The following is a 72,089-nucleotide window of genomic DNA, read 5'->3' on the forward strand; positions in this document are numbered from 1 at the left end:
TCGATTCAACCGATCAAGCACCGAACGTACGGAACCTCCGAGTTCTTCACACATTCAGCTCGATGACATTCCTCGAACTCTTGATCCAGCAAAGTGTCGAGGGAGAGTTTTGTCAGCACGACAGCGTGGTGAAGGTGATGGTGAAGTGATCCACGCAGGGCTTCGCCTAAGCACTACAACAATATGACCGGAGGAGTAAATGGTGGAGGGGGGCACCACACACGGCTAAGAACAGTTGATGTGCCTTAGAGGTGCCCCCGCCCTGTATATAAAGTAGGGGGAGGGGAGGAGGCCGGCCTAGGGGCGCGCCAAGTGGGTGGAGTCCCACTTAGACTCCTAGTCCAATTTGCCCCCCCCCCTTCCTTTTATGTGAGGGGGAAAGGGGAAAGAGAGGGAGAAGGAGAAGGAAAGGGGGGCCGCGCCCCTCCCCTAGTCCAATTAGGAATCCTCCCTTGGGGGGCGTGCGCCACCCTTGTGGGCTGCCTTGCCTCCGTCATAGGGCCCATATCTTCCCCCGGGGGGTTCCGGTAACCCCCCGGTACTCCGGTACTTACTCGATACATTCTAAAACACTTCCGGTGCCCGAATACTATCAATCAATATATCAATCTTTACCTCTCGACCATTTCGAGACTCCTCATCATGTCCGTGATCTCATCCGGGACTCTAAACAATCTTCGGTCACCAAAACACATAACTCAAAATACAAATCTTCATCGAACATTAAGCGTGCGGACCTTACGGGTTCGAGAACTATGTAGACATGACTGAGACACATCTCCGGTCAATAACCAACAGCGGAACCTGGATGCTCATATTGGTTCCTCCATATTCTACGAAGATCTTTATCGGTCAAACCGCAATGACAACATACGTCATTCCCTTTGTCATCGGTATGTTACTTGTCCGAGATTCGATCGTTGGTATCTTCATACCTAGTTCAATCTCATTATCGGCAAGTCTCTTTACTCGTTCCTTAATGCATCATCCCATAACTAACTCATTAGTCTCATTGCTTGCAAGGCTTATCATGATGTGCATTACTGAGAGGGCCCAGAGATACCTCTCCGATACTCGGAGTGAAAAATCCTAATCTCGATCTATGCCAACCCAAAAAACACCTTCGGAGATACCTGTAGAGCATCTTTATGATCACCCAGTTACGTTGTGACGTTTGATAGCACACAAGGTATTCCTCTGGTATTCGGGAGTTGCATAATCTGATAGTCAAAGGAATACGTATAAGTCATGAAGAAAGCAATAGCAATAGAACTTAATGATCATTATGCTAAGCTAACGGATGTCTCTTCTCCATCACATCATTCTCCTAATGATGTGATCTCGTTCATCAAATGACAACACATGTCTATTGATACGTATCCAACGTATCTATATTTTTTGATTGTTCCATGCTATTATATTATCTGTTTTGGATGTTAATGGGCTTATTTTTACACTTTTATATTATTTTTGGGACTAACCTATTAACCGGAGGCCCAGCCCAAATTGTTGTTTTTTTTTGCCTATTTCAGTGTTTCGCCAAAAAGGAATGTCAAACGGAGTCCAAACGGAATGAAACCTTCGGGAGCGTTATTTTTGGAACAAACGTGATCGAGGGGACTTGGAGTGGACGTCAAGAAACAATCGAGGAGGCCACGAGGCAGGGGCGCGCCCTCCTCCCTCGTGGGCCCCTCGTTGCTCCACCGACCAACTTCTTCCTCCTATATATATCCATATACCCCAAGAACATCTAGGAGCACCAGGAAACCCTATTTCCACCACCGCAACCTTTTGTACCCAAGAGATCCCATCTTAGGGCCTTTTCCGAAGCTCCGCCGGAGGGGGCATTGATCACAGAGGGCCTTTACATCAACTCCATGTCCCCTCCGATGATGTGTGAGTAGTTTACTTCAGACCTTCGAGTCCATAGCTAGTATCTAGATGGCTTCTTATCTCTCTTTGGATCTCAATACAAAGTTCTCCTTGATTCTCTTGGAGATCTATTCGATGTAATCTTCTTTTGCTGTGTGTTTGTCGAGATCCGATGAATTGTGGGTTTATGATCAAGATTATCTATGAACAATATTTGAATCTTCTATGAATTCTTTTATGTATGATTGGTTTATCTTTGCAAATCTCTTCGAATTATCAGTTTGGTTTGGCCTACTAGATTGATCTTTCTTGCAATGGGAGAAGTGCTTAGCTTTGGGTTCAATCTTGCGGTGCTCTATCCCAGTGACAGAAAGGGAAATGACACGTATTGTATTGTTGCCATCGAGGATAAAAAGATGGGGTTTATATCATATTGCATGAATTTATCCCTCTACATCATGTCATCTTGCTTAAGGCGTTACTCTGTTCTTCTGAACTTAATACTCTAGATGCATGCTGGATAGCGGTCGATGTGTGGAGTAATAGTAGTAGATGCAAAATCATTTCGGTCTACTTGTCTCGGATGTGATGCCTATATTGTTGGGGAACGTAGTAATTTCAAAAAAATTCCTACGTACACGCAAGATCATGGTGATGCATAGCAACGAGAGGGGAGAGTGTTGTCCACGTACCCTCGTCGACCAAATATGGAAGCGTTAGCACAACGTGGTTGATGTAGTCGTACGTCTTCATGATCCGACCGATCAAGTAACGAACGTATGGCACCTCCGAGTTCAGCACACGTTCAGCCCGATGACGTCCCTCGAACTCTGATCCAGCCGACTGTTGAGGGAGAGTTTCGTCAGCACGACAGTGTGGTGACGATGTTGATGTTCTACCGACGCAGGGCTTCACCTAAGCACTGCTACAGTAATATCGAGGTGGACTATGGTGGAGGGGGCACCGCACACGGCTAAAAGATCAAACGATCTATTGTTGTGTCTATGGGGTGCCCCCCTGCCCCCGTATATAAAGGAGCAAGGGGGGGTGCGGCCGGCCAGGGAGGAGGCGCGCTAGGAGGAGTCCTACTCCCCTGTTTCAAGTAAGTACGAAGGGGAAAGAGAGACTCATAATATTACTATGGGAGACGGATCCTGTTAAGTCAGTACGAATGTGATACGAAAAATCCTCTTCCATTCTTTCCGGCTGGGCAACATGACTGATGGGAATGTTCTCTACTGCTTCGGCGTCCATCTCATACATATGTTCTCTGACCACCTCCATATTCCACCGCCTGGTTGCAGCATGGATAAGATCCGACACAAACATAGGTGGATCATTGGACCACGGGCACAGCGGCGTCATAACATCTTGTTTCTCAAGAGTATGTAGCAATCGGTCCTTCTTGGAGTTCAACAAAATGAACAATAGCTAAATTGGAACTAAGGTGACCGATCATCCACCGTGGGTAGAAATATGAATGTTGACTAGGGTCCCCTGTGCTCATTTGATTCTGAGTCGGCAGCATATCAAGCTCCTAGCCCCGCCTTAACAACCCTCATAGTGTTATGTCCCCCGATCGATAGCTTAATACATTTCAGTATTTGGCCTGCTTTCTTCATTTTCCTTGCGTAGGTAGAAACCTTTCTGGGTGTGGCAGCACACGCCGATACCATACCTCTATTGAACCCTACTTGATCCAATTGTTTAAGTGTTTAGTCGAGAGGAACCACATTGACACCATGCTTGTGCTAAGCCACAGCTCCATCAAACTAATTTGGATTTCTTCTTGTTTACGAATAATGGGGCATCTGCCTAACCCTATCAAACCTCTCTGCAACTACTTCTCTCTGTTCTCAGCAGGCCGAAGGATTTTTCGAGTCTCAAAGTCCTATTAGAACTCCCGCGCTTGCTCCTTTGGAGCCAAATGGATCTGAATTTCGGTAAGATAATACAAGAATCGTATTTGGTTGGGTTCTCACTCTGCTGTTCAGTCTGGCGCGGGTGTGATACCGGTGAAGAAGCGAGTAGTTGACAGTCAGGGAAGTAGATTCCTTTAAGGAGAGAAATTCATTGGTTTAGTTGTTAGGCGGAGCTTCTTTACACGCCGGTAGCGGAACAGCCCAGGTAGCTTAACGTGCTCTTGGCACAAAGGTAATAGAATGGGAGTCTGACGACACCCGGTACTCGGGATCTCCCGCTTGAAGAAGCAAGGAATTTCAATTACTCAGCCGTTGAATAAAATAAACTAGATACCCATGTTTCCAATATTTACTTCTCTTTACTTGCAGGACCTGGCCTAAGCATAAAGTAGATTTGCTGCACAAGCTCAAGTGGAGGAGGAAGCAGGGGTGGCGAACAAAATGTTGGTATGGAAGATCTCTTGCTCCCCCCCTGAAGGGTTCTTAGATTACCAAGTAAGGGAGGGAGGTAGGTACCATGGTTTCATTCTCCCATCGAGAGGTTACGATACTAGCAAGAATCATATTCTTCTCCTATCGATCCTACCTTGGGTTATGTTTGACAGGGATGGTCAGTGAAATTCTATTGGTTTCAAAGGAGGATAGAGATCCATTGGGGAAGGCTCGAAAGGTTATTCGATATCAAAGGTTGACCCTCGACGCGCCGCAGCCACTATTTTGACTCCTTTTATGCAATTATGAACGAAACTTTCTCGATTCCAATGCAACTTATCCTTTTGGAGTTGACGTAACAAACTACACGAGCCTCCCGATGAAGCCAAAAGAATCCTATCTGAATACTAAAAATAAAAGGCAATTTTATTATGGTGGTATACCAGCCGCCAGTTCTGGAACTTCCAGTTCCAATCGGATGTAGGACTCCCCCCCTTTCCTAGTTGGATTAGGACTTGGTAGCAGGAAAGAGTGGAGGAGAAGGAAGGGGGGCGCCGCCCCCCTCTCCTTGTCCTATTCGAAATGGGGGGGGGAGGGGCGTGCGGCCCAGCTCTAGCCGACTCTCCTCTCTTCCACCTAGGCCCACTAAGGCCCATTAAGTCCCCCGGGGGTTCCGGTAACCTCCCGGTACTCCGGTAAAATCCCGATTTCACCCGGAACACTTCCGATATCCAAACATAGGCTTCCAATATATCAATCTTCATGTCTCGACCATTTTGAGACTCCTCGTCATGTCCGTGATCACATCCGGGACTCTGAACAACCTTCGGTACATCAAAACATATAAACTCATAATATAACTATCATCGAAACGTTAAGCGTGCGGACCCTACGGGTTCGAGAACTATGTAGACATGACCGAGACACGTCTCCGGTCAATAACCAACAGCAGAACCTGGATGCTCATATTGGCTCCCACATATTCTATGAAGATCTTTATCGGTCAAATCGCATAACAGCATACATTGTTCCCTTTGTCATCGGTATGTTACTTGCCCGAGATTCGATCATCGGTATCTCAATACCTAGTTCAATCTCATTACCGGCAAGTCTCTTTACTCGTTCTGTAATACATCATCCTGCAACTAACTCATTAGTAGCAATTCTTGCAAGGCTTAAGTGATGTGCATTACCGAGAGGGCCCAGAGATACCTCTCCGACATTCGGAGTGACAAATCCTAATCTCGAAATACGCCAACCCAACAAGTACCTTTGGAGACACCTGTAGAGCACCTTTATAATCACCCAGTTACGTTGTGACGTTTGGTAGCACACAAAGTGTTCCTCCGGTAAACGGGAGTTGCATAATCTCGTAGTCATAGGAACATGTATAAGTCATGAAGAAAGCAATAGCAGAATACTAAACGACCGGGTGCTAAGCTAACGGAATGGGTCATTTCAATCACATCATTCTCCTAATGATGTGACCCCGTTAATCAAATGACAACTCATGTCTATGGTTAGGAAACATAACCATCTTTGATCAACGAGCTAGTCAAGTAGAGGCATACTAGTGACAATCTGTTTGTCAATGTATTCACACATGTATTTTGTTTCCGGTTAATACAATTCTAGCATGAATAATAAACATTTATCATGATATAAGGAAATAAATAATAACTTTATTATTGCCTCTAGGGCATATTTCCTTCAGTCTCCAACTTGCACTAGAGTCAATAATCTAGATTACACAGTAATGATTCTAACACCCATGGAGCCTTGGTGTTGATCATGTTTTGCTCGTGGAAGAGGCTTAGTCAATGGGTCTGCAACATTCAGATCCGTATGTATCTTGCAAATTTCTATGTCTCCCACCTGGACTAAATCCCTGATGGAATTGAAGCATCTCTTCATGTGCTTGGTTCTCTTGTGAAATCTGGATTCCTTCGCCAGGGCAATTGCACCAGTATTTTCACAAAAAAATTCATTGGACCCGATGCACTAGGTATGACACCTAGATCGGATATGAGCTCCTTCATCTAGACTCCTTCATTTCCTGCTTCTGAAGCAGCTATGTACTCCGCTTCACATGTAGATACCGCCACAACGCTTTGTTTAGAACTGCACCAACTGACAGCTCCACCATTCAATGTAAACACGTATTCGGTTTGCGATTTAGAATCGTCCGGATCAGTGTCAAAGCTTGCATCAGTGTAACCGTTTACGATGAGCTCGTTGTCACCTCCATAAACGAGAAACATATCCTTAGTCCTTTTTAGGTATTTCAGTATGTTCTTGACCGTTGTCCAGTGATCCACTCCTGGATTACTTTGTACCTCCCTGCTAGACGTATAGCAAGGCACACATTAGGTCTGGTACACAACATTGCATACATGATAGAGCCTATGGCTGAAGCATAGGGAACATCTTTCATTTTCTCTCTATGTTCTGCAGTGGTCGGGCATTGAGTCTTACTCAACATCACACCTTGTAACACAGGCAAGAACCCTTTCTTTGCTTTATCCATTTTGAACTTCTTCAAAACTTTGTCAAGGTATGTGCTTTGTGAAAGTCCAATTAAGCGTCTTGATCTATCTCTATAGATCTTGATGCCCAATATGTAAGCAGCTTCACCGAGGTCTTTCATTGAAGAACTCTTATTCAAGTATCCATTTTTGTTATCCAAAAATTCTATATCATTTCCAGTCAGTAATATGTCATCCAGATATAATATCAGAAATGCTACAGAGCTCCCACTCACCTTTTTGTAAATACAGGCTTCTCCAAAAGTCTGTACAAAACCAAATGCTTTGATCACACTATCAAAGCATTTATTCCAACTCCGAGAGGCTTGCACTAGTCCAAAAATGGATCGCTGGAGCTTACACACTTTGTTAGCTCCCTTTGGATTGACAAAACCTTCCGGTTGCATCATATACAACTCTTCTTCTAGAAATCCATTCAAGAATGCAGTTTTGACATCCATTTGCCAAATTTCATAATCATAATATGCGACAATTGCTAACATGATTCGGACAGACTTAAGCATCGCTACGAGTGAGAAAGTCTCATCGTAGTCAATCCCTTGAACTTGTCGAAAACCTTTCGCAACAACTCGAGCTTTGTAGACAGTAACATTACCGTCAGCGTCAGTCTTCTTCTTGAAGATCCATTTATTCTCAATTGCATGTTGATCATCGGGCAAGTCAACCAAAGTCCACACTTTGTTCTCATACATGGATCGCATCTCAGATTTCATGGCCTCAAGCCATTTTGCGGAATCTGGGCTCACCATTGCTTCTTCATAGTTCATAGGTTCATCATGATCTAGTAGCATGACTTCCAGAACAGGATTACCGTACCACTCTGGTGCGGATCTTACTCTGGTTGATCTACGAGGTTTAGTAGAAACTTGATCTGAAGTTCCATGATCATCATCATTAACTTCCTCACTAATTGGTGTAGGCGTCACAGAAACCGGTTTATGTGATGAACTACTTTCCAATAGAGGAGCAGGTATAGTTACCTCATCAAGTTCTACTTTCCTTCCACTCACTTCTTTCGAGAGAAACTCCTTCTCCAGAAAGGATCCATTCTTAGCAATGAATGTCATGCCTTCGGATCTGTGATAGAAGGTGTACCCAACAGTCTCCTTTGGATATCCTATGAAGACACATTTTTCTCCGATTTGGGTTCGAGCTTATCAGGTTGAAGCTTTTTCACATAAGCATCGCAGCCCCAAACTTTCAGAAACGACAACTTTGGTTTCTTGCCAAACCACAGTTCATAAGGTGTCGTCTCAACGAATTTCGATAGTGACCTATTTAATGTTAATGCGGCCGTCTCTAAAGCATAACCCCAAAATGATAGCGGTAAATCTGTAAGAGACATCATAGATCGCACCATATCTAGTAAAGTACGATTACAACGTTCGGACACACCATTACGCTGTGGTGTTCTGGGTGGCGTGAGTTGAGAAACTATTCCGCATTGTTTCAAATGTAGACCAAACTCGTAACTCAAATATTCTCCTCCGCGATCCGATCGTAGAACCTTTATTTTCTTGTTACAATGATTTTCAACTTCACTCTGAAATTCTTTGAACTTTTCAAATGTTTCAAACTTATGCTTCATTAAGTAGATATACCCATATCTGCTTAAATCATCTGTGAAGGTGAGAAAATAACGATATCCGCCACGAGCCTCAACATTCATCGGACCACATACATCTGTATGTATGATTTCCAACAAATCTGTTGCTCTATCCATAGTTCTGGAGAACGGCCTTTTAGTCATCTTGCCCATGAGGCACGGTTCGCAAGTACCAAGTGATTCATAATCAAGTGGTTCCAAAAGTCCATCAGTATGGAGTTTCTTCATGCGCTTTACACCAATATGACCTAAACGGCAGTGCCACAAATAAGTTGCACTATCATTATCAACTCTGCATCTTTTGGCTTCAACATTATGAATATGTGTATCACTACTATCGAGATTCATCAAAAATAGGCCACTCTTCAAGGGTGCATGACCATAAAAGATATTACTCATATAAATAGAACAACCATTATTCTTTGATTAAAATGAATAACCGTCTCGCATCAAACAAGATCCAGATATAATGTTCATGCTCAACGCTGGCACCGAATAAGAATTATTTAGGTCTAATACTAATCCCAAAGGTAGATGTAGAGGTAGTGTGCCGACCGCGATCACATCGACTATGGAACCATTTCCCACGCGCATTGTCACCTCGTCCTTTGCCAGTGTTCGCTTAATCCGTAGTCCCTGTTTCGAGGTGCAAATATTAGCAACAGAACCAGTATCAAATACCCAGGTGCTACTGCGAGCTCTAGTAAGGTACACATCAATAACATGTATATCACATATACCTTTGTTCACCTTGCCATCCTTCTTATCCGCCAAATACTTGGGGCAGTTTCGCTTCCAGTGACCAGTCTGCTTGCAGTAGAAGCACTCAGTTTCAGGCTTAGGTCCAGACTTGGGTTTCTTCTCCTGAGCAGCAACTTGCTTGTTGTTATTCTTGAAGTTCCCCTTCTTCTTCCCTTTGCCCTTCTTGAAACTAGTGGTCTTACTGACCATCAACACTTGATGGTCCTTCTTGATTTCTACCTCCGCTGCCTTTAGCATTGCGAAGAGCTCGGGAATTGTCTTATCCATCCCTTGCATATTTTAGTTCATCACGAAGCTCTTGTATCTTGGTGGCAGTGATTGTAGAACTCCGTCAATGACACTATCAACCAGAATATTAACTCCCAGCTGAGTCAAGTGATTATGGTACCCAGACATTCTGAGTATATGTTCACTGACAGAACTATTCTCCTCCATCTTGCAGCTGTAGGACTTATTGGAGACTTCATATATCTCAATATGGGCATTTGCTTGAAATGTTAACTTCAACTCCTGGAACATCTCATATGCTCCATGACGTTCAAAACTTCGTTGAAGTCCCGGTTCTAAGCCGTAAAGCATGGCACACTGAACTATCGAGTAGTCATCAGCTTTGCTCTGCCAGACATTCTTAACATTGTCAGTTGCGTCAGTAGCAGGCCTGGCACTCAGCGGTGCTTCCAGGACGTAATTCTTCTGAGCAGCAATGAGGATAATCCTGAAGTTACGGACCCAGTCCGTGTAATTGCTACCATCATCTTTCAACTTTGCTTTCTCAACGAACGCATTAAAATTCGACGGAAGAACAACACGGGTGTCACATCCCTAGCTTCTGGTAATGCTCTAGGTTAGCTTCATGTGTGCATCATGTTTAAATTCTGAAACTTGAACTGAGGAATTTTGGAAGCCTCAAAAACTTAAATAAAAGAGGGGCAAAAACCCTAGAAATCTCATCCATTGCTCCAAAATGCTCTTCTTAAATGTTTGATAATTTTTGGTAAGGGTTCTGGTCCCAACCAAAATATTGAACATTTTTAAGGAATTATTTTTGGGACTTTGGATTTAATTCATTAGCTATTTGAATTTGAATTATATTCATATAATTAGAATATAATTTAAATACCCCTGAAATATTTTATAAGCTTTTGGAAAAGTCCATCTAGCAATATAAAATATTCAGAGGAGTTTTTAAAATTCAAAACAGTGGCAAAATAAATTAATAAAACAAACAGAACAGAAATAAAAGAGAGAAGGACTTACCTGTGAAGCCCACCTGGTGGCCCAACAGGACCGGCCCAGCGCAGCCCAGCCCACCACCGCAGCCGTCCCTGTCGTCTTCCTCCTCGGACAGTAGGACGCAGGCGCGTGGCCGGAGCGCGCGGGCACACGCCCAGGCCACCTCCTGCCTCTCTGCCTGTCTCCCCGTCGCCCTGAGGATGCCACGCACCGCCCTGGACCGCTCTCACTTCTCTGGTTCCTTCTTCTCCCTTCTCTGGCTCTTTCACTCACGCCACCGAGCACGCTCACCGCCGCCGCTCGCTGCTGCCATGGCCACAGCCACTGACCCGCCTTGCCGTTGCGCTCCCGAGCTCCGCCAGTCCTCCCTCGTCCTCCTCGTCGTCTCACGCGACCAGAAGAGCCCCTGGATGCCGCTAGCCTCGCCGTTCCCCTCCTCGGCCACCGAGGATCGCCGTCGTCAAATTCGTCGCCGTTCGGCCTTCCCCGAGCCCGCCGTCCACCTCTACGGGATCCACGTGAGCTCCTCCGTCGTTTCCCCCTCTCCCCTGACTCGTTTTCTTCCTCTAAGACCGACAACCGTCGGAGCCGAGAGCTCTTCGCCGCCGGCCATGTCGCCGCCGTAGCCACGGTTGCCTAGAGCTGCAACCGAGCACGCAGCCGTGCTCAGTGCACCCCCAGGAGGCCATAGCGCCCATCCGCACCCTCTGCTGTGCTTCCTAACACCGACTCCGAGCTCACCGAACTCCGGCCGCCGCCTTGGAGCTCGCCGTCGTCAGCTCCGGCCTCCCCACGACCCAGCAACCGCACCATTCGACGCGCGGGAGCAAGGGCTCTCCAACGAGCCCAAGCACGGCCTCGCCCGTGCCCTGTAGCGTGTTTCCGACGGCCGCCACCGTCCCGGGCCTCGCCGGCGTCGAGACGCCGGTGGGGTTGACCCACTTGACCACGGCGGAACCCTCCCCCCTGGGTCGATGACAGGTGGGGCCAGCCCCTGTTAATTAGTTTAGGTGTTAGATTAGTTAACACTAATTAAGTTAGTTAATTATTTAAGCCGCTGACATATGGGTCCCACAGGTCAGTTTGACCTGGACGGCGCCCGTTGACTGTGCTGACGTGTCCGTTGACTGGGCCCACCTGCCAGCGACCTAAACGAGCCCTAAGTCACTGACTAATGGGACCCCCTGGTCAGGTTTGACCCGGGGCAGCCCTGTTGACTTGCTGATGCAAGCATGACGCAGTGCTGATGCCATAACTCATTTTCTGGATTTAATTTAATTCTGAAATTCCAGAAAATGCCTATAACTTCTAAAAATCATAGAAAATTAACCGTAACTCCAAATGAAATAAATTATATATGAAAAATTATCAGAAAAATTCAAGGAATCCATCTGTACCATTTTCATGCATGTTAGAACAACTTATAGGTGCTGTTTAGCACAAATCAATTAAATGGCATTTGAATAATCACATATGGAGTTTGAATTTGAATCTTGTATTCAAACCAACTTCATTTAATCTGTTGCTAGTTGCATTAGCCCAAAACACATTCATTTTGCCATGTCATGATCATGCATCATATTGTGCATTGCATTGATTGTGTTCCCTTCTGTGTTGCCGGTATTTGTCCCCTCTCGATAGACGTGATACCGATGATGCGATCGTTGACACTGATGAAGACTCAATGCTATCTTCAGAAGTGCCAGGCAAGCAAAACCCCCTTGTTCATTCCGATAAAATCCCACTCTCTCGCTCCTGCTCTCTTTTACTGCATTAGGACAACATCGATTCATCTGTTACTTGCTGCGGTAGCTGAACCCCTTTATCCTTTGCATGACCTATCATTCCACAGTAAATAGATGAAACCCACTAGCATGAGTAGGAGTTGTTTGAGCCCTGATGTGCCTACTCATTCATGCTTGTTTGTCATGCCTGCTACTGCTTAGAGTTGAGTCAGGTCTGATTCATCGGGGATGAATCAAAGGCGTGTGAACATGTCCTACCGTGTGTGAGCTAAGTGTGTGAACACGATTTGGTAAAGGTAGCGGTGAGAGGCCATGTAGGAGTACATGGTGGGTTGTCTCATTGAAGCCGTCCTCAGGAACTGAGTTCTGTGTTTGTGATCCATGATTCAGCTACTACCATACATTGGGCCCTGAAATATGACCCCGCTCGACTTCTTATTCACCCTAGCTCTCTGTCCAGGAGTTGCAAGTAGTTTCTGGTGTTTGTAGCCTACTGGAGGCCGTGGACAGCGCTGACCGTAGGGGTGGGCTGTGATGCGGTAGGTACGTGGCCGGGTGTACCGAATACCCGTTAGGTATCTCGGGAACCCTGTTCACATCGTTCGGGGCCGTATGGGAAACCTCGGCCGGACTCCCTGCGGATGGAACCTGAATAGGCGATAAACCTGGACTAGAGGCTTAAGTGTTTAGGTAGGTCGTGGTCTACACCCACGTCGGCTTTCGCTTGAAGTCTGCCGAGCACATGTCGTGTGCAGACGCTAAGTGGTGGAAACATGTATGAAGAAGTACACCCCTGCAGGGTTAATATCATCTATTCGAATAGCCGTGTCCGCGGTAAAGGACTTCTGGGTTGCTTATATCAGTTCATAGACAAGTGAAAGTGGATACTCTAAAATACGCAAGATAAGCGTGAGTGCTATGGATGGCGTTCTCGTAGGGGAACGAGAGCGGATCCATAGTGGTGTATTGATATGGTGAATATGTGGACTCGTGTGCGCCACTTCCAAAGAGTTACTTGCAGTCGTAGTTCAGGATAGCCACCGAGTCAAAGCTGGCTTGCTGCAGTTAAACCCCACCACCCCTTTGTTGATAATGATGCATATGTAGATAGTTCTGATGTAAGTCATGCTGGGTACATTTGTACTCACGTTTGCCTATTTTATGTTTTTGCAGAGAGACTTCAGTCTCACTAGTAATTCCGCGTGGTCTTCGACGTTTAGCTTGTTACCTCAGCTACGATCTTGTGCCCTCGGCAGGATCTGGTAGATAGTCAGGCTTCTCAGCCTTTTTCATTTATAGATGTCTGTACCCAGACATGATAGCTTCCGCTTGTGCTTTGACTTGTATGCTCTGAGTGTTGGGTCATGAGACCCATGTTTGTAATATCTCTCTCCTCGGAGCCTATTGATTAAAATACTTGAGTTGTAGAGTCATGTTGTGATGCCATGTTGTATTTGCGCATATCGAGCATATTGTGTGTATGTTATTGAAATGCTTGGTATGGGTGGGATCTGACAACCTAGTTGTTTATCCTTGGTAGCCTCTCTTACCGGGAAATGTCTCCTAGTGTTTCCACCGAGCCATGGTAGCTTGCTACTGCTCCGGGACACTCAGGCTGGCCGGCATGTGTCCTTCTTCGTTCCTGTGTCTGTCCCTTCGGGGAAATGTCACGCGATGAATACCGGAGTCCTGTTAGCCCGCTACAGCCCGGTTCACCGGAGTCCTGCTAGCCCAGTGCTACAGCCTGGATTCACTCGCTGATGACCGACACGTTCGATGCTGGGTCATGGATGCCTGTCCCTGTAAGTCTGTGCCACTTTGGATTTACGACTAGCCATGTCAGCCCGGGCTCCTTATCATATGGGTGCTAGCGACACTGTCATATACGTGTGCCAAAAGGCGCAAATGGTCCCGGGCAAAGGTAAGGCGACACCCGTGGGAATACCGTGCGTGAGGCCGCAAAGTGATATGAGGTGTTACATGCTAGACCTATGTGGCATTGAGTCGGGGTCCTGACAACGGGCCATCTATCTACAATCAAACATAGACAAGCAAGATATTATCAGGTACTAAGTTCTTGATAAATTTAGGTTCAATTAATCATATTACTTAAGAACTCCCACTTAGAAAGACATTCCTCTAATCTTCTAAGTGATCACGTGATCCAAATCAACTAAACCATAACCGGTCATCACGTGAAATGGAGTAGTTTTCAATGGTGAACATCACTATGTTGATCATATCTACTATATGATTCACGCTCGACCTTTCGGTCTCAGTGTTCCAAGGCCATATCTGCATATGCTAGGCTCCTCAAGTTTAACCTGAGTATTCTGCGTGTGCAAAACTGTCTTGCACCCGTTGTAGATGGACGTAGAGCTTATCACACCCGATCATCACGTGGTGTCTAGGCACGGCGAACTTTGGCAACGGTCCATACTCAGGGAGAACACTTTTTATCTTGAAATTTAGTGAGAGATCATCTTATAATGCTACCATCAATCAAAGCAAGATAAGATGCATAAAATATAAACATCACATGCAATCAATATAACTGATATGATATGGCCATCATCATCTTGTGCTTGTGATCTCCATCTCCGAAGCACCGTCATGATCACCATCGTTACCGGCGCGACACCTTGATCTCCATCGTAGCATCGTTGTCGTCTCGCCAATCTTATGCTTCTACGACTATCGCTACTGCTTAGTGATAAAGTAAAGCATTACAGGGCGATTGCATTGCATACAATAAAGCGACAACCATATGGCTCCTGCCAGTTGCCGATAACTCCGTTACAAAACATGATCATCTCATACAATAAAATTTAGCATCATGTCTTGACCATATCACATCACAACATGCCCTGCAAAAACAAGTTAGACGTCCTCTACTTGGTTGTTGCAAGTTTTACGTGGCTGCTACGGGCTTAGCAAGAACCGTTCTTACCTACGTATCAGAACCACAATGATAGTTTGTCACATTGGTACTGTTTTAACCTTCACAAGGACCGGGCGTAGCCACACTTAGTTCAACTAAAGTTGCAGAAACTGACACCCGCCAGCCACCTATGTGCAAAGCACATCGGTAGAACCAGTCTCGCGTAAGCGTACGCGTAATGTCGGTCCAGGCCGCTTCATCCAACAATACTGCCGAACCAAAGTATGACATGGTGGTAAGCAGTATGACTTATATTGCCCACAACTCACTTGTGTTCTACTCGTGCATATGACATCTACGCAAAAAACCTGGCTCGGATGCCACTGTTGGGGAACGTAGTAATTTCAAAAAAATTCCTACGCACACGCAAGATCATGGTGATGCATAGCAACGAGAGGGGAGAGTGTTGTCCACGTACCCTCGTAGACCGAAAGCGGAAGCGTTAGCACAACACGGTTGATGTAGTCGTACGTCTTCATGATCCGACCGATCAAGTACCGAACATACGACACCTCCGAATTCAGCACACGTTCAACCCGATGACGTCCCTCAAACTCCGATCCAGCCGAGTGTTGAGGGAGAGTTTCGTCAGCACGACGGCGTGGTGACGATGTTGATGTTCTACCGACGCAGGGCTTCGCCTAAGCACCGCTATAGTAATATCGAGGTGGACTATGGTGGAGGGGGGCACCGCACACAGCTAAAAGTTCAAACGATCGATTGTTGTGTCTATGGGGTGCCCCCTGCCCCCATATATAAAGGAGCAGGGGGGTGAGGCTGGCCAGGGAGGAGGCGTGCCAGGAGGAGTCCTCCTCCCACCGGGAGTAGGACTTCCCCCCTTCCCTAGTTGGATTAGGACTTCGGAGGGGGAAAGAGTGGAGGAGAAGAAGGAAGGGGGGCGCCACCCCCCTCTCCTTGTCCTATTTGGACTGGGGGAAGGGGCGCGCGGCCCAGCTCTAGCCGCCTCTCCTCTCTTCCACCTAGGCCCACTAAGGCCCATTAAGTCCCCCGGGGGGGGGTCCGGTAACCTCTCGGTACTCCGGTAAAATCCCGATTTCACCCGAAACACTTCCGATATCCAAACATAGGCTTCCAATATATCAATCTTCATGTATCGACCATTTCGAGACTCCTCGTCATGTCCGTGATCATATCCGGGACTCCGAACAACCTTCGGTACATCAAAACATATAAACTCATAATATAACTGTCATTGAAACGTTAAGCGTGCGGACCCTACGGGTTCGAGAACTATGTAGACATGACCGAGACACGTCTCCGGTCAATAACCAACAACGGAACCTGGATGCTCATATTGGCTCCCACATATTCTACGGAGATCTTTATTGGTCAAACCGCATAGCAACATACATTGTTCTTTTTGTCATCGGTATGTTACTTGCCCGAGATTCAATCGTCGGTATCTCAATACCTAGTTCAATCTCATTACCGGCAAGTCTTTTTACTTGTTCTGTAATACATCATCTCGCAACTAACTCATTAGTAGTAATGCTTGCAAGGCTTAAGTGATGTGCATTACCGAGAGGGCCCAGAGATACCTCTTCGACATTCGGAGTGACAAATCCTAATCTCGAAATACGCCAACCCAACAAGTACCTTTGGAGACACCTGTAGAGCACCTTTATAATCACCCAGTTACGTTGTGATGTTTGGTAGCACACAAAGTGTTCCTTTGGTAAACGGGAGTTGCATAATCTCATAGTCATAGGAACATGTATAAGCCATGAAGAAAGCAATAGCAGAATACTAAACGATCAGGTGCTAAGCTAACGGAATGGGTCATGTCAATCACATCATTCTTCTAATGATGTGACCCCGTTAATCAAATGACAACTTATGTCTATGGTTAGGAAACATAACCATCTTTGATCAACGAGCTAGTGAAGTAGAGGCATACTAGTGACAATTTGTTTGTCTATGTATTCACACATGTATTATGTTTCCGGTTAATACAATTCTAGCATGAATAATAAAAATTTATCATGATATAAGGAAATAAATAATAACTTTATTATTGCCTCTAGGGCATATTTCCTTCATATATACATGATCATACGTATATATTCTCATAATTATTCTCTTTTCTATCAATTGATCGACAGTAATTTGTTCACCCACCGTAATACTTATGCTATCTTGAGAGAAGCCACAGGTGAAACCTATGGCCCCCGGGTCTATTCTCCATCATTTAAGTTTCCAATCTATTTTATTTTGCAATCTTTACTTTCAATCTATATCATAAAAATACCAAAAATATTTAACTTATTATTATTATCTCTATCAGATCGCACTCTTGCAAGTGGCCGTGAAGGGATTGACAACCCCTTTATCGCATTGGTTGCGAGGTTCTTATTTGTTTGTGTAGGTATGAGGTGACTCGCGCGTGGTCTCCTACTAGATTGATACCTTGGTTCTCAAAAACTGAGGGAAATACTTACGCCGCTTTACTGCATCACCCTTTCATCTTCAAGGGAAAACCAACGTAGTGCTCAAGAGGTAGCAAGAATGATTTCTGGCGCCGTTGTCGGGGAGATCTATGGCAAGTTAAGAGATACCAAGTACCCATCACAACTCTTTTCCTTCGCATTACATTATTTGCCATTTGCCTCTCGTTTTCCTCTCCCCTACTTCACCTTTGTTGTTTTATTCGCCCTTTTTCCGTTCTCCTTCTTCCCGTATGTATCTTTCTTTGTGTTTCCATGTGCCTTCTATTTGCTTGCATCTTTGCTTGCTAACAATCTATTGATATGGATCCACTTAAAGTGTTCTACTTGGATCATCTTCGATCCTTATGCGCTCGTGCTGAAACCCCAACTAGCCTAGTTGATGGGAAATCTTTAGATGAGCATGCTCATTTTGTGCGTCACCGTGTGTCTAAAAAAGGGAGACTCTTATGGGATCAAATAAACAGATTGCTATGTTATGCTTGGAATATTTGTGAAATTTGTGATCTTACTTGTTGCTCTAAGAACGCTAAAAAACGCCTCCCCTACCTATGTGAGTTTAATGATAATGAAATCTTATCTTCTTATGCAAAGGGAGTTTATAGTTACTATGATATTAAACAAATTGAAGAATTTGTTGCTTTTAAGGGTGCTTATGAAGTTGCTTCTTTTATTGAAAAGTATGATATTACTCTCTATGAATCTGAAAATTTTGACATACTTAAATATTGCTATGAAAACTATGCTCATAATGTCTATGTCAAAGAATTTATTGAAAGAATGACCATTGCTTCGGAAGAAAATAATGATACGCATGAATCTATAGATAAATATGATTCTGATGATTTGATTGAAATATCCCTTGATGAACATGATGCTTGCTATTCTTGTGGTCATGATGCCAATATTTATGAAGATGAATTTGCTATAGTTCCTTATGTTAAACATGAGATCGTTGCTATTGCACCCATACTTGATAGTTCCTTCGATGAAAAGCATGATTGCAATGATGTTATTATAAATTCTCTTAATGTTAATTGTGTTAATGATATGCAAAACCTCAAGCTTGGGTATTATAGTTTTGCTATCACTACTATTTGTTGCAATGATCATGATTGGGGTGATTCTTCTTTTGATCTTGAAAACTTATTTAAGCCCCATGTTGAATATGAGATTGATAATAGTGTTTGCAATATTATTGAAAGTGGGTTCGGAAGAGTGTCAACTTTAGATCCCACATATTTGGAGCATGTTCAATCTTATGAAATTTTTGATAAAATGGGTTTGGAGAGGTCATGACTTTAGTTAATTTTAATCTCACTATTTTGGAAGAGTGTCAACTTTGCATACATGTGGATCATGTTAAGAATATGTTTTGTGATAGCTATATTGTTGAATTTTCTTATGATACTACATGTAATTATTATGAGAGAGGAAAATATGGTTGTAGAAATTTCCATGTTACTAAATTACCTTTCGTTATGTTGAGATTGCTATTGTTTCTTTCTGCTTCCCTGCATATGCTAGTTTTTGCTTGCCTTGATAATGTGTTTGCCTATAAGATGACTATGCATAGGAAGTATGTTAGACTTATATGTGTTTGTCACATGTTTTATGATGCTCCCTTTGTCATTCAATTCTTGTCTTTCATGTGAGCATCATTGAAATCTTTATGCCTAGCTGGGGGCGTTAAACGATAGCGCTTGTTGGGAGGCAACCCAATTTTATTTTTACTCCTTGCTTTTTGTTCCTGTTTAGTAATAATTTTTTATCTAGCCTCTGTTTTGGTTGTGTTTTTTGTGTTTAATTAGTGTTTGTGCCAACTAGAACCTTTGGGAAGACTTGGGGAAAGTCTTTTTGACCTTTCTGTAAAAACAGAAACTTTAGCGCTCACGAGAATTGCTGCCATTTTTTATTGAAGAGTTCTATTTAGTTAATTATTTTTGCAGACGATTAATAGATAAATTCCTCACGTCCAGAAATTTATTTTAGAATTTTTGGGGTTCCAGAAGTTTGCGTTAGTCACAGATTACTACAGACTGTTCTGTTTTTGACAGATTCTGTTTTTCATGTGTTGTTTGCCTATTTTGATGAATCTATGGCTAGTAAAAGAGTTTATAAACCATAGAGAATTTGGAATATAGTAGGTTTAACACCAATATAAATACATAATGATTTCATTACAGTACCTTGAAGTGTTGTTTTGTTTTGTTTCGTAACGGAGCTCACGAGATTTTCTGTTAAGTTTTGTGTTGTGAAGTTTTCAAGTTTTGGGTAAAGATTTGATGGATTATGGAACAAGGAGTGGGAAGAGCCTAAGATTGGGGATTCCCAAGGCACCCCAAGTTAAAATCCAAGGACACCAAAAAGCCTAAGCTTGGGGATGCCACGGAAGGCATCCCCTCTTTTGTTTTCGTTCATCGGTATCTTTACTTGGAGCTATATTTTTATTCACCACATGATATGTGTTTTGCTTGGAGCGTCTAGTATGATTTGAGTCTTTGCTTTTTATTTTACCACAATCATCCTTGCTGTACACACCTTTTTAGAGAGACACACATGAATTGGAATTTATTAGAATACTCTATGTGCTTCACTTATATCTTTTGAGCTATATAGTTTTTGCTCTAGTGCTTCACTTATATCTTTTAGAGCACGGTGGTGGTTTTATTTTATAGAAATAATTGATCTCTCATGCTTCACTTATATTATTTTGAGAGTCCTTTAGAACAACATGGAAATTTTATTTTAGGCATAATATAACCTTTCATATAAGTGCATTGAATACTGTGAGAAGTTTGATACTTGATAATTGTTTTGAGATATGGAGATGGTGATATTAGAGTCATGCCGATTGAGTAGTTGTGAATTTGAGAAATACTTGTGTTGAAGTTTGTGATTCCCGTAGCATGCATGTATGGTGAACCCTTATGTGATGAAGTCGGAGCATGATTTATTTATTGATTGCCTTCCTTATGAGTGGCGGTCGGGGGCGAGCGATGGTCTTTTCCTACCAATCTATCCCCCTAGGAGCATGCACGTAGTACTTTGTTTCCATAACTAATAGATTTTTGCAATAAGTATGTGAGTTCTTTATGACTAATGTTGAGTCCATGGATTATACGCAACCTCACCCTTCCACATTTGCTAGCCTCTCTAGTACCGCGCAACTTTCGCCGGTACCATAAACCCACCATATACCTTCCTCAAAACAGCCACCATACCTACATATTATGGCATTTCCATAGCCATTCCGAGATATATTGCCATGCAAATTTTCACCGTTCCATTTGTTATGACACGCTTCATCATTGTCATATTGCCAGGCATGATCATGTAGTTGACATCGTATTTGTGGCAAAGCCACCGTTCATAATTTTTCATACATGTCACTCTTGATTCATTGCATATCCCGGTACACCGCCGAACGCATTCAGATAGAGTCATATTTTGTTCTAAGTATAGAGTTGTAATTCTTGAGTTGTAAGTAAAAAGAAGTGTGATGATCATCATTATTAGAGCATTGTCCGAGTGAGGAAAGGATGATGGAGACTATGATTCCCCCACAAGTCGGGGTGAGACTCCGGACGAAAAATAAAAAAATGAAAAAAATGAAAAAAGGCCAAAAAGAAAAAAAGAAAGAAGGCCCAAATAAAAAAATGAGAAAAAAGAGAGAAGGGACAATGTTACTATCCTTTTTCCACACTTGTGCTTCAAAGTAGCACCATGATCTTCATGATAGAGAGTCTCCTATGTTGTCACTTTCATAAACTAGTGGGAATTTTACATTATAGAACTTGGCTTGTATATTCCAATGATGGGCTTCCTCAAATTTCCCTACACTACAAAAAAAGACACATCTGTGACATTTTGGGCCGAATGAAATTTTTTCTGTCATACATATGACACTTCTATGACGATAATTGTGACAAAACCCGGTATCATCATAGATGGGGTGGGCTCCTGCTTCTATGAAAAAAATCATGACAGAAAATGGGCTTTTCGTCCTGGACGGGCCGGAGACGCAGCTGCATGACATTCTTTGGGCCGTCCATGACGGAAAAAACCGTGGTAGAAGCGAGGGGGAGGAAAATTTCGGGGAGTTCCCGGTTATGGTGGGAGGTCGGGGGCCGAGCGATGCGCGTTCCTCTCGTACACGTACGCGCGTGTGCGAGGCATTGGCTCTAACTGAACCCGAGCGAGGCGTTGGGCTCTAACTGAACCCAAGCGATTACACTGCAGGCTACGCGTTACTGAACCTGAGCGATCGATCGATGGCTGTTAACTGAACCCGATCGAGCGATTCCTTCGCTATTGCTGCTAACTGAAGCCGATCGATTGGATGAATAGTGAGCGTTGCGGGGGGTTTGATGAACAGTGAGTGGTGGCGTTGCCTCTGGATGAACAGGACCCTGTGGTGCGGAGGGCTGGATGAACAGTAGACGGTGGAGGGGTGGTTGAATAGGACCCCGTGGTGTGGAGGGCTGGATGAACAGTAGACGGTGGAGGGGTGCCCGTGGAGGGGTGGTTGAATAGTAGCCGGTGGAGTAGTGCGCGGTGGAGGTCATCGGTAGCCCATGGAGGCTGGAGGAGGTCGACAGTGGAGATGAACAGTATCCCGTGGAGTCTCGTTTTGCGGTACGCACACTCCTCCCGATCAACAGGACCCCCATTTCGACCGTAGCGCTCCAACACAAGTCCGTTTCCTCCGTTTTGCGATACGCCACACCCGTCCCGATCAACAGGACCCCCATTTCGACTGTAGCAGGTCTGTTTCCTCCGTTTTGCGGTACGCCAGACCCCTCCCAATGAACAGGATCCCGTTTTGAACGTGGCCGGTCGAACACAAGGTCGTTTCCTCCGTTTTGCGGTATGCCAGGCCTCGTTTCTATCGCCTGTTCCGTCCAAGCCCTCCCGATGAACACGACCACGCATTCCGTTCCGACCCAGCCGGTTGGCTCCCACGTGTTCCGTTGCCTCCCGATGAACACGACGCATCTGTTGCCTCCCCATGAACACGACGCATCATTCCGTTGCCTCCCCATGAACACGACGACGACGCTGTTTCTCCGTTCCAACCCAGACATGTACACGAGCCCTGGCCGTACGTATGCGCGAGTAGGCGTTCGAGACCCTGTCCGTATGTACGTACGTGGCTGTATTTTCTTTCTTGCACCCTGGCCGCTGTATGTACGTGTACATGCTACATGCGTGCCTCTACTACAACACGTACGCGCCTCTAGTACGACACATGCGCGCCTCTACATCGACCAGTATATATGTACGTACACATTCGCGACCAGAATGACAACGCTACGTACGCTTCGACCAGGTGGGTCTCGACTGTCAGGCACTTCCTTGGCTGCGAAGATGTAGCTGGTGGGTCCCAGCAGTCAGGGGGGTGAATCGTTTTGTTTTCTTTTGCCCGGACGCACTTCCTTGCGTGCGAAGGTGTAGCTGCTGGGTCCCAGCAGTCAGGTGGGGAATCGTTTTTTTGCCCGGACGCACTTCCTTGCGTGCGAAGATGTAGCTAGTGGGTCCCAGTAGTCAGGGGGGCGAATCGTTTTTTCGGACACACTTCCTTGCATGCGAAGATGTAGTTGGTGGGTCCCAGCAGTCAGGTGGGCGAATCGTTTTTTTCGGACGCACTTCCTTGCATGCGAAGATGTAGGTGGTGGGTCCTAGCAGTCAGGGGGAACGTTTTTTCGCAAAATACGGTGGCCCGTCCGGTGGGTCCCCGCTATCAGGTGGAGGAATAATTATTTTGCGTGTAATAAGGAGGCACTTCCTTGTTGCGGCCATGGACCCAGCTGTCAGCCTCTCCACGTACAGTCCACGTCCAATGAAAGCCATTCCTTGACCACGTTGACCACGCCGCGCCGAGAGCACCAGTGCGGTGGACGACGGTGAGGCCTAGGAAGGGGACGACGCAGAGCCGAGGAAGACGCGGCAGTGGATGCCCATGCGTAGAGGAGTATGAGGGTTCACTCGTTCGGCTGCGGTGTGAGGCTGTCGTCGTCGCAGAATAACAGGGGTGTGGGTGCATAGATGGATGGCCTGGCCAGCGGTGAGAGTAGTAGGGGGCGGTGAGGCCTCCGCGGCATCACAGCCGGCCACGGGCGGCAGGAGCAGGCGTCACGACCGGTGCTGCTTTGGGCGGCTGGACCAAGAAGACCAGAGGTTGAAGAAGCACTACAGCCATTGGATGGACATCGTACGGTCACTGGAGCTAGAATCGTTCATATATTGACTAAAGTTGACAAAGGCCTCCGTCCCAGTCAACTTAGTAGGCCCACAAGTCAGCCTCCCACCAAGGTGGGTCCTAGCTAGCAGGGGGTATTCATTTTTTTGTGCATAATAACGAGGCACTTCCGGTGGGTCCAAGCTGACAGCGGGGGGAACGTTTTTTTCACGAAATACGGTGGCCCGTCCTATGGGTCCCAGCAATCAGGGGGAAACGTTTTTTCGCGAAATACTGGTGGCCCGTCCGGTGGGTCCCTGCTGTCAGGTGGAGGAATAATTATTTTCCATGTAATAAGGAGGCACTTCCTTGCGACTGCCATGGACCCAGCTGTCAGCCTCTCCACGTGTAGTACTCTTTCGATGGAAGTCAGTCGTTGACCACATTGACCACGCCGCGCCGATAGCACCACGGCGGTGGACGACAGCGAGGCCTAGGAAGGGGACGACGCGGAGCCGGGGAAGACGCGGCAGTGGAAGCCCGCGTGGAGAGGAGTATGAGGGTTCACCGGTTCGGCTGCGATGTGAGGCTGCCGTCGCCGCAAAATAACAGGGGGTGTGGGTGAGTAGAGGGATGCCCTGGCCAGCAGTGGGAGCAGTAGGGGGCACTGAGGCCTGCGCGGCAGCACAGCTGGCCACGGGAGGCGGGAGTAGGCGGTCCCGCCGGCGCTGCTTTGGCGGCTGGAGCAAGAAGATCAGAGATTGAAGAAACACGACGGCCGTTGGATTGACATCCAATGGTTATGTCTGCTAGAATCGTTTGTTGACGTATATAATAACTAAAAAAATCTTGCATACGCGTCAACTAAACAGGCCCACAAGTCAGACCACTCCCTTTTTTAATAATTTATATATAGCTCATGGCAACTTCTTATGCAATTTATTGCAGTCATTTTTTTGGTTGGCCAGGGCGAATTTCGCATATTTCTGTGAGTTCCAAACTATTTTTAATACCGAAATGTCGAGCCAGATTTAAAGTACTTTGAAGATATATTTAAATTAGGTTAATGCCCAGTGAAATAGGAATCTGAAAATGTGAAAAAATTCAGAAATTATAAAGTAATTGCCAATTTGTCATCTGTTTTTATATTTACAACCCATTTCATATTAATTTCAAGATTTGCACGCGTCTTGAAAGAGTTGCAGCCCATCAGGGCGTAGAAAAATAAGTAGGCCTGTATTGGGTATTCTTTAGAAAAAATTAACTGGGCTCATTTTCACAAAGAAAAAATAGCTGGGCTGGTCACATGGTGAACATAAAATATAAGCCTGGGCTAGATGGGCCACAAACCAGTTCAAACCCTGCTCCGTCTCAACAATACCAAACAAAAAATTCTGCTCGAGTAGCTACGTCCCAGGTGTCAGCCGATCTTGTGATGGTCTCTTGTCTATTGACTATATATGCTCACAATGTCATGGGTCCCAGATGTCAGGAAAACACTAGGAGGAAGCATTTTATTTTTCCATACGCTGACGTGGTGGGCCCCTATTGTCATCCTCTCCACGTACTTCTGCCGATTCCTGTTGTTTGTTGACCATGTTGACAACGCGAGAGGGCGGCGCCGCGGCGAGCGCACCAAAGCGCGCGGAGGACGTCGGCGTTAACGATTTAGGAGACGGTGGGGCGGCGATGCGTGCGCTGAGGTGCAGCCAGCCATGGGAGGCGGAAGCAGGCGGCCCCGCCAACGCTGGTTTGGTTTTGGCGGCTGGAGGAAGACAGGACTGAAGAAACACGACAGACTGTAAAAGCAGCATGAGTACTTAACAACCTTAACTGAAACCAGCAGGGGCACTTAACAACCAAAGCTGAAAGCGGTATGAGTATTTATACAGGTTCAACCGTACAAAGCACGCCTCGAACAGTGATATTTGCCTACAGTTAACCAAGGGTGAGGCCGCCAAGCCCCAGGACAAGGCCCGGGCGCCACCCCGTGCATCCACAACCTTCTGAAAGCGGCTTCATCTCGCAATGTGGTCAATAAACAGGATATTCGCTTTAGAGCCATGGAAAAGCATGAACATAATCTTCTGTCCTATTCTCCAAGATGGATGGGCCTTCATTATTTGAGACCACCCATGAATAAGTATCTTTTCACCTCCAAGGGGAATTGAGTAGGTCGACATAAACATCATGTTGTGACCAAGCGCAAGTCTGACCCGACCATGGTCAGGCATCTGTATAGGAACAATAGAACTCGGCAGTTCCTGCTTCAAGAAGATCACGGCTGTAAAACTATGTATACCATGTGATTAATAATATACCATGTGATAAATAATACTGTCGTACTACTTATACACACAGGACACTTGTTTCATCATGCCAGATTATTACATCAAAATCTCTCGGAGGATAGATCAGTTCGGCAGTAGCGTGCTGCTACTGAAGAATTTCAAAGTTGATTTGGACCAGCTCTCCTTGCTGAGAAAGGTCGATTTTGACATCATCCCCCTACCGCAAGATATGATTTAGATTTGAACCTTGACCATCCTTTAGCTTCAATCATCATGTGACCATCTTTTGTACTTACGGTATATTGAGCTGGTTCATTCACACCAAGGCTACGCATGGTAAGAGAAACTTGGCCGCGGTCGCCCGGATTGTTGAACGACTCCCTCGTTGCTCTAGGAATTCTCTGTTTGCAAACAAGAAGACATACCCAAATAGTTAGATCGACACAATGAATCATGTGAAACAACATGGAAAGAAAAAAGAACGAAGCACTTGGGCGGCCAATGCTTACCAAGAAGGTGGACATGTCGGTTTTTGTAAGGACTTTGGTATATGAAGTGCGAACTGCAGCCCAGTCTGTTGCCGGTGCAACTGCACGGGCTGGAGCAAATGCAAGTGCAAGTGTTGGTGCAGGTGTCAAAGCCGCTGCTGCTGCCGAAGATGGTGCTCCTTGTAGAGCTGGTGCCGGTGTCGAAGCAAGTGCCGGTGTCGATGCCCGATCCTACGGTAGATCAGACTGATCCGCTGACGCGGTCGGTGCCCAATCCTCAGCTGGATTAGACTGAGCTGCTGCCACTGTCAGTGCTAGAGCAACTGCTGGTGCTCGATCTGTGCGAGACAACGGCGATCGTGTCTGGAATGCTATGATTAGCTTTCTAACTTGACCAGGATCCGTGACCGTGATCCAGTTGTTTTTCTTAATTTCTTTTAAACGCGAGAAGGACTAATTGTGGCATTTTTGTTAAACCAAACTGCAGTTCATCATAGGGATTCAGCTTGTACTCAGACAACAGACTGATCCAATTTTGTCCAGTAATATAAGTGATGGACAGTGCCTTCGTTACTGACACGACATAAGAAGTGAAACCTGCAAAAATAGCCATCGTAGAGCAAACCAAACGGTTTATTCTGTGATGAATGTCACATGGCAAAACCTACATCGTAAAATTGCAGGGAAAGAAAGAAAACATGACAATAAATCAATAAGATTTAGACAGTAAATCAATAAGATTTACTTGATGTGACACGAGTGAATCCTTACCAGGAAATCACTATGTTGAAGTACTAAACAGAAGATTGATCGTCCAACTACGCGTGGCATGCAGGGGCCCCGCCTACTCCCACAAGCAGGACAGTCCAAAGGTCGTGACAAATCGAATGGACCGAACATCCATGGGACTGGAAGTCCTGGTGTGTGCGATAAACCCTACAATGAATACAGATATTGGAGTGTAACCATAATTGATAAACTGTCCTCACAAAAAATATGATCTGGATACTTCAAAATATACAGACTGAATTGAGTGGACAGACATTAACATAGACCGTTCTCAGGACTGACCACACACCAAAAGCGGTAGTACTAATAAACAATACAGGGTTCACAAACACAAATCAAGTAATGAACAATAGTACTTACTACAGACAAGCAAAGTTGCACTAACTAAACTCTGCAGACTATTTCTTGCCACCGACCTACGGGGTGCTCCCCGCATAACTGACTAGGACATGGACTTTGTGTGAGATGTCTACATGCACCATCACCATATTGTCAACCTTGGAAACCTAACAGAGTGGTCTTTCCACTCATAAACATGATGATGAAGACAGACCGCATCAGATTTGTTGGGAAGCTTTACAAGAACCACACTCTTCATAATCGAAGGCACAACCAGGAAATTGTTGTGGTCAAGTACAGCCTCGAGAACACGCCTGACAACAATGCTACAGGAAAACACTAGTTCAGGACACGTGGCGACAAGGACACAGCAGCTGAATAGTTCAGCAGTAGAACTCAGCATCAGGTCTTCCAGTTCACACGGCGTGACTTTGAGAACTTCATCTCCACCGCGGACCTGGTTTTAATTCAAACAGAAACCATATTTGATTACTACCTCCGTTCATAAATATAAGATGATTTTCGATATTATACTCCATATATGACTACATATACGCACAGAAATGAGTGAACAAAGACACTAGAACATGTCTTCAAAGGCATGAGAGCAGAGGGATTACATGTAATATCCATAACACAAGTTACTGAGGCAAATATACCCTCTTAAAAGGTAGCATTGATGTTCATAAAGTAATCCCTTCGTCCCAAAATTCTTGTCTTAGATTTTTCTAGATACGGATGTATCAAGTCACATTTTAGTATTAGATACATCCGTATCTAGACAAATCTAAGATAAGAAATTTGGGACAAAGGGAGTAGTTGAAAGTAATCTATAAGAAATTAGTGTCAACCTCTCGCATGTTTTGGTCAAAAGAGGAATTTAGAACCGTCATTTGGCACACTAAAATCACATACAAGATCACCCAGAAAGTTGTACTACCAGTACTAGTACTACGTGTCATTTGGCACACTAAAATCACATACAAGATCACCCAGAAAGTTGTACTACCAGTACTAGTACTACGTGTTAGATGAAAAAACATGATCAAGATCAAGAAAAAGATCGTCAACAAGAGACATTACCTGGACTTGCTTAATGAGGGATCCCGGAGAGGGGGGCTTGGACATGGCAATGGCTTTGAGCTTGTCTGCCGTAGTCTCGGCGGGGTCCTTGCGCTTCTTCGTACCATGAGCCTCGACGGTTTTGGACAGAGCCATAGACATCACGTCAGCCGGTGCTCCAGCGTCCATCCAAGAGAGGAAGCTGAGAGAGAAGAGTGAATGGAGGAACGAGATGAGGGAGAAGCGAAGCGAGTGGGGGTTTTATTCAAGAGAGGAAGCTGAGAGAGAAGAGTGAAATGATGGTTGCTTCGTACGTCCAACTTACTGCTAGAAAGCAGGGGGTTTTGTGATTTGATGGCTCAGTGGGCATTACTGCGCGATTCGATCGGGGTAGTCCACCTTCACTCTACTACGGAGTAATTTAGTGCATGGCTAGTGGACCCAGGTGCTGGCTGTCCCACACATCGACGAAAGTGAGTAATTTAGTGCATGGCTGGAGGAGGATCCGCACGGTAGAGCGTGTCCACTATTTTTCTGAAGAAGAAAAAATGATTACAACAAGTGTTTCCATTCTTACAACGAAGGAGTGCGAAACACGGCAGCCACTTGAACATACACAGTGCTCCTACTACTAGGTATGTGCAGTGGTTCATATGTCAGTACTACACAATCTAGTTGCTAGTGTAGTAAGATATGACGATAACAAATGATGTTGTGCGCATGTCAACTACTCCTATATGTAACATAGTACCGCTTTTTCGACTGTCCCATCGAGAATGAAAGGTGAGATCAATGTTAACAGAACTAGGTCCACAGCGCAGGGAGAGTACGGTGCTACAGTACTCCACGAAACAGGAACCAGATGAAGCACAAATAGTGTTTGGCAGGGTGTATGAAGGGTGCACGGGATGGGAGCAAAAGTTCCCTTCTCGACCCACTTTTGGTTGTTTGGCAGAGTGCATGAAGGGTGCATGAGTCCACACTAGTAGGTTGATAAAAATACACGAAGAGGAAACAACTATATTGAGATAAGAATGCAACCGAACACACCCACACGCTTTGTGCTACAGTGACTGATCTACACCGTCTGAGTTTGATCCAACGGTCATGTTGCGCCGAGACATGGACATGCCCAGGCAGAGGGCGCCTAAACACCACCGAAGTCCCTCTGCTTCTCGAGGCACACGACATTGCTGATGTAGGGTGAAACCGCCCGTAGAGCCTGCTCCCGGTTGACGGGAGTCAGCTCGTCAAAGACGGCGTCCAATGGCACAAATGGATTCTGGTGACGGAGCCCTGAGATTTGCCCGGCAACAGCGACGGCAGCCCGCAACCGCTCCTTGTCCAACACAGCCCCCACCATCGCGCGGAGACGGCTCAGCTCCTCGGAGATATAGGTGAAGAAGGAGACCAGGTCAGGAAGCCGCAGCTCATTGAAGTCGACCGGGTGGTCGAACGGGTTTAGCCCGACGGCCGGCATCGTCGCACTGGCACGACGGTAGGCATCGCGCAGCCGCAACACGTGCATGGCAACTTGGTTCACCAAGTGGCTGAGGCGATCCTGGACCTCGTCACGATCGGGCCGCTCGCGCTCCAGACGGCTCCCCTGACGGCCTATCGTATCTCCCGCTTTCTGCAGCAACGTCGCCGACGCCTCGAGCATCTTTGTGGTGGACGCCTGCCGCTTTTGAAGATCCGTGAACTCCCGCACATAGCGGAGGAGCATGGCACTCCTCTCCTCCTTGAGCTCACAGAGCTCCACGTCCTTGGCCCTGAGCTCTGCATCCTTGGCATGGAGCTCCTGTGTCAGGAGCCTCACCTCGGACTCCGTGATCTGTTATGCCGCCATGTAACCTGGTAGAAGCAATGGGGAGAGGAAGCAAAGGGGGCGAAACGGCTGAAAGGCAATGCAATCTACGGGAAGGCGGAGGGAGCAGGGAATCTTTTGGTTTTCACCACGGTAAAACACCAGTCGACGACTTCTCACATCAGGGAGCAGTGGCTTTTTACAGGCGGAGTCATCGTGACTAATTGCTGCCGCGCCTGCTCCCGTCAATCAAAAAATTAAAAATCCTGCCGCGCCTGCTCCCGTCAATCAAAAAATTAAAAATCCTGCCGCACCCAAACACCAGAGCAACGCCGCGGTGGATATTTAAATTTACCTGCCGGCAAGTAGATAAAAAAGGGGTGAAAAAACAAATGTGGCGGCGGCCTAGCTAATCGGTCGAACTATCCCAACTAGCTAGCCACAGTGCTTCACTGATGTACTCGGCGGGAAAGGTGGTCTTTCGTGATTTGACGACTCATTTACTTGCTTCGGTGCTACGACTGAGGAGGACCCAGAAAACGCGCGGTAGGGCATCCCACGTCAGGAAGAATATATGCGTGCACCACCCGGGAGGACCCCGAAACCGCGCGGTAGGGTGTGCCACGTCTCGACACGGAGGAAAAATGTGCGTGTAAAAATATACTGTATCAGACGTAGTACCTATGGTTCGACCTCGGGACCCAGCCAGTCGGTCAAAAACACCCCACTAGCCACACAGCTTCATCATGCAAATGTGGCACGGAGGATAGATGTGGTTAGCTCCGTCTCGACCAGCCACAAAGTCTCTTGTTCTAGGCGATTCTTCTATTTTCCAAGATTTTTTTAGTTGTAATAACACCACGGCAAGCTAGCGCCGCTCTTCGTGTGTGCCCGTGCAAAGGTTAGACGATGGAGAGAAGAGAGATTGAGATCGCAGACCTGGGACCCGCCAGTAAGTGAGACAACGGTCATGCACGTGTTGACGAGGCACTCCCTCTACTCTACTCAACGCAAGTACTGTATAAAATCAAGTTATGGTACAAAGCCAAGAACCATTCGTTTTTTTAGGCTATCGACTTATGCTTTGTAGTCCAGGTTTCCAGTTCGAATCTCGTCTTTCAGATTTGTTAGTTTTAGGTCCAAATTTGATTAATGACAAGTGGGACCCACGTGTGTTGTTCCGATATTTCAGTGTAGGATGGTTTTTTTGAACAAACACTTTGCGCGGTTAGACAAGTAACGGCACGAGTTACACGTATTTTGCAAGTTTACGAACAAAAATGACAGCGGCATAGAATATCTCATCCACCCTGCAGCTTAGATACTATGGTGATACGAGTTTTTACACCGTTAGAAGTGAGATCCAATGGCTTGGGAGTAGTCTTTGTAATTATGCGCAATTTCCAAACTCTCAGAGGTTTTTTTGCAAATAAAACATTCAGGCCTCGTGTGTGCCGATGCATCTTCGATCCAACGGCTCCCCAGTGCTCATATTAGGTGCTCCCCATAGCTTAATTACCCGCTACAGTGATATGAGCATCTAGGTCGTATGATTAGTGATCAGATGGCACATGCGTAGTACTTGTACTTTCTGTGCATTTCCCAAACTCTATCAACCGTATATTGCAAAAACATTCAAACCTCCTACTATGGGCCATTAGATCTCAGTGAACTTGTATCACCATAGAATCTACGGTGCGGGAGCACCTCATACTCTCCCGTGCGAGAAAACATAAGGTGTTATCGCAGCTTGGATGCTACGGTGATACGAGCTTGGAGGTCATTTGATCTGAGATCCAATGGCATCTGAGCAGTCTTTGTGCTTGTAAGCAGTGGCCTAACTCTTTTGGGGCTTTTCTGCAAAAACCCATTCGAACCACCGAGGAGGTGTTGGGTCACAAATCCAACCCCTCCGAAGAGCTTGTATCACCAAAGCATCTAAGGTGTGGTAGCACATGATATTCTTATATACATGACAATATGATGTCCTCCTTCATCTTAGATGCTATGGTGATACGAGCTTCGAGGTCGTTGGATATGGGATCAAAGGGCATCTAAGTAGTTTTGTACGAATTGTGTGCAATTCTCAAACTCATCAAGGTTTCCTGTAAAAATATTAAGACACATCATGTGAGCTGCTATATCTCAGATCTACAAGCTCCAAGCAACTCATATCGGCATAGAGCATCTAAGATATGGGGGCACATGATATTCTCCCGGGGAGGAGGGGCGGGGGTGCACACCAATCGGTGGTTGGGAGGGTGGGGACAAATATAATCTAAACAACCCTAAACAGAGCTCCACAATTTTATCTAAGGTCGAGGGGTTGACCCCCGACAATCATAGCTCCACCTAAACACAACATTTGCATGTAGTGTAGTACTAGACTTAATATTCATGTTTCAGTTTCATGTTCATTTTAAATATTGAACTGAGGACCATGGATGTCTTACATTTTACTCCCTTTGTTCCTAAATATTAGTCTTTTTAGAGGCTTCAAATGGACTGGCACATACGTATGTATATAGACATATTTTAGAGTCTAGATTCACTCATTTTGCTCTGTATGTAGTCACTTGTTGAACTCTCTAAAAGATTAATATTTAGGAATAGAAGGAGTATTTTTGAATTCGTGTCATACATGCATGGTTTGGAAAAATAGATGCACTATACATATTGGATTGTTGTTGTGTTCGTGCATGTCTCTCTCTGTGTGTGTGTGTGTGTGGTCATATGCTTGATACATACAAAGTTTTCTCACCTCCATATTGTTCATCTTTTAAATTTGAATTTGCATTGGAAAACTTACTAGGGATACCATGAAATGTGAAATCCACGTTGAGATCACTATATCACAAACTCACTCTAATTCAACAACTCGTCATAAATCAATTACCACGTTGAGATTAGTATTTGCAAGGAAAATACAGGTATTGTAATACACATAGATTCGTTCGGCAATTTAAAAGGTTCTTTCGTATTCTCAAATGGTAGGACCCAACGGCGTACCAGCCAGACCTTTTCTCGTGTTGATCCTAAAAAAACTGGGCTCGTGTCCTTCGGTGGTGTGTGTGGTACACACATTAGGCAACCCCAACCAGTCGAGCCTCAGCATTTCAAGTTGAAATATCTGGCGGCCAGAATTCCAGCCCTAGGAAATTCCCCTCATGTCCCCGGTCCATAATGACTACCGATGAACAATGGAGGGATGCTTTAGTAACTAGACAACATTACCTACCATGCCGAGCATGGTTCAATTCCCTCGATCGCCGCTCGTCAAGGTCACCCATCAACTGCATTGCCTAGTACTACTACTACGCCAGGATGAGCACAGAATCGAGCCTGTTTGTTCGTGCCTAGTACTTGAGTTAATATATCAGGCAATGCACTAGTACGGTGGGATTATCCTTTTACTCTACATATATAACTTGTCTGAAGTCTAACTAAGCAAAATGTTTGACCAAATCCTTTCTTAAGAAATACAACAGGACAGATGTACGGCTTGAAAATTTATTGCATGATGCAGGTTATGATATTGTTTCGAATCCTGGATCTTAAATTTGAGAAAATCCAAAAGTGAGCATAAATTCTTGAAACTAAGCATGGTCACGTGATATGGCACAAATATTACTTCGTAAGTTTTTCTTGAATTTGAGACAAGCTGCTTATGACAAGTTGCACAAATGAAGAGCCAAGGTATTTTGGAACAAAGACCTGTCAAGTTAAGGCGAATGCTTTCACTATTGAAACCGTGGGCGTTTACATGCCGCCACGAGTCCCCGCTTCTCATCGGCAGGTGTCGTCCAAGCAAGCGTGTGAGTTGACGGGAGGCGTGCGAGCAGACCGCTGCGCCGGCTGTCAGGGAGGCGTGCGAGCAAACCACTGTGCAGGCTCACCGGGAGGCGAGCCCTTTAACCAGGCTCCGCCGCCCACCGTTGTTCCAACTGCTCCCACTTTTAATGTCACCGGCGCCGCAGTTTAAAATCAACCCCACACTACCCGGTATCGCTACAATCCTCTCTCTTCCTCTCCGATTCTCCTGTCGTCTACCTCCAACTAGCCTAACCTAAACGTACGCCATGCCGCATCACGATGGTCTGCCCTTAGTGTTCTAGTTTCCTGAGGAAGACACCCAGCCGGAGTCTCAAGAACATAAGGCGCTTTGGGACGAGCTTGAACTGGCCTTGCGGGAAGACGCCGCGCCTGTCCCCGCTCCCGTTCCGGTTCCTGTCGCCTCGACTGTGCCAGTGCCCATCCCCGTGGCATTGATGGGCTGGGAGACGCACATTGTCGCCGAGCTTGATCCCACGGGGTTCCACGAGGTCCCCGCCGACTTTCACGTGCCCGTGCACCTGCCAGCGCATGCGCCTGCACGTGCACTAACGCGCACGCCCGTGCCGGTGCCCGTGCACCTGCCAGCGCATGCGCCTGCGCGTGCACTGACGTGCGCGCCCGTGCCGATGCCCGTGCACATGAATGTCTCCGCTGCGCCGTTGACACCGCCTGTCCCCGCACGGGTGCCAGTGCCCCCCTCAGTGGCATGGATGGCCGCCGTCGACCGCTTCCTTGCACAAATGCCAGTCCCCTCCTCCTGCCGGTTGACTCGCTCCGAAGTCCAGAACATTTTGGCCTTCCTTGAAGCTAGGCCAACGTCCAGGAGTACGCCAACAATGGCGCAAGACGCCGCCGTCGCCGTTGGTCAGTGGCCCGACGACACACAGAGCACGACAGAGGAGCCGCTTCCCACCGACGCCCCCGACGCCACCGCGTAATCTAAATTTGCCATGAAAAATGTTCGGATTGCCATGCTTAAAATCCGAACGTTTATCATTTCCGTTTATTTTATATCGATCGTCGTATAATTTAAAGTCGGTGTCGGACTGAACGAAATGTATGGTTTGATCGATTGAATGTTCTGCTAGAGCCGTATCAAATTAAATATAAAACGTCATCAAGCCACATGTATTCCTTGTCATCCAACGACCTAGACTGCTTCAATGTCGAGCGCTCAACACGTTTAGCATGCAATTAATTTCATGCCAAAAATAGTGCTAATCACATGACAACATGCAAATAATATCCTAGTAGTTAATATCCACATGCACTTAATATACTTCCAAATTAACGTGCATTGCACGTACACACTGACTAGTGCTGCTAGTACGTGAAACTGGTGCTGTGACTTGTGAACGCGTCCAGATATGGTCAACGGCAACATCGCCCACGAGTTCTTCCTGTTTGCCCGTGCGTCTAAACGCAGAAGGGGAGGAGAGAGAGAGAGCACACATGGAACCCACCAGCAAGTGAAGGCAAATAGTACTAAAAATAATATTACATGTTATTCATTAATTAGGTTGTGGTAATATAAAAACATTATGTGAACAAAGGGGGTACAACAAACATTGCTATTCTACGTATGTTGCCTATTGACGTGCGGCTTGAAGGCCCGGTCGCATGTTAGATCCTGGTCCTTTATTTTTTAATTTGTATATGGGTCCAAATTTGTTTCATGACATGTGGGCCCCTCGGTGTGTAGTTTGTAGCACTTTAATTTGTGGGTCGAAATTTGTTCCATTCCAAGTGGACTATCGGTGTGTAGTTTTGTAGCTTATTTATAATAATTAAAGAGAACAACATAGTTTGTTCAATAATACCATGGTGTGACGTTGAAGGCGAGAAAGGACGTGCGAGAGAGCGATGACCGAGCCAGAGGGAAATCAACTAGGGGAGTTGCGTGGGTTGCAACGGTGTTTGGAGTAGTTGTGGGCCGAATGCTACGAAAATATAATCTAAACCGACCGGAATAAATGCCTACACAAATTAATCCAAGGTTGGAGCTCCCCTCGCAATGTAAATAGCTCCAGCTTTGCGAGGGATGGAGAGGTAGTAGCTTCAAGATGTGGAAGATACGGTGTGAGAAAGCAAGGTCAATCGGGAGACATATAGATAGAGAGACAAAGTGAGTGTGGTCCGACACTCATTGAACAAATATATATGCTCTGGAGAGATATTGTCCGATTGATCTTTTTGGCAAGGGTGAGGGCTGTAAGATAGAGCTTGAGAGATGATCCAGTCATAGACGTGTAGATATATTTTGTGCGTGGGAGGAAGCAAGGTCAACCGATCACATAGGGTCACCGTGCGATCGAAAGACTGAGACGGGTTGGAGAGAGTGACCTAGATAGACGATGTGCGTGAGAGAGTATACAATGTGAATAGGTCAATTCGGCTCAAACATGGTGATATATCATTTTTGTCCGAGAAAGAGCAAGGTTAATCGAGACATACAGAGAGAGAGATAGATAGATAGATAGAGAGAGATTGAGTGAGCGTGGCCCACCATGAGGTCGAAAGAGTGGCGGTGGTTTGGATGGACTGACCTAGATAGACAATCTGCGTGAGAGAGTATAGAGTGTGTCGATCGAGGCCCGAACATGGAGATATATCATTTGTGTGTGAAAGAAAACGAGGTTAAACGAGACTCGGATAAAGAGAGCGAGATTGAGCGAGTGTGGCCTGCCGTGCAGAAGAAAGAGTGAGACAGTCTCGAGGGAGTGACCTAGATATATAACTTGCGTGCGTGCGCACGAGAGGTTGGGGGGCTAGATAGGCATTGCATGTATTTAGCGCGAGAGGGTGAGAGGGAGAGGGGGGAGAGAGAGAGCTCGGCATGGGGTGCAATGGCGGGTGTGTGAGGTAAATACATTTGGTAACAGAGTGGAAAAGGGGGTTGTGTATTTGAGAGACTTAGAGATCGAAACATGGAGAGAAAGAATGAACGTGTGTTGGAAACCGATAGCTTCCTAAGGTGGTTAGGAGAGGAAGATTGACCGATACAGGAAGTATGTAGTGTTTCTGCAGGGGGGGGGGGCTAAAAACAACATTTGAATGTACATAGTACGAGACTTAATATCGATGTTTCAATTCTGTGTACATTGTAAGATTTGAACCGAGGACCAGGCATACGGGTACTTATTTCGAATTCGTGCCATACTAAGTTTCGAAAAGTTGACACTGACTCAGTGTGTTGTGCTATTTTGTAGGTCATATGTTTGAATCCATCCAAAAGTTTTCTCACTACCATGGTGTTCATCATATACATATGAATTTGTATTTAAAAAGTAGCATGGATATAGTGAAATGCGAAATCCACGTTAGAATTGGAGATCGCTACGTGACACACACTCTAATTGAAATAACTAACTATGTGACACAATTTTAATTCAAATAACTAATTATGTGACACACACTCTAATCCACGTTAGCGTGGGTACCGTTTCGATTTTTTTTCAAATAACTCCTCATTAATTAATTTATAGTACTCCCTCTGTTCACTTTTATAAGACCTTGAATACATTTCAGACAATGTGCAAAACAGTTCATTTTAAGTTGTCTGAAACGACTTACAAAAGTGAACGGATGGAGTATCTCATTTCGAATGACTAATTATTGCAAGGAAAACATGGGCATGGTAATACATACAGATTCATTTGCAAATGAAAGAAGATTCGTTTGCATTCTCAAATGTAGGCGCACCAGGCAGACCATGGTCATGTCGGGGTGGACGCTGCTTCGGTGTCTTAAAGGCAACTGCCTTTGGGTCACTAACATGTGGGCCAGCCACCTGTTGGGCCCACATGTCATGGACACAAAGGAAGGTGCCTTAAGGCACCGAAGCGTAGTCCTGTCGGGGTGGCCGCGTGTGTCGGACGGACGCGTAGCACCCAGCCACTCAGCCCCCCTCCCCCCAAAAAAAGGACAATGACAATATAAGTTCGCGCTTCCACGTTTCGGATTGAAATATCTGGCGGCCCCATTCTAGCCCTGTAAAATCTCTCTTCTCCACCATCCCCTTCCGCGCCCAGATTGCTCAAATCCCTAATTCGCCGCCAACCCTCGAATCGCCCTTGTCTCGTCTCTTTCCCCACCGTTCCCCACCTCTGTGCCGGACGACGACGACGAAGATGACTGTCGCGCTTCACCACCGCACCGGAGCTACCTCATCTACGCCCTCGTCCACCGCACCGGGTGGTCCACCGACAACGTCGGCCGCCGCAACCGATGTGCCTCACAGACATCGAGTTCCACCACATCAGGTGCGCTTCACCGACGCCGTCTCCCAGCTCACCGGGGCTACTTCACTGAGCACATCGTCGCACCTCTGCCCGCCGAGGCCGTTGGGGCTTCACCAACGGTCTCGTCCACCGCATCATAGCGCTCCACTGCCACTCAATATTTGCATCCGTGCGCAGCCAGCCAACGCCAGCGCATCACCCTCAACGGCTCTGAAGTGACCCACACTCTAGCTAGGCGAGCATGCCCAAACGCTAGCCCGAACTAGGTATCCACACATCACTCCCTTGTGCACTGTTCCGACGATATTTGGATATCCTTTCACTACTCTCTTAGCTTACACGCCTATGCAACTTTGACTTTAACTCTTATTTCTTCTGGAGATATCATCTGAAACAAGCAAATCCATTTTTTAGCAAAGCATGACAGCGCTACGGGACCTGGTACACATCATGCACACCTGTATAACCTTGTAAGTATCTGTCCTCCGGTACAACATCAAGGTCGATTCCTCTTATTTGATCAACCATTCGCCGTGTCAAAAATGCAAAGGGGGATGGAAGGAGCACAAGGCCTACACATCCAAGCAAGTGGTAACATGGACTTGTACATGGAACATCCCAAGCGCAAGAAGAGCTGCAGTGAGCCTGTACAACAAGCTAGCGTAAGTCCCTGCATTTCATTTAATTCATACTAGCATTCGTGTATGATTTGTGTGCAGTGGCTGATCCACGAATTCAAGTTACCAAGGGCGAACATTTAACTTAAAAAATACGAAGGCACTTGCACTCCGAAAATCAGCATAACTTGAGAAATGTGAAGCTACATGCACTTTGAAAACCAGCTAATGATCCAAAGTAGTTCAGATTATAAACACTAAATGATGCAAGCACCAAAAACACAAAATGCAACATGGTGTACAAGGACTACAAACATGGTCTGTATCTGCTTGAATTATTCGTTCTCTGGCTGAAAATATCGAAGTGTAATTGCACGTATAACCAGTGCACAAACTGCATATCAATATATCTATCCTGCACAAGTATGCCAATAGTTTCAAACAACAGATTAGAAAAGTATTTATGCTATGTTGTCATGATACGGGGACTTTCTGGTAGATGGCCTCGATGTTTCCTCAAGCTATGAAAATGCACTATAATTTGCTTGTCATCAATGCCTGCAAATCTCTGTCTCTCTCAACATAGTAGATCATCATTAGACACTAAATCCTTCAATGAGCTTGCAAAATGCTTGCATTAGATCCCTCATTAGACACTATATGTTCATCACCAGGAGCATGTAATTTTTTTTGCATAAAATCCTTCATTAGCAGTCTGTTCATTAGACACTTCAGGCTCAAGAACATCATGAGCTTGTATGTTTGCACCAGAAACTTGATTAGATACATCAGATTCAGTCAGTTTAGTATTGATTGGGGGAGTTATAAAATAAGTAGAAATTGGTTTCATTTTCTCATAGATTCCCTACATACAAGCAGTTTTACAACACCGTCAGGTTTAACTATTGGCCAGAAATTGAAGAGTTGAATTAGATATAATCAGGGATGTGATGTACCTGCTCGTTGCGCATGCTACTCTTGCAAGTTGCGACTGTCCGTTTGCGCAAGCTCGATGCTATGCCCGTGCTGCCGCAGCTGCCTCCCACGCAGGCTACACCCAGGGTTGGATCTTCATCTTCTTGTCCTTCCGTTCGCTTGAAGCCTGGTGACCGCCCTCCAACGAGGGCTTGAGGAAGTGCTGTGTCGGTCTATCCAACGGCGGCTAGGTTAGGAGCGAACCAGACTGGAGGCTGGAGCAAATCAATTGGGATTTTTCCTGCTGTCGATCGATATAGGAGGCACTCGTTTGGGCCGCGAGCCTACTATAGGGCCTGCCTTGCACTTATGTTATTGGCCCATCCAAATTGAAACATTTTTCTTCATTTTTTACATTGCCTGCTTGTGCGTTGGGACGAACAAAACTAGCATGGGCCAACCTGGACGACTCAAACTAGGTGCACACTTTCCAGCCACCTGAGGCGGCCGCCCATACCAGCCCCTATGGTGGCGTCGCCCCTTTTTGCGTGTATGATTGGATAGTGCAAAATATTCCAGTGGCGCTTTTGATTTACCCACAGAATGGTTGAATTATTTGTTTCTATGAACTGAGTTAACCAATAATGTGAAGGATGCCAGTCTTTTCATCCTATTGTAGATTGCTTAGATCTCGATATGCCAAAAGTAATTGCATGAAATATACAGTAAAAGCCAGTGTGATGTGTTTGACTACAACTAGTCTGACTACACATCCTCATGTAACATATCAAGGACGCACCATCTTACCAGATTAACCATTCGACTTACCCATGCAGTGTGGGAAGAAAGAAGTATTGGGACTGCGTATTCAAGCAATTGATGCCATGGACTCCTTCGTACAACCTTGTAAGTGAAAAAGAAGTTGCAGTGTGCCTGTACAAGGAACTAGCATAAGTTCAGTTACCTGCTTCTCGGAATTTTAATTAGCCACTTATTGCAAAATTGTTCAATTACGTTGCTTGGCTTAATTTAGTTTGCTACTGATTACATAGAAGCACAGCCTGTTAATCATATTGTAGACTGCATCTATCTATGTGTTTGATACTTACTGTTAAGAATTACCTATTTGCCTTAACTTAAATATCTACTTGTTTGTTTAACTGCTTTGCTACTGCAACAGTGGGTTACAATGATGTTAATAACTACTTTTCAGCATCCAATTGAAACTCTTTAATTCCTTATTTGTTTGACTGGTTTGCTGTTATAACTCCCAGTTGAGATGTTTTGCTAACTTCAACTTTTCTGAATCCAATCGGAACTTTAATGGCAAAACAGGTTAGCCCAAGATCAAAGAGCGAGGTCCCCATGGACGTTGGATCATCCCACAGCAGTGGCACCGGCCCAATCGTGCATTATGAATTGCCAACTGCTGATGCTCTCGAGGCTAAACTAGTGGTAGAAAGAGATTCTGCTTCTGCGCTTAGAGATGAAGTTGACATGTTGAGGAAGCAAACAATACAATCACAAGCAGTACTCAAGACAACCATTAAATATTTGGTGGATTTCAAAACGAAGCAAGCTGAGACTGACCAGATTGTTAAGATCCTGAAGGAAAAAAGGAAATTAAATTCCTACTTGGTAAATCATAGGTGAAATGTTCTTTCCATAGTTGAATAACCTTTGTGTTGTATGTTCATGTAATCAATCAAACCATTTGTTTTAGAGATCATGTAATAATTGTTTTGTTTTTGTTTTTTGGTTTGTAATTTTATTTGAGCACAAGTCTATATTAATTGATAAGACTCAGAGACATTTCATTTGGATTGATGTGCCAGACCTACAAATATGCCAATCGGGCTGAATGTGCATTCAGCAATAGTAGTAGTATAGATGGACGATAAGTGGCACGCATCGGAAAGGGCCAAGATGCTGGCTAAAAAAAGGATGCTGTTGTAGCCAAAAAAGGTACAGCGGCCTGGCTTATGTATGTTAGTTGATATTATTGATCCATATACTCTATAAGTGTTTATATGTCTGTTAGTTCTGTACATTCTTGGTTGATTGACTCGGTATTTGAATCTTGATACATTGCTTGTGTATATATCTAAATGGGAGTACACATTATGCTGCATGTGACATATGAGTTGGACATGAAGTGTTCCAAATATTTGAATTCACCTTAAACTGGATTCTAGTTTCTAAATTTGAGTATCGGCATTTGTAAACCATATTCATATATGACAGTGGAATACATCTTTGCCATCCTTTTGAAGATATATAAAAACACATAGAATGATTTATAAAGATTCATATAGGAATACAAAATGGATTCGAATTTAGTTTCTAGGGTAAACGTGGATGCTTATTGTCCCAAAATTCGAAAGAAGCAGCAAAAGTCCACTCCCACATCGGCTGCCCGAAGCCAAGTGTTTGGGAGATGGAAATTACTGTCTACCCATTACACGGACAATCCATCGGCCCGATTTCCACTGCTCTAAATAGGGGTAGGTTAGTAACTTCAATTAGACGTGACACGACCGCCTCTGAGCCCATTCTGACACGGTGGGCGTCAAACATGGGCGGCAAAACTCATTTGATTCAAGCTCGTCCAAAAGACCTCTATTTCTCCCTCCATTCCCCATTCATAGACGGTGGGCGGCAAAACAAACTTGACTCGGCCGAAATCGATGTAGGTAAATATTTTCAATAGGGGCAGGTTTGTAACTTCACTCAGACGTGACACAACCGCCCTACTTGTCAGCCCCGTTCATACACCGTGGGCACCAACCATGGGCGCCAACCACCCTCGCCTCGCCCGAAATCGCTCTGGGCAAATATTGGCAAGATGCGAGATTACCGTCCTATCCCCAACCGACGAGACGTCCAAATTTTAAACGGGGGCTAACATCATAACTTTCCCATATTTCAGACAGGCGTGTCCCAAAAACATGGTTCCCCGTACCTCTCCCTCCATTTTCCCATTCATACACCGTCCGTGCTAGAACACCCCATCCCCACACCAGCCTCCGTCCGCCACCCCATCCATCGCCGCCGTCCTCCACCACATCCATCGCCACCGTTCTCCACCATGCCGGAGCGCCTACCAAGACTGCATCGTCCACTGCTAGAGATGGACGTTTCTCATCCACGGCGACGGACCAATAGCCTTGCATCGCGTCCTCTCGCTTCATCGGCGTCATCGTCCTCTTTGCCGGGGCCGCTCACACGACCTTCTCTTCCACCGCAACGGGACTTATCCCCCGATGCACCCGTTTACCGTCGCAGATCTGCTTCAACGCCACCGACAGCCATCGCACCCCCGATGCCTACACGGCGCCGCAAGAGAGGTGGTACTTCATATCTCCTCAAATTTTTGATCTCAACCAGAAAATAGATCTTAACTTGGTTACTCTACTTTCTTTTCAGCTCTTAGAATTTAGTTCTTAGTTCGAAGCAAACAATGGATGCTAAATATCATTTCTCCGGTTTGCAGCTTCAAATCTTCCATAGCACAGCCATAATACGGTTTAATTGATCATGCTTAGGGTTTAATTGATCATGTTGGTTCCGTGGTGGTTTCTTTAATAGAAATCGGAGGGGAAACCCTCTTTTGCTAAAAAAATATGCTTAGAGTTTCCCCCTTTTATGATCACTATACAATCAGAATACGTGATTCGTGTCATAATAACACTGCTCCACCCATCAAGCTAAACAAGCTTAGTTGTTCAAATACGAATCTGATAATTAAAACAGAGTTGTTTAATTGGTCAGCTAAATGTTCCTAAATTAGTTTCGCAAATGCATGTTCGCCACTCGGGTGTGTATCTCTACAGGGTGCCCACGGTGGGCCGGCCCACTCTGGGATTTTGGGTCGTCCCAGGCCTCGATTCCCCTCTGTTCTGCTGCGCGCTTCCGATCTCTACTCGCCCGCAGCCGCCTGCCTCTCCGGCGACTTGCAATCCCCGGACGACATGACTCTAGGAGGAGACGCCGGACTAACAGGAGGCCAGGAGCCGCTCGCCCAACAGCGTCACCGCTGCTGAGGCGCGCCGCCGTGCCTACCTTTCCAGTCCGTTTAGGGCTCAGGCGTGCAGCACCCACCAAGCCAACCCGATTTATCCTGAGATACGTCCTCAACACTCAGCAGCCACTCCTCATCACCCATTTTCTAATTGATTCATTACTCATTAGGCAGGACTGTCATTAAGGTTTGTTGTGTGCTCAGTGCTACCTACACTTAATGTTTCAGATGTATTTTGCTAATCTTTAGTACCTCTAAAGTTCACAGAGTTTTCAAAATTCCGGCCCTCGGAACAGAAACTAGTCATTTTGGATTGTTGGTCGTAGTGACATTGACCCAGATTACTACTGCAAGCCAGGTTTGTTGACAACTTTACTTGTCTTTCTTACTCATTCGATATAATATCCAATTATTCATGTCGATTAGTTGCAAACAATAAGTGCTAGACAAACTTCTTCATTCAGATTTTGGACGGTCTCTTACTGCGGTTACAATTCTGCATACTTGTCCTAGTAAGCTCACAAGTAAATGATTGATTCACTACATCTATGCTTGCCTTGTCATATTTGTTGTCAATATTCTTTTAGGGTGGACCACCCTATTTCTAAATACTGGAACCGTAGACATGAGTGAATAGTATTTCCCTATGTGATCTCTTCCATCATGTGTGGGTAACGAACACTGCATTGTATAGAAAGAAAGTGTCATTTCCAGCTTTTACATATGTTTTGATCTTTTACATGGAATACAATCTGCCTACTTGCTTTGCGTCGCACTACCAACACTCCACCCTTGAAGCTAAACATTACGCCACTCATAATTGCTTAGTTTATTTGTTCAAATACGAATTTCATATGATTCTAATGTTCCTACTTCAGTTTTGAAATGTGTGTCTGCCTGTTATAGAGACATAAGGGGTTTGTATTTCTGTGTGTGGTTTGGTCAACACGGTTGGGGAGGTGAACTTTGCGTATGCAGGGGTTTATAGGGAGACACTCTTCGAGTTGAATCCGCAATGCATTCCATAGATGATCTGACTACTTTTTATGTTTTCATGAATCTCATATTCTGAACAGCATCATAATGATTATGAGCTTGCGCGCATGAAAAGAATAAAGCAGAACAATGCCATGGCTGTCAAACTTGGCATTAAGGGACTGAAATCAAGTCTAGATGCAATGCAATGCAAACGCTCTCCACCTACAGATTCATGCTCAGAATATGATCCTAACAGTGATTCTGAGCTAGAGGGAGACCTAAGTCAATGTAGCTTCTAAGTGGAGGAGTCAGAGGAAGATGCCCTATCTTATTCACCCATCAAGGTACTTGCTCTAACTTTCCAAGGTTACATTGCTCGCACATATCTTGCAACTGATGCTTTGCATTGCTTCTACTTTGTTGAACTGCCATTAGCTTAGTTTACACATCGTGTATGTGAATACGCCCTGCCTATCCATTTTCAGTACATATTCCATCTGTCATCATACCATATTTATCCATTCAAATGATGTTCTTGTGTATCAGATGTTCAAAAGGAAGAGGGCGATTGCTGATCGTGGAGGAGCACAAGCAAAGTATTTGGAAAAGGTAGTGGCACCTGATAAATCAAATAGCCCATTAGGTGTAGTTGCAATATCACCTGACCCACAAAATACCCCAACTCTAGCAGACTCTAGCCCTACTACACTGGTCATTTCTGATGCCCCAACTCAGCAGACCCCAACTGTAGCAAACAGTATGATTATGCCAGTTGACATAGCACCAGCTGTACAATGCAAAAACCCCATTCCAGCAAAGAGTACACCAAATCCAGTTGCCAAATCCCTTTTCGAACCAGAGAGAGCCCCAATTGCAGCAAATAGACCCCTGTTCCATTTCTTCCCAGTTTAGAAGATGAAGCTTATGTTGTTGTCAGGAACTTTGTGCGCATCTTTGCTTCATAGAAAGATTATACCGCAGACACAGAACAATTTCCAGTCTTCCTCTGCAACTTACACGTAAGTAATGTACTAATGTTATTCATGGTCATTACTGCATATGTTTCTGCTGACAGAAGACACAAGATTTCATTCTTTTAAATAGGCGAGGAGCAAACTGGATTGTGATGACGAGCAAGGGTTGGTTGCGCTTTTCAAGCACTCGTTGATGAAGTATCGTTCCTACCTAAGGCAAGCGCGCTTCGATGGCAAGCCTCTGAATGAAATATCTGTGAAGTCTCCGGTGCTACATTTATCCGACGGTGACTGGAATAATCTTGTTACACATTGGTCTCGGCTGCAGCGTAAGGTACTGCCTATGATATCACATCACAATTTGAACTACATTTCTGCATTTGCCTTAATGTCTCACTTGTACGAAAACTATTAGCAGAAGAACATTCGTTCTCAAGGGACCACAGAATCTTGCAACTATACTGCACACTGCATTGCTCTTGTGAGTACCTCTTGCCCTGTATGACCATACTTACTTTCATAATTGTTTGATTATGTAGCATCACTACACATGTTAGCCTCGTAATCGTCCATTTGGTGGACATTATAAGATCCGTATGGACTCTTACATAAATTTAGAATCAACCCAATGCTTTTGAAGAGGTTTAGCTCTGTAGTCCTCTTGTAAGGACTGAACGTGGTCTATCACTGTACTTACATTAACAGCTACTCCCTCCGTCCCATAATATAAGAACGTTTTGTACAATACACCAGTGTTCAAAACACTCTTGTATTATGGGAAGAGGGATTGGTTCATTTTGTAGCACTCTGCATCTTATCTCCCTCGCCCACCATTTACTAAAAAAGATCAGATCTATATTTAATCTTACCAACAAGTAGAATACATAGACAATGCCAGTGCAGAAGTGTAGCCCATTGCTCTTGTCAGTACATTTTGTCCTGTAACGCTTGTACTTCTAGGGATTGGTAGTTGATTATGTAGCATCAATCTGCATCTTATCTTCATTATCCTCTATCCCTTCTAGTATTATCATATCTATAATTACTCTCTACAAAATGTAGAGTACAGGCAATGCTTATGAAGAAGATTTTGTGCTGAAATTCTTGAGTTATCCTTCCTTGACATGGAGAAGGGCATTATAAAGCCGGTGTTAACTGTTAATGTAAGTCAGTCCTTCTAAAGCCTTTATCCTCAACTACTGTTTAATTTGCTCATACTACCTATTGTTTACTGCTGTTTAGTTTGATATTTCTACCAAAATGCATGTTCGTAAGAACCGTTAGTTCTAAGTTTTACTTGTAAAACCAAATTACTTATTCATACCATGCACATTACTTAATACTCCCTATATGTATGCTTGTTTTTGTGGACCTATAATCCAGTGTGTGGTGAAGCAGCCCACGTTTGCACCGTGTCATCTCCTGTTTTATCTTACTGAAGTGGCTGATGATATGAACAACATGCCATGCACATTATCCAAAATAGATACAATGATTTTCTTTGCCCTTCATCTATGCTTGTTATGTTGACATGGTAATCCAGTAGTGTGGTGAAGCTCCCCACATTATGAACAATGCCAAATTATGCTATTGATATTTTGAACTTACTCTTTATTTTCTAATTTGAAATTGGATAGAATTGACAGAACAGTTATCATCTTTGTTTATACACATGCAAAACCTGTCATCTCTCTGCTTTGTTTCTGCGTGATATGCCTGATGGCATGCAAAAGTCTGCTGAAGGCTGTGAGACAAACCCAACATATATTGCAGCAAAGAAGGCAAAACATCTTGAAGATAGCGAGACAACCCCAAAGTCTTGTCTTGATGCAGTGTTCAAGTTACTTGAGACTAACAGTTAGACAAGCTCACAGAATGTGTTGTCTGAATCAGTTCGACTTCTTCAGTCTCAAGTTCTAGCAGAAAGGCATTCTGCAACTCAACTTTGACTTGAAGTCCTATCTCTAAGAAAGATTGAGGAGAACACCAATGAGAACCTCATCGCTAAACAGCTACACCTGGAAGCTATGACCGACATGCTAGGCCGGTCTCACAGCCTTGCTCAGCAGCTTGCGCAGCAGTTCCCCCGCAAGGCTAACCTTTCTTGAACTGTCTTGGAAGTGGTCTCAGTTCAGTATTATTTTGTTATGCTGCAATGGTGCCCAGTTTTTGTAATCTACTTCTTCGTTGCGCTTTATGATCATTGGTGGCAAACTTTGATGCCTAGTGGATGTAGTATACCTTAAATCCTTTATTGTACAGTGTAGATTTATTCTTAGTTACTATGCCGTAATTTCTTTATTATATAGAGTAGGTTTGTTCTGTATTCCTACTAGTTACTGCCATCATTCGCTATCTGAAAAAAATCAGATGTAGTCGACCAGACCAAAACATTCGACTCTAACGGGCCAGGTTTTTTAGCGGGCCACAATTGGGTCGGCCTGCGTCTTTCTTGGGCCCGAATGATTGGGGACTTCACACATTGCGTCAGGCCCAAACTTACACTGGCCTATATTTTAGTTGGGCCTTTTGTCGACCAGGACGTTTTGGGCCCAGTTAGCTCACGGGTCGTTACCAGGCCAAAACATATCTCGGGCCTTAGTTGGCCACTGATATCATGGGCCTTTAAGAGGCCGAAAGCTTAGCATAGGCATCAACGAGCCGAATTATGCGACAGGCCTTTAACAGGCCCAAATTTACGTTGGGCTTAACTGTTGCCACCTTTAGCACGGGCCGTTAGTGGGCCCGATCTCCCGTCGGACCATATATGGCCCATGGGCAGCACGGGCCATTCCCAGGCCGAAAGTCACACTGGCCTGAAATGGGCCCATGTCTACATCAGGCCTCTAACAGGACGAAAGTCACTAGGTTGTAGTTGGGCCCAAATATTCGGCGAACAATTAACGGGCCAGATCTGGCTTCGGGTCGCAAATGGGCCCAAATATTGGGCAAACAATTAACGGGCCAGATCTGGCTTCGGGTCGTAAATGGGCCCAAATATTGGGCGAACAATTAACGGGCCATATTTGGCTTCGGGCCATAAATGGGCCTTTATTAAGTAGGCCGTTACTGGGCTGGCCCACTAGTACCTGATTAAGTTCTACGGGCCTTTGACTGGGCCGGCCTTTTTAACCTATATGGGCCTCTGTTGGGCCCAGCCACGTGTCGACGTATCATAGGCATGTCTCCTCCAATGGACGGGCGACATCCGGCCCACTGACGAGCTGACAGGTGTTCCCTTCGGCCAATCAGAATTTTACACGTGGAAATTTCCCATTGGTCAGGGCTGTTAACGGGTTATCGGATCCAAAATCTGACCCGATAGCTTAACGGCATTCCGTTACGATGGATGCCATGTGTCGGTCACCCTTGACGAAAGCACTTCTGTGACACGCGATTTATTGTCATGGAAGTGGACACTTCTGTGATGATAATTTTGGTAATGTCATGGAACACTTCTACGACAGCACAGGTATGACTATCTTGATTCTGTCATAAAATCGTCATGGATGTACATGCATGACAAAAACGCGACCTACTGTGACAAACACGTATCATCACGGAAGTTTATTTTTTTTTGTAGTGCTAGGTCTTCGTGAGCAAGCTAGTTAGATGCACACCCACTTAGTTTCTTTTGTTGATCTTTCATACACTTATAACTCTAGTGCATCCGTTGCATGGCAATCCCTACTCACTCACATTGGCATCTATTGATGGGCATCTCCATAGCCCATTGATACGCCTAGTTGATGTCAGACTATATTCTCCTTTTTGTCTTCTCCACAACCACCATTCTATTCCACCTATAGTGTTATATCCATGGCTCATGCCCATATATTGCGTGAAGATTGAAGAAGTTTGAGAACATCAAAAAGTATGAAACAATTGCTTGGCTTGTCATCGGGGTTGTGCATGATTTAATATTTTGTGTGACGAAGATAGAGCATAACCAGACTATAGGATTTTGTAGGGATAACTTTCTTTGGCCATGCTATTTTGAGAAGACATAATTGCTTAGTTAGTATGCTTGAAGTATTATTATTTACATGTCAATATTAAACCTTTATCTTGAATCTTTCGGATCTGAACATTCATGCCACAATAAAGAAAAATTACATTGAGAAATATGTTAGGAAGCATTCCACGTCAAAAATTCTGTTTTTATATTTTACATACTCGAGGACGAGTAGGAATTAAGCTTGAGGATGCTTGATACGTCTCCAATGTATCTATAATTTTTGATTGTTCCATGCTATTATATTATCTGTTTTGGATGTTAATGGGCTTATTTTTACACATTCATATTATTTTTGGGAGTAACCTATTAACCGGAGGCCCAGCCCAAATTGTTGTTTTTTGCCTATTTCAGTGTTTCGCCGAAAAGGAATATCAAACGGAGTCCAAACGGAATGAAACCTTCGGGAGCATTATTTTTGGAACAAACATGATCCATGGGACTTGGAGTGGACGACAAGAAACAATCGAGGAGGCCACGAGGCAGGGGGGCGCCCACCGCCCTGGGCGTGCCCTCCACCCTTGTGGGCCCATCGTTGCTCCACCGACCTACTTCTTCCTCCTATATATATGCATATACCCCGAAAACATCCAGAGCACCATGAAACCCTATTTCCACCGCCACAACCTTCTGTACCCAAGAGATCCCATCTTGGGGCCTTTTCCGGAGCTCCCCCGGAGGGGGCATTGATCTCGAAGGGCCTCTACATCAACTCCATGGCCCCTCCGATGATGTGTGAGTAGTTTACTTCAGACCTTCAGGTCCATAGCTACTAGCTAGATGCCTTCTTCTCTCTCCTTGGATCTCAATACAAAGTTCTCCTTGATTCTCTTGGAGATCTATTCGATGTAATCTTCTTTTGCGGTGTGTTTGTTGAGATCCGATGAATTGTGGGTTTATGATCAAGATTATCTATAACAATATTTGAATCTTCTCTGAATTATTTTATGTATGATTGGTTTATCTTTGCAAGTCTCTTCGAATTATCAGTTTGGTTTGGCCTACTAGATTGATCTTTCTTGCAATGGGAGAAGTGCTTAGCTTTGGGTTCAATCTTGCAATGCTCGATCCCAGTGACAGAAAGGGAAACGACACGCATTCTATTGTTGCCATCGAGGATAAAAGGATGGGGTTTATATCATATTGCATGAATTTATCCCTCTACATCATGTCATCTTGCTTAAGGCGTTACTCTGTTCTTATGAACTTAATACTCTAGATGCATGCTGGATAGCGGTCGATGTGTGGAGTAATAGTAGTAGATGCATAATCGTTTCGGTCTACTTGTCTTGGACGTGATGCCTATATACATGATCATACCTAGATATTCTCATAATTATTCACTTTTCTATCAATTGCTCGACAGTAATTTGTTCACCCACCGTAATACTTCTGCTATCTTGAGAGAAGCCACTAGTGAAACCTATGGCCCCCGGGTCTATTCTCCATCATACAAGTTTCCAATCTATTTTATTTTGCAATCTTTACTTTCAATCTATATCATAAAAATACCAAAAATATATATCTTATTATTATTATCTCTATCAGATCTCACTCTTGCAAGTGGCCGTGATGGGATTGACAACCCCTTTATCGTGTTGGTTGTGAGGTTCTTATTTGTTTGTCTAGGTACGAGGTGACTCGCGCGTGGTCTCCTACTGGATTGATACCTTGGTTCTCAAAAACTGAGGGAAATACTTACGCTACTTTACTGTATCACCCTTTCCTCTTCAAGGGAAAACCAACACACTGCTCAAGAGGTAGCATCTATGGTTAGGAAACTTAACCATCTTTGATTAACGAGCTAGTCTAGTAGAGGCATACTAGGGACACTGTGTTTTGTCTATGCGTTCATTCATGTATCAAGTTTCCGGTTAATACAATTCTAGCATGAATAATAAACATATATCATGATATAAGGAAATATAAATAACAACTTTATTATTGCCTCTAGGGCATATTTCCTTCTAGTTTGGCCTCGGCAACGGTGGCAGGAGGTCTGGGAACGCAGGTGTGATGCGAGAGGAGGAGGGACGGGAAGAGGAGGCACCACCAATGTGGGAGGAGGAGGGGCAGGACGAGGTGACTGTGTGCGGTTGATCTACCAGCCAAGTGCAGTGGATGGGCGGCGGCGAGCGGCGCCATCAGATCCACCATAGGAGGAGGCGTGTCGTGATGGATTTGGGCGGCCTAGTGATGCAGAGAGTGAGTCATGCATTTTACTCGGTAGCCAAGCGGGCGAATATTTTTACTCCTCAGCGGTCGCAAGGGCTAAAATATTTCTCCTTCATATAGTTTATGAGTTCAGCTAGGTGCCGGTTAGAGGAGTAAACCGGATTTTTCCTCCTCAAACCAATTTTAGGGGATCGGCTAGAATTTCCCTAGCACAGGTATAAACGGCAGTTGCATGTTGATGAGTGGATCTTATGCATACTTTTTAGAGGATATTCTAGTGCCACAATCCCTCATATCATATCCATCTAGCACTTATTCATGTCTCCAATGCGTATTTTTCGATATTTACTTGTTTTACCAAGTTCACTGCACAATTTTTTAGTTTTTATTAGTTTTCCTTTGTTTTGTGGTATTTTTAGGTGTGTTGACATGTTCATGGATTTGGGACATCAAAAGAATCAAGCTAGGGGGTCAAACCAGAGAAGTTCCAAAGCATGAGATCAAGGCCCTTTGGAGAGTATGATGATTTGTCATTTATCAAAGTGTCCAATATGAGGATTCAAGGCCACAAACCATTGTAAATTTATTTAGAAATCCAACGAGCCCAAGAACGTCAAAATCAGAGTTCATATAAAGAAATGGCAACCAAAATATGAAACAGCTCCCGAAGTCCATGATACGTCTTCATCATATCTACTTTCCAAACTCTTTTGCCCTTGTTTTGGACTTTAATTTGCATGATTTGAATGGAACTAACCCGGACTGACGCTGTTTTCAGCAGAATTGCCATGGTGGATTCGTCGCCATCATCATCGCCAACCTTCCTCCATCATCAATTTCATGATGCTCACCGCCGTGCATGAGTAATTCCATCATAGGCTTGCTGAATGGTGATGGCTTGGATGAGATTTATCATGTAATCGAGTTAGTTTTTTTAGGGTTTGATGCCTAGTATCCACTATGTTCTGAGATTGATGTTGCTATGACTGTGCTATGCTTAATGCTTGTCACTAGGGCCCGAGTTCCATGATTTCAGATCTGAACCTATTATGTTTTCATGAATATATGTGTGTTCTTAATCCTATCTTGCAAGTTGTAGACTGATGCGGCTTCAAATTGAGTCGGTATTTCCCCAAAGAGGAAGGGATGATGCAGTACAGCTACGGTAGGTATTTCCCTTAGTTATGAAACCAAGGTTATCAATCCAGTGGGAGAACCAAGCAACACTATGTAAACGGTACCTGCACACCAAGAACAAATACTTGCAACCCGACGCATAAGAGGGGTTGTCAATCCCTCCACGGTAAAAAGATAGATAATTTTGTATGAGTTTGGATAAATAGATCTTGATAAAACGTGAAATAAAATAATTAAAGAAAAAGTGCAAATATGATAAAAGATAGACCCGGGGGGCATAGATTTCACTAGTGGCTTCTCTCAAGAAAATAGCACACGGTGGGTAAACAAATTAATGTTGGGCAATTGATAGAAGATCAACTAATTATGGAGATATGCAAGGCAATGATCATGAATATATGCGCCACGTCTAAGATTAGTAGACCTAAACGATTCTGCATCTACTACTATTACTCCACACATCGACCGCTATCCAACATGCATCGAGTGTATTAAGTTCAAGCAGAAACAATGTAATGCAATAAGAATGATGACATGATGTAGACAAGATATATTCATGTAGGAATAGACCCCATCTTTTTATCCTTAATAGCAACGATACATGCATGCCTCGTGATACGTCTCTAACGTATCTATAATTTTTTATTGTTCCATGCTATATTTTATTCTGTTTTGATAATTATTGGGCTTTAATATACACTTTTATATTATTTTTGGGACTAACCTATTAACCGGAGGCCCAGCCCAGAATTGCTGTTTTTTGCCTATTTTAGGGTTTCGCAGAAAAAGAATATCAAACGGAGTCCAAACGGAATTAAACCTTCGGGAATGTGATTTTTGGAACGAACATGATCCAGAGGACTTGGACCCTACATCAAGCAATCAACGAGGAAGTCACAAGGTAGGGGGCGCGCCTACCCCCCCCCCCCCCAGGCGTGCCCTCCACCCTCATGGGCCCTCTGTTGCTCCACCGACATACTCCTTCCTCCTATATATACCTATGTACCCCCAAACTACCAGATACGGAGCCAAAACCCTAATTCCACCGCCGTAACTTTCTGTATCCACGAGATCCCATCTTGGGACCTTTTCTGGAGCTCCGCCGGAGGGGGCATCGATCATGGAGGGCTTCTACATCAACACCATAGCCCCTCTGATGAAGTGTGAATAGTTTACTTCAGACCTACGGGTCCATAGTTATTAGCTAGATGGCTTCTTCTCTCTTTTTGGATCTCAATACAAAGTTCTCCCCCTCTCTTGTGGAGATCTATTCGATGTAATCTTCTTTTGCGGTGTGTTTGTTGAGACCGATGAATTGTGGGTTTATGATCAAGTTTATCTATGAACAATATTTGAATCTTCTCTGAATTATTTTATGTATGATTGGTTATCTTTGCAAGTCTCTTCGAATTATCAGTTTGGTTTGGCCTACTAGATTGATCTTTCTTGCAATGGGAGAAGTGCTTAGCTTTAGGTTCAATCTTGTGGTGTCCTTTCCCATTGACAGTAGGGGCAGCAAGGCACGTATTGTATTGTTGCCATCGAGGATAACAAGATGGGGTTTATATCATATTGCATTAGTTTATCCCTCTACATCATGTCTTCTTGCTTAAAGCGTTACTCTGTTCTCTTGAACTTAATACTCTAGACGCATGCTGGATAGCGGTCGATGTGTGGAGTAATAGTAGTAGATGCAGGCAGGAGTCGGTCTACTTGTCTCGGACGTGATGCCTACATACACGATCATACCTAGATATTCTCATAACTATGCTCAATTTTGTCAATTGCTCAACGGTAATTTGTTCACCCACCGTAAATACTTATGCTCTTGAGGGAAGCCACTAGTGAAACCTATGGCCACCGGGTCTATCTTCCATCATATTAATCTTCCAATACTTAGTTATTTCCTTTGCCATTTATTTTACTTTGCATCTTTTATTTCTCTTTATCATAAAAATACCAAAAATATTATCCTATCATATCTATCAGATCTCACTCTCGTAAGTGACCGTGTAGGGATTGACAACCCCTTATCGTGTTGGTTGCGAGGATTTATTTTCTTGTGTAGGTGCGAGGGACTCGTGCGCGGCCTCCTACTGGATTGATACCTTGGTTGTCAAAAACTGAGGGAAATACGTACGCTACTTTGTTGCATCACCTTTTCCTCTTCAAGGGAAAACCAACGCAGTGCTCAAGAGGTAGCACCTCGCTACCCCATCTGTCACTGGGTGAGGACACTGCAAGATCGAACCCATCACAAAGCACCTCTTCCATTGCAAGAAAAATCAATTTGCTAGTTAGCCTAACTAAACCAAAGATTCAGAGAAGAGATACGAGGCTATAAATAATCACGCATATAAGAGATCAAAGAAGACTCAAATAATATTCATGGATATAGATCTGATCATAAACTTGAACATCATCGGATCCCAACAAACACACGCAAAAAGTCGTTACATCAAATAGATCTCCAAGAGACCATTGTATTGAGAATCAAAAAAGAGAAGAAGCCATCTAGATACTGCCTACGGACCCGCAGGTCTATGGTGAACTACTCATGCATCATCGGAGAGGCAACAATGAGGATGATGAAGCCCTCTATGATCGTGTTCACCTCCGGTGGAGTGCCGGAATAGGGCTATAGATTGGATCTCGTGGTTCTGGAACTTGCGGCGGCTGAAATTGTGTTTCATCGACTCCTCTAGGGTTTCTGCAATATTTGGATATTTATAGAGCTGAGAGGCGGTGGAGGAGACACCGGTGGTCCTCACAACCCATCAGGGTGCGTTAGGGGCCTCTGGCACGCCCTGGTGTCTTATGGGCCCCACGGGCCTCCCTCATGCTGCTTCCTTGGCTTCCAAGTTGTCTTCTAGTCCAAAAAAATCCAAAAAGTTTCGCTCATTTGGACTCCATTTGGTAGGGATATTCTACGAAGTAAAAAACAAGCAAAAAACAACAACTGGCACTAGGCACTATGTCAATAGGTTAGTCCCAAAAAATGATATAAACTTGCTATAAAATGAATATAAAACTTCCAAGATTGATAATATAACAGCATATAATAATAAAAAATTATAGATACGTTGGAGATGTATCATAGACACCTATTACGAGTTATGATCCGCATACCCCAAGGTGACAATAATTGGGATTCATTCCGGTGATTACCCTAGTTTGAGGAGTTCATGTATTCACTAAGTGTTAATGCTTTGTTCCAGTTCTCTATTAAAAAGAGGCCTTAATATCCCTTAGTTTCCTTATGGACCCCGCTGCCATGGGAGGGTAGGACGAAAGATGCCATGCAAGTTCTTTTCCATAGGCATGCATGATTACATACGGAATACATGCATATATTATATTGATGAATTGGAGCTAGTTCTGTGTCACCCTAGGTTATGACTGCTCGATGATGAATGTTATCCAAAACTATTATCCATCGCTGATCCAATGCCTACGAGCTTTTCACATATTGATCTTTGCTAAGTTACTTTCGTCGTGCTATTGTTACAATCGCTACAAAACTGTTACTGTTACTATTGCCACTGTTATCGTTACTTCCATACTACTTTGCTACTGAAAACTTTGTTGCAGATATTAAGTCTTCCAGGTGTGGTTGAATTGACAACTCAATTGATAATATTCGCGAATATTCTTTGGTCCCCTTGTGTCGACTCAATAAATTTGGGTTGAATACTCTACCCTCGAAAACTGTTACAATCCCCTATACTTCTAGGTTATCAGTCCATACAGAAAGATGGCCTTCCATATGACCGGAGCCGCCCGTTTGAGCGGCCGTTTAAGCTCTAGGTCTCCATAAAAATTGGCTAAAACTTTCCAAATTTTGCTCCGATTTCGTCCCCATTTTTTCCCTAAGAGATCCTTGAAGACCAAGGCTTGTTTGGGACATGGGTTTGGCTCCCCTTGAGCCCTTAGATGAAAGGGAGGAGGCTAGATCAACGAAGGACACTCGAGAAGCACTCCTATATGAAGGCCTCCAACCCTGGATGTCGCCTCATATGATCTCCATCCTCCACAAGTTTCATCTACAACCACCACACCTCCATTGCAAAAAACTCCACCATAGAGAAGGGCCAAGACAAGGAAGGGACAAGGGAGGAGGCGCTTCCCACGTCCGGCGCCAGTCGGACGACCGGTTCTCTCTTCATCGCCGCCGCCATGCCTCCCTCCATCTAGAACTCTGTGTTGGATTGTAACTTGTCCCTCATTGAGGGAGTCCTGGACTAAGGGGTCCTCGAGAGTCTGACCTGTGTGTTGTGAGCCGGACTAATGGGCCATGAAGATACAAGGTAGAAGGCCTCCCCCCTTGTCCGGATGGGACTCTCCCTTGCGTGGATGGCAAGTTTGGCGTCCGGATGTGTAGTTTCCTTTCTCTGTAAACTGACTCTGTACAACCCTAGGCCCCTCCGTTATCTATATAAACCAAAGGGGTTAGTCCGTAGAGGCTATCAGAATTCATATAGGCTAGACATCTAGGGTTTAGCCATTATGATCTCGAGGTAGATCAACTCTTGTGACCCCTATACTCATCAAATACAATCAAGCAGGACGTAGGGTTTTACCTCCATTAAGAGGGCCCAAACCTAGGTAAACATCGTGTCCCCCTTGTCTCCAGTTACCTTCGATCCTCAGACGCACAGTTCGGGACCCCTAACCGAGATCGGCCGGTTTTGACACCGACATTGGTGCTTTCATTGAGAGTTCCGCTGTGTCATCGACAGAAGGTTCGATGGCTCATTCGATCATCAACAACGATGCTGTTTTGAGGGAAACTTTCCTCCTCGGCCAATTTTTTGTGTTCGGTGGCTTTGCTCTATGTGCCAACTCAATTGGCCACCTTGAAAAGATCGATAGCTACGCCCTGGTCATCAGATCAGTTTTGGGAACCTGAATTACATCGCTGACATCCGAGGAGATTTGATCTTCGATTCGCGCCCCGACCACCATTCCGGCCTTATATCCGAAGCAAATTGCCGGGTCCGAAGAAGGGAGTTTCGAGCCCACCGGACTCTCTGCTATGAAGCTCACTACCGGAGATCTGGAGGCGATTGTGTCCTCGGCAAGCCCAGAGTCAGACTGCGTTCCCCTTATTGTTGGAAAGTCGGACTCGCCCCCGGACTCTAGCTCCGAACTCTCGAAGTTCATGCCAAATGAGCATGGCCAGGAGGCTTTTCCCTGGCTAGCTCCACAGACTCTCGTTTCCCCGTCCAAACCTCGCTCTTAAATGAGGCTCTAGACTTAAGGCGATCCCTCGCCATTACAAAGGGATCACCTTTGAACTATGCCCAGCACGGATTAGGGCTGAGAGCAGGGAATTTTACGTCCCACTGATACATCTCCAACATATCTATAATTTTTGATTGTTCAATGCTATTATATTATCTGTTTTGGATGTTTAATGGGCTTTAATATGCACTTTTATATTATTTTTGGGACTAACCTATTAACCGAAGGCCCAGGGCAAATTGCTGTTTTTTTTGCCTATTTCAGTGTTTCACAGAAAAGGAGTATCAAACGGAACGAAACCTCCGCGAGGCTCTTTCTTGGAACAAATGCAACCCACGAGACTTGGAGTACAAGTCTGGAAGTCCGCGAAGCTTCCACGAGGTAGGGGGCCACCCTCGTGGGCCCCACGGAGCTCCACGGATGTACTTCTTTCGTCTATATATACCCATATACCCCAAAAACATCCAGGAGATCCACGAAACCACTTTTCCACCGCCGCAACCTTCTGTACCCGTGAGATCCCATCTGGGGGCCTTTTCCGGTGATCTGCCGGAGGGGGATTCGATCACGGAGGGCTTCTACATCAACACCATAGCCTCTCCGATGATGTGTTAGTAGTTTTACCACAGACCTTCGGGTCCATAGTTATTAGCTATATGGCTTCTTCTCTCTCTTTGGTTCTGAATAAAAGGTTCTCCTTGATGTTCCTGGACATCTATTCGATGTAATACTCTTTTGCGGTGTGTTTGCCGAGATCCGACGAATTGTGGGTTTATGAATTTGATTATCTATGAATATTATTTGGTTCTTCTCTGAATTCTTATATGCATGATATGATATCTTTAAAAGTCTCTTTGAATTATCGGTTTAGTTTGGCCTACTAGATTGATCATTCTTGCAATGGGAGAAGTGCTTAGCTTTGGGTTCAATCTTGTGGTGTCCTTTCCCAGTGACAGCAGGGGCAGCAAGGCATGTATTGTATTGTTGCCATCGAGGATAAAAAGATGGGGTTTATATCATATTGCTTGAGTTTATCCCTCTACATCATGTCATCTTGCCTAATGCATTACTCTGTTCTTATGAACTTAGTACTCTAGATGCATGCTGGATAGCGGTCGATGTGTGGAGTAATAGTAGTAGATGCAGAATTATTTCGGTCTACTTGACACGAACGTGATGCCTATATTCATGATCATTGCCTTAGATATCATCATAACTATGCGCTTTTCTATCAATTGTTTGGCAGTAATTTGTTCACCCATCGTAATACATGCTATCTTGAGAAGCCACTAGTGAAACCTATGGCCCCCGGGTCTACTTTACATCATATAAGTTTCCGATCTATAATTCTAGTTTACTATTTATTCTGCAATCTTTATTTTCCAATCTATACAACAAAAACACCAAAAATATTTATCTTATTATCATTATCAGATCTCACTTTTGCAAGTGGCCGTGAAGGGATTGACAACCCCTCTATCGCGTTGGTTGCAAGGTTCTTGATTGTTTGTGCAGGTACTAGGCGACCTGCGTGTAGTCTCCTACTGGATTGATACCTTGGTTCTCAAAAACTGAGGGAAATAATTACACTACTTTGCTGCATCACCATTTCCTCTTCAGGGGAAAACCAACGCTTGCTCAAGAGGTAGCAAGAAGGATTTCTAGCACCGTTGCCGGGGAGATCTACGCTCAAGTCAAGAAATACCAAGTACCCATCACAAACTCTTATCCCTCGCATTACATTATTTGCCATTCACCTCTTGTTTTTCTCTCCCCACTTCACCTTTGCCATTTTATTCGCCCTTTTTAGTTTGCCTTTTTTCGCTTGCTTCTTGTCTGCTTTTGCATTGGATTGATTGTTTGTCACAATGGCTCAAGATAATACTAAATTATGTGACTTTTCCAATACCAACAACAATGATTTTATTAGCACTCTGATTGCTCCTATTACTGATGTTGAATCATGTGAAATTAATGTTGCTTTGTTGAATCTTGTCATGAAAGATCAATTTTCTGGCCTTCCTAGTGAAGATGCCACTACCCATCTAAACAACTTTGTTGATTTGTGTGATATGCAAAAAAATAAAGATATGGATACTGATATTGTTAAATTGAAGCTATTTTCGTTTTCACTTAGAGATCGTGCTAAAATTTGGTTTTCTTCTTTGCCTAAAAATAGTATTGATTCATGGAATAAGTTCAAGGTGTTTTGATCTCTAACTATTTTCCTGCCGCTAAGATCATCTCTCTTAGAAACGATATTATGAATTTTAAGCAACTTGATCATGAGCATATTGCACAAGCTTAGGAGAGGATGAAATTAATGATACGTAATTGCCCTACACATGGTTTGAATTTATGGATGATTATACAGAATTTTTATGCTGTATTGAATTTTGCTTCTAGAAATCTTTTAGATTCGGCCGCAGGAGGCACTTTTATGGAAATCACTGTAGGAGAAGCTACTAAACTCCTAGACAATATTATGGTTAATTATTCTCAATGGCACACCGAAAGATCCACTAGTAAAAAAGTTCATGCTATTGAAGATATTAATGTTTTGAGTGGAAAGATGGATGAAATTATGAAATTGTTTGCTAATAAGAGTGTTTCTTCTGATCCTAATGATATGCCTTTGTCCACTTTGATTGAGAATAATAATGAATCTATGGATGTGGATTTTGTTGGTAGGAACAATTTTGGTAACAATGCGTATAGAGGAAATTTTAATTCTAGGCCGTTTCCTAGTAATTCCTCTAATAATTATGGTAATTCCTACAACAACTCTTATGGAAATTTTAATAAGATGCCCTCTGATTTCGAGACTAGTGTTAAAGAATTTATGAATTCGCAAAAGAATTTCAATGCTTTGCTTGAAGAAAAATTGTTTAAGATTGATGAGTTGGCTAGGAACATGGATATAATTTCTCTTTATATTGATTCTTTCAAACTTAGATCTATTCCTCCTAAGCATGACATCAATGAGTCTCTCAAATCCATGAGAATTACCATTGATGAGTGCAAATTAAGAACCGCTAGGATGCATGCTAAAAAAGATTGCTTTGTGAAAGCGTGTTCTTCTAGTTTTCAAGATAATAATGATGAAGATCTAAAAGTGATTAATGTGTCTCCTATTAAATCTTTGTTTTCCAATATGAAACTTTATAAAGATGGGACTAGAGATGAGTCAACTTTAGTTAAAAGGCGTCCCAATGATTCGGAGTTTTTATATCTTGATGCTAAAATTAATAAAAGTTGGATTAAAGAGGTCAAAACTTTACATAGTAATGAACCCACTATTTTGGATTTCAAAGAATTTAATTATGATAATTGCTCTTTGATAGATTTAATTTCCTTGTTGCAATCCGTGTTAAATTCTCCTCATGCTTATGATCAAAATAAAGCTTTCACCAAAGACATCATTGATGCTTTAATGCAATCTTATGAAGAAAAGCTTGAACTAGAAGTTTCTATCCCTAGAAAACTTTATGATGAGTGGGAACCTACTACTAAAATTAAGATTAAAGATTATGAATGCTATGCTTAATGTAATTTGGGTGCTTCCACAATTCCAAAAACTTTGTGTGATGTTCTAGGTTTCTGTGAATTTGATAATTGTTCTTTAAATTTGCATCGGATTCCACCATTAAGAAACCTATGGGAAGGATTCATGATGTTCTTATTGTTGCAAATAGGAATTATGTGCCCGTAGATTTCATTGTTCTTTATATAGATTGCAATCCTACATGTCATATTATTCTTGGTAGACCTTTCCTTAGAACGATTGGTGCAATTATTGACATGAAAGAATGAAATATCAGATTCCAATTTCCGTTAAGGAAAGGCATGGAACACTTTCCTAGAAATAAAATTAAATTACCTTATGAATCTAGTATGAGAGCCACATATGGATTGTATACCAAAGATGAAAATACCTAGATCTATTCTTGTTTTTATGCCTAGCTAGGGGCGTTAAACGATGGCGCTTGTTGGGAGGCAACCCAATTTTATTTTTGTTCCTTGCCTTTTGTTCCTGTTTAGTAATAAATAATTCATCTGTCCTCTATTATGATTGTGTTTTTATGTTTTAATTAGTGTTTGTGCCAAGTAAAGCCTTTAGGATCTTCTTGGGTGATTGTTGTTTGATCTTGCTGAAAAAAACAGAAAGTATGCGCTCATGAGAATACTTTTCATTTTCTACCAGAGAGCGATAAAATACCAATTCAAACTGCAGTACATCAGTATACAAATTATTTAGGTCGCCCTAATTTTTCAGAATTTTTGGAGTTACAAAAGTATTCGAAACTTCCAGATTGCCATAGATTGTTCTATTTTTTGACAGATTCCGTTTTTCGTGTGTTGTTTGCTTATTTTGATGAATCCGTGGCTAGTATCGGGGGGTATGAACCATATAGAAGTTGGAACACAGTAGGTTTAACACCAATATAAATAAAGAATAAGTTCATTACAGTACCTTAAAGTGGTGATGTATTTTCTTATACTAACGGAGCTCATGAGATTTTCTGTTGAGTTTTGTGTTGTGAAGTTTTCAAGTTTTTGGGTAAAGATTTGATGGATTTTGGAACAAGGAGTGGCAAGAGCCTAAGATTGGGGATGCCCAAGGCACCCCAAGGTAAAATTCAAGGACAACCAAAAGCCTAAGCTTGGGGATGCCCCGGAAGGCATCCCCTCTTTCATCTTCGTCTATCGGTAACTTTACCTGAGGCTATATTTTTATTCACCACATGATATGTGTTTTGCTTGGAGCATCTTGTATGATTTGAGTGTTTGCCTTTTAGTTTACCACAATCATCCTTGATGTACACACCTTTTAGGAGAGACACACATGAATCGGAATTTATTAGAATACTCTATGTGCTTCACTTATATCTTTTGAGCTAGATAATTTTGCTCTAGTGCTTCACTTATATCTTTTTAGAGCACGGTGGTGGTTTTATTTTATAGAAATTATTGATCTCTCATGCTTCACTTATATTATTTTGAGAGTCTTTTAGAACAGCATGGTAATTTGCTTTGGCTATAAAATTAGTCCTAATATGATATGCATCCAAGATGGGTATAATAAAAACTCCCATATAGAGTGCATTGAATACTATGAGAAGTTTGATACTTGATGATTGTTTGGATATATGAAGATGGTGATATTAGAGTCATTCTAGTTAAGTAATTGTGAAATTGAGAAATACTTGTGTTGAGGTTTGCAAGTCCCGTAGCATGCACGTATGATAACCGTTGTGTGACAAATTTGAAACATGAGGTGTTCTTTGATTGCTTTCCTTATGAGTGGCGCTCGGGGACGAGCGATGGTCTTTTCCTACGAATCTATCCCCCTAGGAGTATGCGCGTAGTGCTTGGTTTTGATGACTTGTAGATTTTTGCAATAAGTATGTGAGTTCTTTATGACTAATGTTGAGTCCATGGATTATACGCACTCTCACCCTTCCATCATTGCTAGCCTCTTCGGTACCGTGCATTGCCCTTTCTCACCTCCAGAGTTGGTGCAAACTTCGCCAGTGCATCCAAACCCCGTGATATGATACGCTCTTTCACACATAAACCTCCCTGCATCTTCCTCAAAACAGCCACCATACCTACCTATTATGGCATTTCCATAGCCATTCCGAGATATATTGCCATGGAACTTTCCATCGTTCCATTTTTTTATGACACGCTCCATCATTGTCATATTGCCTTGCATGATCATGTAGTTGACATTGTATTTGTGGCAAAGCCACCACTTATAATTTTTATACATGTCACTCTTGAATCATTGCACATCCCGGTACACCGTGTGAGGCATTCATATAGAGTCATATTTTGTTCTAGTATCGAGTTGTAATTTTTGAGTTGTAGATAAATAGAAGTGTGATGATCATCATTATTACAGCATTGTCCCGTGAGGAAATTAAAAAAGAGAGAAAGGCCACATAAAAAAGAGAAGGCCCAAAAATGAGAGAAAAAGAGAGAAGGGGCAATGTTACTATCCTTTTTTCCACACTTGTGCTTCAAAGTAGCACCATGATCTTCATGATAGAGAGTCTCTTATTTTGTCACTTTCATATACTAGTGTGAATTTTTCATTATAGAACTTGGCTTGTATATTCCAACAATGGGCTTCCTCAAAATGCCCTATGTCTTCGTGAGCAAGCAAGTTGGATGCACACCCACTTAGTTTCTTTTGTTGAGCTTTCATACATTTAGAGCTCTAGTGCATCCGTTGCATGGCAATCCCTACTCCTCGCAGTAACATCAATTGATGGGCATCTCCATAGCCCGTTGATTAGCCGCGTCGATGTGAGACTTTCTCCTTTTTTGTCTTCTCCACACAACCTCCATCATCATATTGTATTCCACCCATAGTGCTATGTCCATGGCTCGCGCTCATGTATTGCGTGAAAGTTGAAAAAGTTTGAGAATACTAAAGTATGAAACAATTGCTTGGCTTGTCATCGGGGTTGTGCATGATGGGGGCATTTTGTGTGCCGAAAATGAAGCATGGCCAAAATATATGATTTTGTAGGGATGAGCTTTCTTTGGCTATGTTATTTTGAGAAGACATAATTGCTTGGTTAGTATGCTTGAAGTATTATTGTTTTTATGTCAATAATAAACTTTTGTCTTGAATCTTTCGGATCTGAATATTCATGCCACAATAAAGAAAAATTACATTGAAAATTATGTTAGGTAGCATTGCACATCAAAAATTCTATTTTTATCATTTACCTTCTCCAGGACGAGCAGGAATTAAGCTTGGGGATGTTTAATAAGTCTCCAACGCATCTATATTTTTTTATTGTTCCATGCTATTATATTATCTGTTTTGGATGTTTAATGGGCTTTAATATGCACTTTTATATTATTTTTGGGACTAACCTATTAACCGAAGGCCTAGTGCAAATTGCTGTTTTTTTGCCTATTTCAGTGTTTCACAGAAAAGGAATATCAAACGGAATGAAACCTTCGCGAGGATCTTTCTTGGAACAAACGCAACCCAGGAGACTTGGAGTACAAGTCTGTAAGTCCACGAGGCTTCCACGAGGCAGGGGGCACGCCCCCTACCCTCATGGGCCCCACGGAGCTCCACCGACGCACTTCTTTCACCTATATATACCCATGTACCATAAAAAATCCAGGAGAGCCACGAAACCAATTTTCTACCGCCGCAACCTTCTGAGATCCCATCTGGGGGCCATTTCCGGCGATCTGCCGGAAGGGGATTCGATCACGGAGGGCTTCTACATCAACACCATAGCCTCTCTGATGATGTGTGACTAGTTTTACCACAGACCTTCGGGTCCATAGTTATTAGCTAGATGGCTTCTTCTCTCTCTTTGGTTCTCAATACAAAGTTCTCCTCGATGTTCTTGGAGATCTATTCGATGTAATACTCTTTTGCAGTGTGTTTGCCGAGATCCGATGAATTGTGGGTTTATGAATTTGATTATCTATGAATATTATTTGGCTCTTCTCTGAATTCTTATATGCATGATTTGATATCTTTGCAAGTTTCTTCGAATTATCGGTTTAGTTTGGCCTACTAGATTGATCTTTCTTGCAATGGGAGAAGTGCTTAGCTTTGGGTTCAATCTTGCGGTGTCCTTTCCTAGTGACAGCAGGGGCAGCAAGGCGCGTATTGTATTGTTGCCATCGAGGATAAAAAGATGAGGTTTATATCATATTGCTTGAGTTTATCCCTCTACATCATGTCATCTTGCCTAATGTGTTACTCTGTTCTTATGAACTTAATACTCTAGATGCATGCTGGATAGCGGTCGATGTGTGGAGTAATAGTAGTAGATGCAGAATCATTTCGGTCTACTTGACACGGACATGATGGCTATATTCATGATCATTGCCTTAGATATCATCATAACTATGCGCTTTTCTATCAATTGCTCGGCAGTTGTTCACCCACCGTAATACATGCTATCTTGAGAGAAGCCACTAGTGAAACCTATGGCCCCCGGGTTTACTGTACATCATATAAGTTTCCGATCTATAATCCCAGTTTGCTATTTATTTTGCAATCTTTATTTTCGAATCTATACAACAAAAATACCAAAAATATTTATCTTATTATCTTTATCATATCTCACTTTTGCAAGTGGCTGTGAAGGGATTGACAACTCCTTTATCACGTTGATTTAAAGGTTCTTGATTGTTTGTGCAGGTACTAGGCGACTTGCGTGTAGTCTCCTACTGGATTGATACCTTGGTTCTCAAAAACTGAGGGAAATACTTACGCTACTTTGCTGCATCACCCTTTCCTCTTCAAAGGAAAACCAACACATGCTCAAGAGTTAGCACCCACCCACCACCCACTTCATAGCCACCATCGAGGACTTAACCGACATGCTGGATTACACCTCCGAAGACATCGACGGCATGGACGACGATGCCGGAGATGAACAAGACCAAGACCCGTCGTTTACCGGACGTTGGACAGCCACCTCCACACACGACGTGTATATGGTGGATACACCCAAAGAGGATGACGGCCAATGCAGGAAGGATCCGGTTGAGGACAAACCTGCTGAGGCACCACCGAAGCGTCGATGCCAGCGACGCCGCTCAAAATCGCGTCGTGAAAAAGACAGTAATGCCGGCACTGGAGAAAATAGCACTCCAGAGAACACCGAAGGCCCCAAAGTCCCCGTCGAGCCCGCATCCGAACAGGGTGATGGGGAGGAGGGGCAAGTTAACCCCGACGATCTGGTTGGGAACAAGGACTCGAAAGATAGGAACTATCTACTGGTCTCTAAGGATGATGTCAGCCTCGACAACAAAGATTTCATCATGCCAGAGGAACCCATCGAGCAGGAGCGCTTTAAGTGCGAACTAATCGCCACTGCGAGAAGCCTAAAATAGAAGCAGCAACAGCTCCAAGCCGAACAGGATACACTCAACGACAGATGGACCCAGGTCCTAGCTGCCGAAGAATATGGCCTCCAACACCCAACAAAGAGTTATCCGAAGCGTCGGCTACTACCACAATTTGACGATGAGGCCCTCGAGCCAATACTGTGAAGACACAACCGCGCTGATGAACTAGACCGGCCACCACGCGGGCGAGATAAAGCGGCCACCTATCCCGAAGACCAACCCACACCACCTCGCCGTTGAGGCAAAGAGATAGCGGCTCGAGGATACACCTAAGACCTACGGAAAGACCTAGACAATAGAGCAGGCCAAGCCAGATCAATCTATGGATCAAGGGGCATGCCCCAACACGAGAAGACGGCCATCAGGCCTGACGCGATAGGCATAACCTCACCCGGGCCAAACACCGCATACGGATGTCATCCGAACTCCGTCATGACGTTACCCAATACAGAGGCGCCGCACACCCCTTATGCTTCACCGATGAGGTAATGCAGCACCAGTTCCCAGAAGGGTTTAAACCCGTAAACATTGAATCATACGACGGCACGACAGATCCCGCGGTATGGATTGAAGATTTCCTTCTCCATATCCACATGGCTCGCGGTGACGATCTCCACGCCATCAAATATCTCCCCTTAAAGTTGAAAGGACCAGCACGACACTGGTTAAATAGCCTCCCAGACAACTCTATTGGTAGCTGGGAAGATTTGGAAGATGCCTTTAGACACAACTTCCAAGGTACCTATGTCCGGCCTCCGGACGCTGATGACCTCAGTCATATAGCCCAGCAACCCGGAGAGTCAGCCCGAAAACTCTGGACCAGATTCTTAATTAAAAAGAACCAAATTGTCGACTGTCCGGACACCGAAGCCCTCGCGACCTTTAAACACATCGTCTGTGATGAATGGCTCGCCCGCCACCTCGGCCAAGAAAAACTAAAATCCATGGCAGCTCTTACCACAGTCATGACCCACTTTTGCGCGGGAGAAGACGGCTGGCTAGCTCGTAGAAGCAACAGCACTAGTGACCCTGGCACCTCCGAAGCCAGAGATGGCAAAGGTAGGCCACGACACAACAAACACAAGCGTCGAAGCAACAATGAAGATACCGAAGACATGGCGGTCAACGCCGGATTCAGTGGCTCTAAACCCGGTCAGTGGAAGAAGCCATTCAAAGGAAACAAAGGTGGTCCATCCAATTTGGACAGAATACTCGATCGGCCTTGCCAAATTCATGGCACCCCTGACAAGCCTGCCAATCATACCAACAGAAATTGTTGGGTCATTAAACAGGCCAGTAAGCTAAACACCGAACATAAGGGGAAGGAGCCGCCTAGCGAGGATCACGAAGAGCCTCGCCCACCGAACACAGGGGGGCAAAAGAAATTCCCCCCTGAGGTAAAAACAATGAATATGATCTACGTCACTCATATACCTAAGCGGGAGCACAAGCGCGCACTAAGGGACATCTACGCCAGAGAGCCAGTCGCCCCAAAATTCAACCCATGGTCAGCCTGCCCGTTAACTTTTGATCGCAGGGACCATCCGACCAGTATCCGTCATGGAGGTTCAGCAGCATTGGTCCTCGATCCAATCATTGACTGATTCCATCTCACGATAGTCCTCATGGACGGCGGCGGCAGTCTTAACCTGATTTATCAGGACACTATCCGTAAAATGTGTATCGATCTGTCAAGGATCAAGCCTACCAAAACCACCTTTAAAGGAGTAATACCCGGCATGGAGGCCTGCTACATAGGGTCAATAATGCTGGAAGTAGTCTTTGGCTCACTGGATAATTTCTGAAGCGAAGATTTGATCTTCAACATAGTCCCTTTCCGCAGTGGTTATCATGCACTGCTCGGACCAACCGTTTTCGCCCGCTTTAATGCAGTCCCGCACTATGCTTATCTAAAGCTCAAGATGCCCGGACCACGTGGTGTCACAACAGTCAATGGAAATATGGAGCGCTCCCTCCGTACTGAGGAGCATACCGCGGCCCTCGCAGTTGAGGTACAGGGTGGCCTTATTAAGCCGAATACTTCATCAGCCATCAAGCCCCCAGACACTGTTAGACGAGTCCGGTCTACCCTGCAGTTTGGTTCATCCAGAACTGGACTAGCAATTCAGCTTCCGTCAAAAACCCCACCTAATCGCGGCATACGTACCGCGCATGCATAACTACACACTAAAAATACCATGGGCAAGGACGGAGGCACACTAAGGACAAAGTCCACTATACGACTCGACCCTATTTGGACCTTAATCTTCTTCTTCTCCATTTATTCTATTTTCTCTCTTATTTCAGGTTCTTCAAAACCTAGATCATTTTTTGGTGGTACAAGGGCCCTCTCCCAAGCCCCTTCTATATGTACGATCGTTGGTCCTCTCAAACGATGCTTTACCAAGGTGAAAAGCGGCGCAGACGTGCGGCAGGATGTCCAAAGGATCTTCAAGACCACCTTTTTTAGGACCTGTATACGGCTTTGCCTTGTTCAAAAATGCTTGGCATGTAAAATAGCCTTGATGCTTATGGCATTCTCTGTAAGAGCATGTTTTGATGCATCAATCAGACTATAGTGGAAACAGTTTGCTCCAACCCTATTCGGTCTTGGCTTATTTCATAATCTGTATTCCCTCTTCACATCAGATTGACATAATACACCTCGGCATAAATTGCCAGGGGCTCTATTAGGCCACGTATATTTTTCAAAAACAAAAAGTCCGAACACTTTCATAGTATACTTCGGCGTCCCGAATACTGAATTATATGCATCGGCTCCGAATCATGTCTTTGGTCAATAGTTGGGTTGCTCGACTCCTGTGGTTACCGCCTTATGTTCTACTTGTTCGGCTAAGGTAGTAAAGGGAGAACTACTGTGATTGTGTTTCTGGTTCATCTGGTCAAACACCTCAGTAGAGAAAGCCGAAAACTGACTGTCATGATATAGCGAGAGCTGGTCAGCGGTTTGATGAAGGAAATATGCCCTAGAGGCAATAATAAAGTTGTTATTTATATTTCCTTATATCATGATAAATGTTTATTATTCATGCTAGAATTGTATTAACCGGAAACTTAGTACATGTGTGAATACATAGACAAACAGAGTGTCGCTAGTTTGCCTCTACTTGACTAGCTCATTGAATCAATGATGGTTGTGTTTCCTAACCATAGACATGAGTTTTCATTTGATTAACGGGATCATATCATTAGAGAATGATGTGATTGACTTGACCCATCCGTTAGCTTAGCACGATGATCATTTAGTTTGATGCTATTGCTTTCTCCATAACTTATACATGTTCCTATGACTATGAGATCATGCAACTCCTGAATACCGGAGGAACACTTTGCGTGCTACCAAACGTCACAAACATAACTGGGTGATTATAAAGGTGCTCTACAGGTGTCTCCGATGGTGTTTGTTGAGTTGGCATAGATCGAGATTAGGATTTGTCACTCCGATTGTCGGAGAGGTATCTCTCGACCCTCTCGGTAATGTACATCACTATAAGCCTTGCAAGAAATGTAGATAAGGAGTTAGTTACGGGATGTAGCTTTACGAAATGAGTAAAGAGACTTGCCGGTAACGAGATTGAACTAGGTATTGAGATACCGACGATCAAATATCGGGCAAGTAACATGTCGATGACAAAGGGAACAACGTATATCATTATGCGGTTTGACCGATAAAGATCTTCGTAGAATATGTAGGAACCAATATGAGCATCCAGGTTCCGTTATTGGTTATTGATCGGAGACGTGTCTCGGTCATGTCTACATAGTTCTCGAACCCGTAGGGTCCTCACGCTTAACATTCGGTGACAATCGTATTATGATTTTATGTGTTTTGATGTACCGAAGGTAGTTCGGAGTCCAGGATATGATCACAGACATGACAAGGAGTCTCAAAATGGTCGAGACATAAAGATCGATATATTGGACGACTATATTTGGACATCGGAATGGTTCCGGGTGAGATCGGGCATTTACCGATGTATCAGGAGGTATATGGGCCTTATTGGTCCATAGTGGGAGAGAGGAGAAGGGAGCAAAGGAGGAGGCGCCCCCCCAAGCCCAATCCAAATTTGGAGGTGGGGGCGGCCCCCCCTTTCCTTCCTCCTTCCTCCCCCTTCCTTATCTCCTAATCCAACTAGGGAAGGGGGAATCCTACTCCCGGTGGGAGTAGGACTCCCCTTGGGGCGCGCCTAGGAGGCCGTCCCCCTCCCCCTCCTCCACTCCTTTATATACGGGGGAGGGGGCACCCCATAGACACACAAGTTGATCATTGATCTCTTAGCCGTGTGCGGTGTCCCTCTCCACCATAATCCACCTTGGTCATATCATAGCGGTGCTTAGGCGAAGCCCTGTTCCGGTAGCATCATCATCACCATCATCATGACGTCGTGCTGACGAAGCTCTCCCTTGACACTCTACTAGATCGTGAGTTCATGGGACGTCACCGAGCCGAACGTGTGCAGATCGCGGAGGTGCGTACCTTCGGTGCTAGGATCGGTCAATCGTGAAGATGTACGACTACATCAACCGCGTTG

This window comes from Triticum dicoccoides, chromosome 1A (genome assembly GCF_002162155.2).
Source record: "Triticum dicoccoides isolate Atlit2015 ecotype Zavitan chromosome 1A, WEW_v2.0, whole genome shotgun sequence".
Classification (NCBI taxonomy): domain Eukaryota; kingdom Viridiplantae; phylum Streptophyta; class Magnoliopsida; order Poales; family Poaceae; genus Triticum; species Triticum dicoccoides.